General features: G+C 44.2%; 1 protein-coding gene across 1 annotated transcript; it reads left to right on the top strand.

Moving 5' to 3' along the window:
- The first annotated feature begins 32,305 nt into the window (after nucleotides 1-32,305).
- Nucleotides 32,306-53,372, top strand: RAD21L1 (RAD21 cohesin complex component like 1). Its single transcript, XM_032218636.1, has 12 exons — nucleotides 32,306-32,449; nucleotides 34,552-34,681; nucleotides 35,243-35,342; nucleotides 37,397-37,500; nucleotides 37,661-37,825; nucleotides 38,397-38,495; nucleotides 39,104-39,229; nucleotides 40,818-41,047; nucleotides 42,678-42,759; nucleotides 46,145-46,260; nucleotides 50,629-50,706; nucleotides 53,184-53,372. Exons 1-12 carry the CDS (start codon nucleotides 32,306-32,308, stop codon nucleotides 53,370-53,372), a joined length of 1,563 nt encoding a protein of 520 aa, XP_032074527.1.
- The last annotated feature ends 13,569 nt before the right edge of the window (nucleotides 53,373-66,941 follow it).

Raw genomic sequence — 66,941 nt, forward strand, 5'->3', positions numbered from 1 at the left:
AGATAGAAACAGCACTTAGACTTATATACCACTTCACAGGACTTCCCATCCCTGTCTAAGCGGTTTACAGAGTCAGCCTTTTGCCCCCAACAATCTGGCTCCTCATTTTACCGACCTTGGAAGGAGGGAAGGCTGAGTCGACCTTGATCCTGGTGAGATTCAAACTGCTGAATTTCAGGCAGCCGGCAGTAGGCAGCAGAATTAGCCTGCAATACTGCATTTTAACCACTGGGCCAGCATGGCTCCCTAGGAATCCAATTCAAGACAAAGGAATCTACTTTCTAAAACCTGGAGGACTTTTGACAATCTGACAATGTTGATGACCCTTTCCAGATCAATGGCCTTCAGAACTGTAAGGCCGTTTCCATCAATCCATCCCTAGGATGGAAGTGATGGGAAGTGAAGTCCAGCTGAAACACTAGCATGAGTCTAACAATCAAAGAAGGAACCGCAGCCTAATCAAGAAACCAGCAAGAAGAAAACAACGTATCTAGCTAAACTGATAGGGCAAGTCACTAGTACATAAACAGAGAGCAAACCCCCACTAAGGACCCCAAAGTTGAACTCCTCCCTACTCTTCCACTCTGTAAATCCCATTCCCTTCTAGCATTGATGATGCTGCCTAGTTGGGTCATGAAATGTCAAGTAATCTGGGTAGCCCTTTTCCTGAAGAACAAATTTAATGGATTAAGTTTTCATGGGGGGGAAAAATGTACTGTATGCCTTTTAATCCCTTTCGTTAGCTAGGAAAGGGGCTCTTAGGCTTTCAGATGCAAATTGAAAACTCATCTTAACAGCTACTTTCTCTAAATCCAATAAAAAGAGGATAGGATTCACTGTTTTTTCCTTTTAAATGTTATCCAGGAGGGAAGCACAATGGCTTCTGGGAAAGGCAGTTCAGATTATAGATTAACAGAGTGGGAAGGGACCTTGGAGGTCCGTGATGGCAAACTTATGGCATGTGTGCCAGAGGGGGGCAGGCAGAGCCCTCTCTGTGGGCACACGCACCATTGCTAGCTGCTCTTTGCAAGTGCCGGAGGGCCAGAGGACAGCCTGAAAATGGTCTGAAAACAGTCAGCGAATGCTGGCTGGGGAATTCTGGGAGTTGAAGTCCCGACATCTTCAAGTTGCCAAGGTTGAGAAACACTGCCCTATCACTTCCGAAGGCCATAAGGTTGGGGGCAGCCTACAAAATCCCATTTCAAGGATTTTGTCCCTGGGGAGAGGAAATCGAAACACAGAAGTCCTTGACTTACAAGCATTCGCTTAGTGGCCGTTCAAAGTTACGGCACTCAACATAGTCACTTATGACCGTTTCTCACACTTGGAAACACTGAACTGAAATAAAATCGAATTGAGGACGAAACAAAGAGAAGGAGAGAGGGTAGGAAGGGGAAGAGAGAGGATAAGAGTAGGGGAGAGGTAAGGGAAGAAAGAAGGGGAAGGAGAGGAGGAAGGAAGGAAGTAGAGAAGGAAGGGAGAGAGAAAAGAAAAGAAGGAGAAAATAAGGTGGTGTTACAACAGATGTTAGGGATGGTAAACAAAGCAATCCAAACTATACCTTATAACGTTTTAAATGGAATAACAAAAGTATAAGAATGGCAAAGAAAAAGAATAACTATGTGAATGTATAACTAGAATTGTATGTAAGAGAATCAACGATAGTAAGAATATAAAGCACAATATAGGTAAACAATATTTGGTTATAAATAGCTAAGTATAAATAAATATAGAATTGTACATAAAAATGGATAACGAATAAGGAGACAATGAATGTAAGATAGAAAGGTATAGAAGGGAAAACACTAACTGCAAAGAAACCGATACGGAACTGCTGTATGATATATGATGGATCTTCTTGTTCCTATGTTGTGTTGAGTGATGTGTTTGTTTTTGTTGATGTGTTTATGTGTTTAAAATAAAAATTTATTAAAAAAGAAGAAGAAGAAGAAGAAGACGAAACATTGATCCCTGGAACATTCCCACGGTCAGGCGATCAAAATTCACACGCTTGGCAACTGGCATGGACTTATGACGGTTGCAGTGTCCCGGGAGGGTCACGTGATCCTCTTTCGCGACCTTCCGACAAGCAAAGTCGACGGGGGAGTCCGATTCACTTAGCAACCGCGCTTAACAGCTGCCGTCATTCACTGAACAACGTGGCAAGGGTAAAAACGGAAACGGGCTCCGTTGTGTAAATCAAGGGCTATCTATACTCGCAATGAGCAGAGAAGCAAAAAAACGGGATGAAAGAAACTGATGAGTAAAGAGGCTTTTAAAAGGTGAGGCTGTCCCACAAACGGCAGCCCCCCCCCCCCAAAAAAAAGAGGCTGGGGCTTATGGTCCTGTGCTATCAAAACTACAACTTCCAAAGCATGCCCTCAAGAAAACATCCTAGCGGAGCGCACTCCACTTTGAAGCCTGGTGCCTTAACCCTTAGTCCAAACTGCCGCTGAATACTTAGGGGGAGTATGAAATCACGATTAAATCTGCCATCATAATCTCTTCCATGGTTTGCCCGAATCATAGATGAATCAAGATGGGCATCGATCCCATCAGAAAGAGCCTGGACCAGGCTTAAGAGTTGGTGGGTTAAGCCATCAAAACGACTGAACGCCCTTCTCCCTTACTAAGGCTAGTAAAGGCGTGTGAATTCAGCTTTTCCTGGCTGGCGCGAGTCTGGGGTTGAGGAGACCCCTGCCTGCTTTGGACTTGCTCGTCCCCCTTTCTCAACACCCCCCCTCCCCAAAAAAAGCCATCCCACCCGCTCTTCCCTCCGAGTCTTCTTAAACTCTGCAATCAAGCCCAGTACGGCCCCGCCTGCGGGAAGTCCCCGATCCCTGCCTCGACTCCCTCGGGGCAGGGAAGAAGCAGCCCTGAGCAGCCGCGGAGGTGCGGCCCCGAAGGGAAACCTTTGCAACGACCCGGTTTTCCCCCCCCGAGGGTGGCTAGGCGAGGAGGATGAGGAGGGGGTGTCTTCCCCCGGCAGCCGAGAGCGGCGACGCCGCCGGTTCCCCTTCTCCGCAGTGGAGCCGTCCCGGTGCTCCTGGAGTAGCCCTCCCCGCTCCCCTCGCCCCCCTCCAGATGGAGTGCGCCGGCTGGGAACGATGGGGAAGGGAGTCCCACCCTCTGCAGAATTCCAGCCCGGCCTGGTTTCCCCCATCCCCACCGATCGCTTCTCCGCCGCGCCAGGCTGCTGGCTTTCCTCCCTACGTGCCGCCATCCCCACTCCCCCCCTACAACCGGGCTGGGTGGTCTCTCGCCTCCTCCTCCTCCTCCCTCCCGGCTCCGTCCTACCTGTCCTTTCCCGGCCCACCTGCCCACCTGCCTCGGAGCGCATGCTGCCTGGCTGGGCTCTTCCAGCGGGGTCTTCTCCTCCTCCTCCTCCTCCCGGCCGGGGATGGGGTCTGCGCGCGAGCATGGAGGCGAGGGTCTGCCGGAGGGGGAGGGAGGACGAGGCCGAGCTGAGCTCACCGCAGTCCCCCACCCCACCCCGGCGTCGTCCGTCCCCCCCTCCCTCCCTCCCCCGGCGGCGGCGGCGGCGGGCGGCAGCGCTGGTCTCGCAAGGCGTGGCTGCGGTCGCTGTCCGTTCAGCACCACGGCGCTGCCCACCCTCTTCCACCTGCCCGTCCTCCCTCCCGTTGCAGCGGTTTCTGCTTTGCGTCTCTCCCGGAGGGATTTCTGCCTGTTTTCTCTCTCTCTCTCTCCTCCCCCCTCCTCCAATGGTTCCCCCCCCAACACACACACACGTTCTCCTTCGCAATAGTGATCCCGGCCCTGCGTCAGGACCGCCGGGAAGGAGAGAGAGAGAGAGAGAGGGAGGGAGGGAGGGAGGGAGGGAGAGAGAGAGAGAGAGAGAGAGAGAAGGGCCGTTGGGAAGAACATCCAATGCACCTGCTGCTTAGACAGACAGCTGCGTTTTCTCCCTCCTCCCCCCCCCCCCCAGCGCCGCCACCCCCAGGGACCTCTTCTTGGCAGGCAAGGGAGGGGGAGTTGCCTGTTGCGGGCGGCGTGGCCAGCCTTCCGGGATCAGGGAGAGAGGGAGGGAGGGGGCACCCGCTTACCTCCACCGGGGTGAGGGCTGTCGCAGGCGAAGGCAGAACGCCTCCGCCTCCCCCCACCCCCACCCCCAGCGCCGTCCCCACTCCCCAGCCCAAGCAGAAGGAAGATATGGAAAGCGAACCCCCCACCCACCCACATACAGTCATACACTCACATCAGCTCCCGCCTGGCTCGACGCCAGCCCGTAAGGGAGACGAGAAGGCAGGAGGGAAGTCCCCGGAGGGGTCCGTACTCGTAATACCCCGAGGCGGATAAGGGGTGGGTCGGTGTTGTTATCGAGCGTGGCAATTGTCGGGTCTCTTTTAGAGGGCTTTGGGTGTGTGTGTAGGGGGGGGGGAGACGGCGTGATGGCTGCTGCATCTCAGATCGCAATCCGTGGTGTCAACAGCCCCCAAGCTTTTGTTAACGGTACAAAAAAATCTTAACAAACCAACTTAGTTAAATTTAAGAGGTTCTCCGTCTCGGTTGGTTTGTTAGATTTCTTCTTGTGTTGCGTTCACATGAGACATAGAACCTAGCTTGTTCGTTGGTTTGTTAGATTTCAATTTTACCTTTTTATTTTCATTGAGATCTTTATGTATAAGTGAGTCAAGGAGGCGAAAGTATTTCATATTCCCTCCACCACCTCTTCTTTTCCCCCATAACAACAATCCTGTGTATTGGGTGAGCCAGTGTTTCTGCGGGACTTCAACTCCCAGAATTCCCCTGACAGCATCGCCAAGGTTGCACATACCGGATTGGGCTGGGGGGCGGGTGGGGGGGGAAGGAGTGGCTCAAAGTCACCCAGCCCAATTTTGTGCCTAAGGCAGGACTAGATCTCACTGTCACCTGGTGATTTGTGATTTGTGAAGTGGGTTTTGCCTCATTTTACGACCTTTCCCCCAGGTTGTTAAGTGAATCACTTCAGTGGATAAGTGAGTAAGCCGGTTGTTAAGTGAATCCATCTTCCCTATTTTTTTTAAAGCGTTTTATTATTTTTCAATTACAAAAATAAACCTTCCATCTTTCCTTATGCCGCCCGTCGTCTGGGTACAAACATCTCGTTCCTCTTTTGCCACCTCTTTCACATTCATATTAACATTATTTCCCTAAGTTTAGTATTATAATATATTAAGCATTTAAATGTTATAAAACTCTCCATTTTTCTTATTATTATCTCCTAGTAATAATATATCAACATTAAACGTCATTATTCTTATCATACACATACTAACAGTTTTATATCTTTATCTAAGTGTATTGTCTACTTATTTTTTAGCTTTCTTCATTTCCAAACTCCTTTTTTTTTTCCTCCAACCATTGGTAAAATGCTTCCCAAATCATATAATATTGTTTGCTCTTTCTCTTTAATTGTTAATGTTAATCTGCTCATTTCTGCACATTCTAATATTTTCCTTATCACCTTCTCTTCCGTGGGAGTCTCTACACTTTTCCAATGTGGTGCAAATACCCTTCTAGCTGCAGTAAATAAATGAATGATTAAATATACATTCTCTTTATTATAAATTTCAGGTAGGTTTCCCAGTAGAAATGTTTCTGGCTTCAGCTCAATGCGTTGTTGTCTCATCTCTTCCAACCATGTCTTAATTTTTGTGCAATATTTCTTTGCCTCTCCACCTGTCCACCAGATAAGATCCAGGTCTTTGGTGGCACTTCCAACAGGTAGCTGAGTTGTCTTTAAACATCTTTGCCAGCCTCGCCGGTGGTAGATCTGGCTTCCTTGTTGATTTTGCCTGTCTGAAGGTCTCAAAAGACGATCACATGATCTTGCAAACAGTCATAGCAATAGCGATAGCAATAGCAGTTAGACTTATATACCGCTTCATAGGGCTTTCAGCCCTCTCTAAGCGGTTTACAGAGTCAGCATATTGCCCCCACAGTCTGGGTCCTCATTTCACCCACCTCGGAAGGATGGAAGGCTGAGTCAGCCTTGAGCCGGTGAGATTTGAACCACCGAACTGCAGATAGCAGTCAGCTGAAGTGGCCTGCAGTACTGCACTCTAACCACTGCACCACCTCGGCTCTCTAAGCCTGGCTCTGCCAATTGGGTTGTAGCCCCAATGGGGGAGCAGGACAGTAGAGGTGGTGGGTCAAGTAACTACAGATCCCACCTCCCGCCCCCACTCTGTTCTGCTCTCCCCAAATGTAATTAGATTTCCCCACCCTCCCCATGTATAATTAGATTTTAGATTTTAATGGTTGGTTTTACCTTATTTATATTTTAATGTATACAGATAGCAATAGCCCTTATAAACTGCTTTATACAGCTTTACGGCCATCTCTAAGCAGTTTACAGAGTCAGCCTCTTGCCCCCAACCATCTGGGTCCTCATTTTACCCACCTAGGAAGGATGGAAGGACGAGTCAACCGTCAGCCTGCTGAGATTCGAACTGCCAAATTACAGGCAGCCAGCAGTCAGCAGAAGTAGCCTGCAGTACCGCGTTCTGACCACTGCGCTACTGCAGCTCTTGATTTTTTTTTTAAATGACCCTAAGCCCCTCCCCAGAATTATCCTGGGTTAAGATGGGCGGCCAATACATTTTTGTAAATAAATAAATGAAGAATGGCTGCAGGATTTGGGTTTGGCTAGTCTAGAGAAAAGAAGAATTAGAGGTGACATGACAGCAGTTTTCCAGTATTTGAGGGGCTGCCCCAAAGAAGAGGGAGTCAAGCTATTCTCCAAAGCACCTGAGGGTAGAACAAGAAGCAATGGGTGGAAACTAATCAAGGAGAGAAGCAACTTAGAACTCAGGAGAAATTTCCTGACAGTTAGAACAATCAACCAGTAGAATAAATTGCCTTCAGACATTGTGGGCGCTGCATTACTGGAGGCTTTTAAGAAGAGACTGGACAGTCACTTGCCTAAAATGATCTAGGGCAGTGGTTCTCAACCTTCCCAATGCCACAACCCTTTAATAAAGATCCTCATGTTGTGGTGACCCTTCAACCATAGAGGAGCAGTGTCTCGGTTCCTAAGACCATCGAAAATATGTGTTTTCTGATGGTCTTAGGCGACCCCTGTGAAAGGGTCATTCAACCCCCAAAGAGGTCACGACCCACAGGTTGAGAACCACTGATCTAGGGCCTTGTGCTTGAGCAGGGGGCTGGACTAGAAGTCATGCCAGGTCCCTTCCAGTTCTAGTCTAATCTAGTCTATTGTTTCGTTCTTATTTCTATTATATTCTCTTCCTTATTTCTATTCTCTTCCTTATTTCTATTCCATTCCATTCCATATTTTCTATTCTATTCTATTCCATTCCATTCCATATTTTCTATTCTATTCTATTCCATTCCATTCCATATTTTCTATTCTATTCCATTCCATTCCATACTTTCTATTCTATTCTGTTCTATTCCATTCCATTCCATATTTTCTATTCTATTCTATTCCATTCCATATTTTCTATTCTATTCCATTCCATTCCATATTTTCTATTCCACTCTGTTCTATTCTATTCCATTCCATATTTTTTATTCTATTCCATTCCATTCCATATTTTCTATTCTATTCTGTTCTATTCCATTCCATTCCATATTTTCTATTCTATTCCATTCCATATTTTCTATTCTATTCCATTCCATTCCATATTTTCTATTCTATTCCATTCCATTCCATATTTTCTATTCTATTCCATTCCATTCCATATTTTCTATTCTATTCCATTCCATATTTTCTATTCTATTCTATTCCATTCCATATTTTCTATTCTATTCAATTCCATTCCATATTTCCTATTCTATTCCATTCCATTCCATATTTTCTATTCTATTCCATTCCATATTTTCTATTCTATTCTATTCCATTCCATTCCATTCCATATTGTCTATTCTATTCCATTCCATATTTTCTATTCTATTCCATTCCATTCCATATTTTCTATTCTATTCCATTCCATATTTTCTATTCTATTCTATTCTATTCCATTCCATTCCATATTTTCTATTCTATTCAATTCCATTCCATATTTCCTATTCTATTCCATTCCATTCCATATTTTCTATTCTATTCCATTCCATATTTTCTATTCTATTCTATTCCATTCCATTCCATATTTTCTATTCTATTCCATTCCATTCCATACTTTCTATTCTCTTCTATTCCATTCCATTCCATATTTTCTATTCTATTCTATTCTATTCCATTCCATATTTTCTATTCTATTCCATTTCATTCCATATTTTCTATTCTATTCCATTCCATTCCATATTTTCTATTCCACTCTGTTCTATTCTATTCCATTCCATATTTTCTATTCTATTCCATTCCATTCCATATTTTCTATTCTATTCCATTCCATATTTTCTATTCTATTCCATTCCATTCCATTCCATATTTTCTATTCTATTCTATTCCATTCCATATTTTCTATTCTATTCCATTCCATTCCATATTTTCTATTCCATTCCATTCCATATTTTCTATTCTATTCCATTCCATATTTTCTATTCTATTCTATTCCATTCCATTCCATATTTTCTATTCTATTCAATTCCATTTCATATTTCCTATTCTGTTCTGTTCTATTCCATTCCATTCCATATTTTCTATTCTATTCCATTCCATTCCATATTTTCCATTCTATTCTGTTCTATTCCATTCCATATTTTCTATTCCATTCCATTCCATATTTTCTATTCTATTCCATTCCATTCCATATTTTCTATTCTATTCCATTCCATATTTTCTATTCTATTCTATTCCATTCCATTCCATATTTTCTATTCTATTCAATTCCATTCCATATTTCCTATTCTGTTCTGTTCTATTCCATTCCATTCCATATTTTCTATTCTATTCCATTCCATTCCATATTTTCCATTCTATTCTGTTCTATTCCATTCCATATTTTCTATTCTATTCCATTCCATTCCATTCCATATTTTCTATTCTATTCCATTCCATTCCATATTTTCTATTCTATTCCATTCCATTCCATATTTTCTATTCTATTCCATTTAATTCCATTCCATATTTTCTATTCTATTCCATTCCATTTGATTCCATATTTTCTATTCTATTCTATTCCATATTTTCGTTTGGTCCGGACATTTCCCCCTATAAATAAATACGCGGGCAAGGCCAGGTTATTGGCTGATAAATAAATAAATAACCTCTCTCCTCCTGACAGAATGCATGAAACACCAAGACCTATTAGGAGCTCTCCGTGGTCCTGAAAGCTCTTTGCATTGACCCCAATCCTTTTTCAACCGCGCTCTGTCTGGTTTGACATGTGATGTGGGATACAAACATTAGAGACCAATTCCTCCAGGCTCCTAGCCAAGACCGGAAAGCTATAGCCTAGCTTGACAGGTAAACTATAATTGTAATTACAGCCGTTATAGTGAGGGCAACCAGCCACTCTCCAGCTTTCAGTATTTCCTAGGGGAAAACGAGTTTTTTTCCAAAACCTTCCTCAATGAATCAGAGGTAGAGACGGAGGAGAGATTTAGAATAGCCACTCCCGAGACTCTCCTAGCCTCCATCCCTGAAGATTGGAGGGGCCTAGTTTTAGTCTGGCACAATTCTGTCTACCTACAGGAACTGTGGAATACCTGGTGCTCTCTGAGCCTGGTGGTTTGCTATCAGACATTTCCTGAGCCAGTTAGGGAACATCACCAGTTCTAGACGGGAGTAGTATTCGTGGAGAGGAGGAGGAGGAGGAGGAGGAGGAGGAGGAGGAGGAGGAGGAGGAGGAGGAGGAGGAGGAGGAGGAGGACTCTAGAGTCCTTGGTGCTCTCTGAGTTTGGTGGTCTGCTTTTAGACGTTTCACAACCCAGCTAGGGAACATCATCAGTTCTAGATGGGAGTAATATTTGTGGAGAGGAGGAGGAGGAGGAGGAGGAGGAGGAGGAGGAGGAGGAGGAGGGTGACTGTAGAGTCCTTGGTGCTTTTTGAGCTTGGTGGTTTGCTTTTAGACGTTTCACAACCCAGCTAGGGAACATCATCAGTTCTAGACGGGAGTAATATTTCTGGAGAGGAGGAGGAGGAGGAGGAAAGGAGGAGAAGAGGAGGAGGAGGACTGTGGGGTCCTTGGTGCTCTCTGAGCTTGGTGGTTTGATTTTAGACATTTCACAACCCAGCTAGGGAACATCATCAGTTCTAGAAGGGTGTGGGATTTAGGTTTAGGTTTATTAGATTTATATGCCACCCTTTTCCCAAGGACTCAGGGCGGCGTACAACATTAAAAGAAACACATAATACAAAAGTTTTAAAAAATATTAAATAGAATATCCCAAACCCAATTAAAATTGACAATGACATTTTTTAAGAAAAAAAATCGAATTAAAATTAACAGTGATCAATAATTTGCAGCAGGGGAGGACGTTTCACAACCCAGCTAGAGAACATCATCAGTTCTAGATGGGAGTAATATTTGTGGAGAGGAGGAGGAGGAGGAGGAGGAGGAGGAGGAGGAGGAGGAGGAGGAGGAGTGTGACTGTAGAGTCCTTGGTGCTCACAGAGCTTGGAGGTTTTCTTGCAGACATTTCACAACCCAGCTAGGGAACTTCATCAGTTCTAGAAGGATGTGGTGTGGGATTTGTGGGAAGGAGGAGGAGGGGGAGGACTGTGGGGGTCCTTGGTACTCTTAGAACTTGGTGGTTTCCTTGCACACATTTCACAACGCAGCTAGGGAGCATTGTCAGCAATGGGTGGAAACTAATCAAGGAGAGAAGCAACCTAGAACTAAGGAGAAACTTCCTGGTGGTGAGAACAATTAATCAGTGGAACAGCTTGCCTCTTATAAGTTGTGGGTCCTTCATCAGTGGAAGTTTTCAAGACGAGACTGGACAGTAATTTGTCTGGAATGGTACAGGATCTCCTGCTTGATCAGACGGCTGGACTAGAAGACCTCCGAGGTCCCTTCCAACTCTGTTATTCTGTAATTCTGTAAGGGTCTCCTGCTTGAGCAGAGGGCTGGACTAGAAGACCTCCAAGGTCCCTTCCAACTCCTGTTATTCTGTAATTCTGTAAGGGTCTCCTGCTTGAGCAGGGGGCTGGACTAGAAGACCTCCAAGGTCCCTTCCAACTCTTATTATTCTGTAATTCTGTATGGTCTCCTGCTTGAGCAGGGGGCTGGACTAGAAGACCTCTGAGGTCCCTTCCAACTCTTGTCATTCTGTAATTCTGTAAGGGTCTCCTGCTTGAGCAGGGGGCTGGACTAAAAGACCTCCGAGGTCCCTTCCAACTCTGTTATTCTGTAATTCTGTAAGGGTCTCCTGCTTGAGCAGGGGGCTGGACTAGAAGACCTCCGAGGTCCCTTCCAACTCTTGTTATTCTATAATTCTGCTTCCTTACCCGGGCAAGGAAGGAGCAGATACAGCTGAACCCAACTCAACGCAGAGACGCTGCCTTTTGTAGAGCGGGCTTAAGATGCTGAGGACAGAGAGAAGGGGGGAGCGAGCCACCCACCGCTACCCTCCCACTCAGCCTGGCACAGAGGTGGCATCAGATGCCCATGGGCTTGCCTTCTGCTGCCTCTACACGCCGACGGCCTGCCGGTTGCGTAGCTGCTCGCAAAGGCTTCGGATCAGCAGAAGGAGGAGGAGGAGGAGGAGGCGGAGGAGGGAGCTGTGGTGTAAGAGAGGCGCCAGCTGGCACCTTCCCAAGGACTACCTGGCGCACGCACCGCTGGAAAGGAGGGGGGATGCTCCCCCGGGGCGGCGCGCAGCAGCTGGCGAGCGAGCCCGAGCTGCGGATTGGAAGCGCCCTGGCGGGGCTGAGGAGCGAACTGGTAGGTCTCCTTTCCATGCCGGGTCTGCCCAGGCGGCCAACATATGGCAGACATAATCGGTGGAGGGGGGGGAGATGGGGACCCCCTTGTCCTTCCCACCCACCAGGCCCGCTGCCCCCCCTCCCCCCGGTGCCCCTGAGCGACAGGCAGGCGTCGGCACATCGCAGCTGTTCAACAGGTGGTGGCAGGATGGGAAATGCCTCACCTGGGGAAGGTCTGACCCTCCCGAGCTCTTCTCCAAGCTGGCAAGGGGTTCAAGGGGGGGGGGGTTGACTCTTCACCCCCCCTTTTTTGCCAGCCTTGCTTTGTTGCTCTTGGCAACAGTCGTTTGCTCTCTAAGGGATCCCTGATCCCTTTTCTAGCATTGCAATGAAGGGTTGAAAGGGATCAAAAAGATCTTCTTTCCTTCTCTCATTTCTCCCTCTCTTCCTTCCTTCCTTCCCTCTCTCCTTCCCTCATTCTCCTTCCTCTCTTCCTTCCTCCATCCCTTTCTGCCTCCTCTCCTTCTCTCCTGCTTTCCTCCCTCTCTTCCTTTCTTCTTTCCTTCACTCCTCTCATTCCTCCCTCTCTCTCTTCCTTCCTTCCCTCTCTCCCTCCTTCTCTCATTCCTCCCTCCCTCTCTTCCTTCCTCCACTCCTCCTTTCTTCCTCCTCTTCTTCTCTCCTGCCTGCCTTCCTTCCTTCTTTCCTTCCTCCCACTCTTCCTTCCTATCTACCTGTCTTTTCCTTCCTGCCTTTCTTCTCTCCTGCATCCCTCCCTCTCTTCCTTCCTTCCTCTATTCCTCCCTTCTTTTCCTTCCTTTCTTCCCTCCCTTTGTCCTCCCTCCTTTTCTTCTCTTCTCTCTCCCTCCCTCCCTTTCTTCCTTCTTTCCTTCATTCCTTCCCTCCCCCCACCCTTCCTTCCTGTCTACCTGCCTGCCTGCCTCTCTTTTTCTTCCTTCCTTCCTTGCTCACTCCATCCTTCCTTCATTCCCTCCCTCTCCTTTCTCCCTTCCTTCTTCTTCTTCTCTCCTGCCTTCCTGCCTTCCTGCTTTCCTTTCTTCCCTCCCTCCCCCGTCCTTCCTTTCTCCATTCTTCCCTTTTCTTTCCTTCCTTCCCTCCCTCTCCTCCCTCCTTCCCTTCTTCCTTTTCTTCTTTCCTGTCTTCCTCCCTCCCTCCCCCTTCCTTCCTTTCTCCATCCCTACCTTTTCTTTTCTGCCCTTCCTCCCTCGCCTCCCTCCTTCCCTCCTTTCTTCCTCTTCATCTTTCCTGCTTTTCTGCCTTCTTCCCTGCCTCCCTCCCTTCCTTTCCTTCCTTCCTTCTTCCACTTCCACCTAACCTGAAAACCTGGCACTCCTGAAAGAGAATGAGCTGTACCCAGCTTTCCTTCCCCTTTCTTCCCATTGGATGGCATGGCAACATCACAGCGCTACTAATTGCTGTGGTTTCTCTTCTGAGAGTGGGGGGGGGGGGTTTTCCAGGATTTCTCAGTTCCTGGGGGGGGCTTTGAAGAGGGGGAGGATAACCTTGGTTGGACTATGGCACCAATGCCGGTTCCACCACAAAACCGCGGTAGACAAAAGCGCGGTCGACGAAAGCGCGTATGTGACGTCATCACAGCGCGACGAAAAAGATCGAAAAATGTAAAAATAAAGCGAAAACCTTACCCTAACCCCCCCAAACCTAACCCTAAACCTAACCCTTAACCTAACCCTAAACTTAACCCTAAACCTAACCCTAAACCTAACCCTTAACCTAACGAAAAACCTAACGCTAACCCTTAACCTAACGCTAAACGTAACGCTAACGCTCTAAACCTAACCCTAACCCTAACCCTAACCCTAAACCTAACCCTTACCTTTATGTGAATCGGCTTGCTGTAATTTAATTTTTATTTCAATTTTTTGATCTTTTTCGTCGCGCTGTGATGACGTCACATACGCGCTTTCGTCGACCACGCTTTTGTGGAACGCGGTTTTGACGGGTCACACCAATGCCACCCCCTTCCTTAGTTCATGGACCCATATATTGTGCGAACTGCAAAAACCAATTGTGTCAGAGTTCCAAATAGCATCCAAAATTAAATCAGTGTCCAAGGCAAAGGATTCCTCAAAGTTCCAATTTATTAAGAGAGCCACGTTGGCACATCTGGGAAAACTCGAATCTGAAAGCTTCCCTGTTTTCCCCCATGCAGTTGGAAGTTCAAGATCCTGTCCCCACACCCACCAGCCCATCTCATGGGCCAATCTCCCACTGCCATGCTGGCATCTTCTACCCATCCAGTTCCAGTCAAGTGCAGAGGTTCAGAGACAAAGGATGACCTTTGCTTTCTAGAAATAATGTTGTTATGGCTACATATCATCTAACTCCTTACAATCCCCCATCCCATTTTCCTCCCATAGTAGAAGAATAGAAAGTGTGGCAGGCCAGAGATCCCCCCCCAAAAATGGCTGCAGGCCTGACAGATTGATTTGATAGCCAGGTTAAGAGTGTTGTGTGAATGCACCCTTTTTCTCCCCCCCAACTCTTTCAGCAGGAAATGCAGCTGCAGGACCAGCAGCTTCTGGAGAAGCTGAGGAAACTACACACCACGTTGTGGGAGCTAAAACTGGTCTGTGTAGACTGGGAGAGCGCCAATCCCAGCAGGAACGGGTTCGGAGCAAGAACCCGCTCGAGTTCAGAAGACATGGGGCACGCCCTTCCTCCTAGAAGGTCCCTCAAAATACGGGCAAACCGGAGAAATTCTCTCCCGTGACCAATGTGGAATTCTGCAGAAGCACCTTTTGTCTCTTACAATGAACTTCAACCAGACAAGAAATATCTCTCCCAGTTTTTCTCAACCTTGGAAGCTTGAAGATGAGTGGACTTCAACTCCCACAATTCCTCAGCCAGCCAATCATGTTTCCACACATCACAGCAAGCCAGCAATGCATTGTGGCTACTTGGAGATGGGCGGACTTCAACTCCCAGAATTCCTCAGCCAGCCATGCACTGTGGCCACTCAAAAATGGCTGGACTTCAACTCCCAGCATTCCCTAGACAGCTATGCATTGTGGCTACTTGAAGATGGCTGGGCCAACTCCCAGAATTCCTCAGCTAGCCATGGACCACGGCCACTCAAAGAAGGGTGGACTTCGACTCCCAGAATTCCACAGCCAGCCACGCAGCATGGCCTCTTGAAGAAGGGTGGACTTCAACTCCCAGAATTCCACAGCCAGCCACGCAGCATGGCCTCTTGAAGAAGGGTGGACTTCAACTCCCAGAATTCCACAGCCAGCCATGCAGCATGGCCTCTTGAAGATGGGTGGACTTCAACTCCCAGAATTCCACAGCCAGCCACGCAGCATGGCCTCTTGAAGAAGGGTGGACTTCAACTCCCATAATTCCACAGCCAGCCACGCAGCAATGGCCTCTTGAAGAAGGGTGGACTTCAATTCCCATAATTCCACAGCCAGCCATGCAGCATGGCCTCTTGAAGATGGGTGGACTTCAACTCCCAGAATTCCACAGCCAGCCATGCAGCATGGCCTCTTGAAGAAGGGTGGACTTCAACTCCCAGAATTCCACAGCCAGCCATGCAGCATGGCCTCTTGAAGATGGGTGGACTTCAACTCCCAGAATTCCACAGCCAGCCATGCAGCATGGCCTCTTGAAGAAGGGTGGACTTCAACTCCCAGAATTCCACAGCCAGCCATGCAGCATGGCCTCTTGAAGAAGGGTGGACTTCCACTCCCAGCATTCCCTAGACAGCCATGCCTTGTGGCTACTTGAGGATGGATGGACTCCGACTCCCAGAATTCCACAGCCAGCCACGCAGCATGGCCTCTTGAAGAAGGGTGGACTTCGACTCCCAGCATTCCCTAGACAGCCATGCCTTGTGGCTACTTGAGGATGGATGGACTCCGACTCCCAGAATTCCTCAGCTGGCCAGTCATGGTTGCACACATCAGCCAGTTCCCAAGGGAGAGAAACACTTTGTGCCTAAAAGAAAAACATGTCAAATCCTGTGAGGAGGAAGGATACTTGATGCAAAAGAAGTGTTTGCACGTAATAGTCTCTTGTGCAGCCAGGACTCTCTCTCTTGTTCAACAAAGTCGCCCTTCCTTTTCCAATCAAAAGGCGGAATAATTGGCTTCCTCTGAGAGGTCTGTATATGCATATGGACACGTATCAGCACGGGCACCCAGATATTTTATTTGCAGAATAAAATTACTTGCTAATTTGAGTGGGCCAAATTGCAATTTTAAGCGTGTGAACCTGCAAGCAGCAAATTGTGGGTGTGTATTTGTCTGTGTGTCTGGCAATTCCTAACGCACAGGCTCAGGTGTTTTTAGATGATGGCTGTAATACAAAAAGGCAAAGTAGCAAGAGAAGGAAGGAGGGAGGGAGGGAGAGAGGGAGGAAGGGAAGAAGGAAGGAAGGAAGGGAAGATGCAGGAACTCAAGGAGAGGAAGGAAGGAGAGTAAAAGAAAGAAGGAAGGAAATGGGAAGAAGGAAGGAAGATCAGGAAGGGAAGGAGAGAGGCAGGGACTGAAGGAGGGAGGGAGGGAGGAAGGAGGGAGAGGAAAAGGAAGAAGGAAGGAAATGGTAAAAAGGAAGGAAATAGAAGGAAGGGAAATGGAAGGAAGGAAGGAGGGGGAGGGAGGAGAGAGGCAGGGACTGAGGAAGTAGGGGGGAGGAAGGGAGAGAGAGAGTGTTGAAAGAAATGTCCTTCTAGGTTCAGCTCCAAGTGGGGAAGAAGACACTGGAGACATGGAGGCTGCTTGGAAAGATGGTTTATTGTTGGACAGGACCACATGGCTTGAGCCCTGAACAGGTGATCACATGCTTCAATGTTGGTGGAGAAGAAGGGAAGGGCCGAGGGAAGGGCTTGCTAGGCTTTTTATAACCTGTTCAGTCCCACCTCTCTGTTTCCTGTTCCTGTGTAAGAAATGTATTCTGACTGGTTGTCAGACTCCCATGGTGCCATGCAGGGGGCTACTCTCTAGACTGTGATGAGTTCTCAGATGCCTTGTGGTCAGTTGAGTAATATCCCTTCCCCCTACAGCTGCAGTGAGGAGGTCTTTATTATGTAAAGTGGGCTAGCCGGGCCATCTTAATGGCCCATTAGCTGGGGATGGGCAGAAAGCTACAGGCAACTATTCTGTCTTTTAAAACATGTTTCTTTTCACATCCAGAGAAATATTCTGCCTTTTCAATATTTCCTACGATATTTCATTTTTCTGGGAGAGGGCTGGATGATAACTTCCCACAAGAGGAAAGAAGGAAAGTAGGAAAGAAGGAAGATCAGGAAGGAAAGGAGAGATGCAGAGACTGAGGGAGGGAGAGAGAGGAAGGAAGGAAGGAAGGAGATGAAAAGAAAGAAGGAAGGAAATGGGAAGAAGGAAGGAAGATCAGGAAGGGAAGGAGAGAGGGAGGAACTGAGGGAGGGAGGAAGGGAGAGAGGAAAAGAGGGGGAGGGAAGAAAGGAAGGACAATGAAAAGAAAGAAGCAAGGAAATGGGAAGAAGGAAGGAAATAGAAGGAAGGAAAGAAAAGGAAGGAAGGTTTATCTAATTCAGAACAAAGAGGCCCTCAAAAAATCTCAGAGATCGAGCAATTTCTGAACAGCATCTGCATTTTATTACATCTAATTAATATCTTGCACTGGTTCCTATCCAAACCACTCACTTTATTTCAATGACTCAGCTCTCACATTAAGCTTTCCTAGTTAAGTAGAATAATGTTTGCCAGACTCGGCCTAGATGGGTGGAATTATTACATACCCCATCATCCTTGAATAGCTTGGCCAACACAGCCTGGAAAATCATACCTGAGTGGGCAAATTTGGGGCATTGGAGAGGAACCTCAGGGTTCAAAAGATTTCATGGCCGTTTTTTACCATTACAATATTTCATTACAATTTTAGACACAAGCCTCCTTCAGATTCAGGGAGGGATTTGATGCTCTGAATAGAAAAAGTCAGACCAACTAAACAGATACCTCTAAGGGCTTAGAAGGAGAGCCATTGCTCTTCTCTTCGCCATCTAACCCTGGCTAGTGGTAACAGAATGACAAAGTTGGAAGGGACCTTGGAGGTCTTCTAGTCCAGCCCCCTGCTCAAGCAGGAAACCCTTACAGAATTACAGAATAACAGAGTTGGAAGGGACCTCGGAGGTCTTCTAGTCCAGCCCCTGCTCAAGCAGGAGACCCTTACAGAATGATAGAATAACAGAGTTGGAAGGGACCTTGGAGGTCTTCTAGTCCAGCCCCCTGCTCAAGGAGGAGACCCTTACAGAATAACAGAATTGGAAGGGATCTCAGAGGTCTTCTAGTCCAGCCCCCTGCTCAAGCAGGAGACCCTTACAGAATGATAGAATAACAGAGTTGGAAGGGACCTTGGAGGTCTTCTAGTCTAACTTCTTGCTCCTGCTAAATTATGATGATAAATGATGATGATGATGAATGAAAGGATTGCTGAAAGGATAGAATCTTGAAAAAATGCTTGAAAGGATGCATTCTTGGAATTTTGGATGCAATTCTGAAAGAATCTTGAAATAATCTTGAAAAGATATTTTTGTTTGTTTTGGTAGTTATTTAGTTATTTAGTTGTTATTTAGTTATTTAGTTATTTAGTATTTAGTATATAGTTATTTAGTTATTTAGTTATTTAGTTATATAGTTATATAGTTATATAGTTATATAGTTATATAGTTATATAGTTATATAGTTATATAGTTATATAGTTATATAGTTATATAGTTATTTAGTTATTTAGTTATTTAGTTATTTAGTTATTGAATTTATATTGCCACCTATTCACCCATGGCAACTCAAGGCGGCTTACAGAATATAAAACCACGTTTAAAACAATAAAGCTAACAAAAAGAACCAAATAAATTAATATAGTACAATATAACAAAATCACCTCCCACCTCCAGCAACAGCCGATCACATGAGCCGTTGAATGGGCTCCATCTCACTCTGGCTTCCCCAGGCCCACTGGCAGAAACAGGTCTTCAGCACCTTCTGGAAGAGAATTATAGTGGGAGCCCTTCTAATCTCTAGGAGAGGGGATGATTGTTCCGGAGAGAGGGAGCCACCACAGAGAAGGACCTTCTTCTGGGTTCCACCAATTGTATCTCCCTCGGGGATGGGATTCTCAGCATTCCCTGCCTTCCCGCTCCGATGGGTCGGGTAGATGCGACCGGCAAGAAACGGTCTCTCAGATCACCTGGTCCCCAGCCATGAAGGGCTTTAAAGGTGACAACCAGCACCTTGAATTGCACCTGAAAGCAAATCAGCAGCCAATGCAGCTCCCGCAGGAGAGGTGATACTTGTGCACACCGGGGTCTACACAAAACCATGCGGACCACTGCATTTTGCACCAACTGGAGCTTCCGGATGCTCTTCAAGGGCAGCCCCATGTAGAGCGCATTGCAATAGTCAAGATGGGAAGTACTGTATTTTCGGAGTATAAGATGCACCTTAGCTTTTGGGGAGAAAATAGGGAAAAAATTCTGCTTACCAGGTATTCATTTTTATTCCCATAGCACCAGAAAAGCAAGTGAACACAATAGTATAATAAAATGACACTTTTTGCCACTTTTTTCTTTCTTTCCCCAGGAACATCTTAATAAGCTTAACTAGATCTGGGCAATCAGACAAAAGCAATTCACACCGCCTAAAATGTAACAAAGCTGAATCAACAAACCAGCCCAGTGCTTGCCTGAAGGAAACCATTGAAAAAACTCAGATAGCCAATAGGAAAAATCCCTGCCTTGCCCTTAAAGGGATTACTGTATTTTTCAGAGTATAAGACGCACCGGCGTATAAGACGCACCAAGGTTTTGAAAAGGCAAATTAAAAAGAAGTTTTTGCACTCTGCAAAACTCCCCAAAATGGCCCGTTTTTTTGCGAAAACAGGTCTGTTTTCGTTTTTAAAAAAGTGCATGGATAACCTTTAGGAAGCTGATAGAGTGCTCCTGGGGGCTGGGGGGTAAAATTGAGCAAAAAATGGGCCATTTTTTGCTCATTTCTGCCCTCCCCAGTCCCCCAGGAGCTCCCTAAAAGCTTCCTAGAGGCTCTGCATGGCCATTTTGGTGAATGGGGCGGGGTTTCGGGAGGCAAAAAATGCTGTATTAAGTGTATAAGACGCACCCAGGTTTTCAGCCTCTTTTTTGAGGGAAAAGGTGCGCCTTATACTCCCAAAAATACGGTACCCCCCAAAGAATAGAAATTACGTAATCACAGGAACTTTCTTTCTTGCCCTTGGGAGGATTATCTCCCCAAAATAGAAACTGGACAAAAGAAGTACCTCTTAAATCAAATCTTTCGTCCTCGGCTTCTCCCAGCTGGAACAAACCAGGAAATTTTTCCAACACTATGCTGCAGTAAAAATATCCAAAGCTTTTTTCAGTCCTAATGAGGTGCTAATGATTTTCTATGCTTTGCCTGAGAAGTTCGCTTCACTCCTTAGCACCTCATTAGGGCTGGAAAAAAGCTTCCAAAAAGCTACATTCGGAGTATAAGACGCACCCAAATCTCCACCCTCTTTTAGGGGAGGAAAGGTTTGTCTTATACGCTGAAAAATACGGTAACTAAGGCATGAGTGACTGTGAGTAGGGACTGTTGGTCCAGGAAAGCGTATAACAGGCACAACACCCGCAATTGTGCAAAGGCCCTCCTGGCCACCACCACCATCTACTCTTCAAGCAGGAGTCGTGAGTCCAGGAAAAACCCCAGATTATGCACAGGGTCTGTTTGGAGTTATGTCCCCCCCCCAAAAAAAAGGCACAAAATGTGTGTTTCTGGGTGCAATTCAGGGTGCTGCTTATCATCTTTAAAGGCATCTTGGTGGTTTGAGACTACATGACCTGAAGAACCAGCTTCTTCCAGCCATTTCTTTTTTTTTCTTTTCTTTTTTTAAAATATTTTTATTAAACAGTTTTTCCCCATTCTTTAAAAACATAAATATCATCTTTGCAACATTTATACATTGTTAAGCATCCATTATACTCATTTTATCCATACATGTATACCTTTATCTGTCTGTCTGTTGTCTGTCTGTCTGTCTGTCTGTCTGTCTATCTATCTATCTATTTATATATCTATCTATCTATCATCTATCTATCTATCTATCTATCTATTTATATATCTATATATCTATCATCTATCTGTCTGTCTGTCTGTCTGTCTGTCTGTCTATTTTTACACATTTTTCATCTACTCCAGGGGTGGGTTTCTCGACCCGTTCCAACCGATTCGGTTGGAATGAGGCCGGCGGCGTCCTCGCGCACGCACGCGGCGTCCTCGCGCACGCACGCAGCGCGTGCATGCGTACTACCGTCTGTGCGATGCTCCAGCTGCTCCTGGAGGATCGCACAGACGCTGTATGCGTCCTGCGCATGCGTAGAAGCGCAGAATTAGTCAAAAACGGGTAAGGAGCGGGCGCGGGGGCGCGGGCGCGCGCGGGCGCGGGGGGGGGCCTTCGCCGTTCCCGGAAGTTACTTACTTCGGGTTCGGCGACCAACCGGTTCGCAGGGACCGCCGCGAACCGGTTGAAACCCACCCCTGATCTACTCATATAGTTATACTTATATTTCTTCTATTTCTATTAGTCTCTCCATGTACTTATTTCTATACCGTGGCATGACAAAACCGCGGTCCACTAAAGCGCGCCCGATTAAAGCGCGTACCTGACGTCATCATCAGCGCGACAAATACGACCGCGGAGATTTTAAAAAGCGCTTTTAAAGCAAGCCGATTCACGTAAAGGTAAGGGTTAGGTTTAGGTTTAGGGTTAGGGTTAGGTTAAGGGTTAGAGTTAGGTTTAGGGTTACGTTAAGCGTTAGGGTTAGGTTTAGGTTTAGGGTTAGGTTAAGGGTTAGGTTTAGGGTTAGGTTTAGGGTTAGGTTTGGGGGGGGTTAGGGTAAAGTTTTCGCGTTAATTTTAAGTTTACCGCTCACTCCGTGATGTTTTCATCGCGCTGTGATGACGTCAGGTACGCGCTTTTGTCGAGCGCGCTTTAGTCTACCGCGGTTTTGTGGTGGAACCTTTCTATACATCTTATATCCTTCTAGGGGTTCACCGACAAATCCGCGCTCGACAAAACCGCGCCGACAAAACCGCGGGGAGAAAAGCGTGAGTTTGAAATCGCGCCGACAAATTAGCACAGAAGCGCGCCGACAACAGTGTGCCGACAGAAGCGCGCTCTAAACCTAACCCTAACCCTAAACGTAACCCTAAACGTAACCCTAAACGTAACCCTAAATGTAACCCTAAACGTAACCCTAAACGTAACCCTAAACGTAACCCTAAACCTAACCTTAACCGTAATGGTACTTCTGTCGGCACTCTTTTGTCGGCGCACCTTTCTGGGTGCGCTGTCGATGTTGCCGTTTTATTGCTGCGGTTTCGTCGGCACGCTGTTGTCGGGCGCGCGTTTGTCGCGTCACACCTTCTATGTACATGTTTCTCTTATATATCTTGTTCAGTCCTATTTCAGTCTCACATTTTCCCCCTCTTGTTAATTCTGCGGTTTCATGGTTATTTTCCAATTTCTTAAAACTTTTTTTTACCCCCCCCTTTATTTTTATTTTATCAATTTCATATATACATTCACAATTATATGATCTCATAACTGTTATTAATAATATGTATTTATAACAATTTTTCCCTACAGTTGACAATATATTTGAAGATTGCTTTTTTAACATCCCATAGATCCATCTTATCTTACAACGGTCCTACTTCTTCTTCCCTCCCTCCCTCTTTCCTTCCCTCGTTTCTTCTCTCCTACTCCCCCTCCTTCCCTCCTTCCTTCCCTCCCTCCTTCCTTCCTTCCCTCCCTCCTTCTTTCCTTCCCTCCTTCCTTCCCTCCTGCCTTTCTTTTCTCCTTCTCTCCTTCCTTTCCCCCTTCCTTCCCCCCTTCCTTCTCTCCTACATTCCCTCCTTCCTTCCCTCCTTTCTTCTCTCCTTCTCTCCTTCCTTCCCTCCTCCCCCCCCCTTTATTGCTTTCTTGATTCTTTGCATCGTTTCTCTAGCCATTTGTACCATAAATTCCATACTGAGTAATACTCAGATTCTTCTTTATCTTTTATTTATTTTGTGAGTCTGTTCATTTCAGCGCATTTCTTCCCACCGTTTCTATCCACCCAGTATGGTCCCGGATGCTTCCCAGCTTTCTGCTGCTGCTGCTGCTTTTCCTTCTGCAGAAAAAGCTCAGCTGGGGAACGCCTGGCAAAACTGACCAAATGAAGATGCCCCAGAGCTGGCAGCTCAGTCAGTGCCCCCTGCTGCCCTCTAGCAGCCGTCTGGACTCCGCACGCCGTGTAATTACACTCCGGGAGCGTCATAACGGGCGATGCCCGCTCTCCGCCTCTGCCAGGAAAATGTCACCCAGCACTGAAGCATCTGACTTTCGCGGCGGAGGCATCAGCCGCTTCTGGCTTTCTCTTCTGCTGATGCGGCTTCGAAAGCCGCTGCTGCCTTTCCAATCGGCTGAACTGCCCTGACCTCATTCCTCAGTCTGCAGGGTAGAATCCAGACTGCCAAGTCCGATGCCCAGCAGGGAGACAACGCCATGAATCAATTGGACAGCAGCCCTCAGAAACAGCCATAAAATGACAGGAGGAATGAGGCCAGGGACGGGCTGGCTGGCTGGAGAAGGGAGCCCTGACTGGTGTCAAGTAAGGATAACAGAATAACAAGAGTTGGATGGGACCATTTAGGTCATCTAGTCCAACCCTCCACCCAAGCAGGAGACCCTTACACCAGTGATGGTGAACCATTTGGGCACCGGGTGCCGAAACCGGAATACACGCCAAAGTGCCGAAACCAGAATGCACGCGTGGAAGAGCACTGGAAACCCGAAGACCAGCTGGCCAGGTGGTCTTGGGATTTCCGGCACTCCAATGCTCTTAAAGACCAGCTGGTGACAGTGCACGTGCCCACAGAGATACACTGTATGCCACCTCTGGCACACATGCCATAGATTCGCCATCACGACCCTACACCATTTCCGACAGAGGGCAGTCCAGGCTCCTCTTGGAAGCCTCCAGGGATGAAGCTCCCACAACTTCCGAAGGCAACTTCTGTCCCATGGGTTGATGGTTCTCACTGTCATTAAATTCCTCCTTATTTCCAGGTTGAATCTCTCCTTGGTCAGTTTCCATCCATTGTTCCTTGTTTGGCCTTCAGGTGCTTTGGAGAATAACTTGACCCCCCTCCTCTCTGTGGCAACCCTTCAAATATTGGAAGATGCTATCCTGTCTCCCCTGGTTCTTCTCTTCACTAGACTAGCCAGGCCCAGTTCCTGCAACCGTTCTTCATATACATGATAGAGATAGAGAGTTGAATAGATAAATGTAGATAAATTAACAGATTAACAGAGTTGGAAGGGACCTTGTAGGTCATCTAGTCCACCCCCCCTGCCCAAGCAGGAGACCCTACACCATTTCTGACCGATGGCAGTCCAGGCTCTTCTTGAAAGCCTCCAGGGATGAAGCTCCCACAACTTCCCAAGGCAACTTCTGTTCCATCGGTTGATTGGTCTCACTATCATTAAATTCCTCCTTATTTCTAGGTTGAATCTCTCCTTGGTCAGTTTCCATCCATTATTGTCTGGCCTTCGCGAGCTTTGGAAAATAGGTAGGAGAATGTCACGGACAGATGAGTATCTATGGAGATTCTCAGTCCAGAGACCCTATACTATTTCAGACAAGAAGCTGTCCAATCTCCTCTTAAAAACCTTCAGTGTTGGAGCACCCACAATTTCTGGTGCCAAATAGTTCCACAGGTTAATTGTCCTCACCAGTGACGTGCTGTGAGGTTTATGGCTGGTGAGGCACTGACACAGTGGTGGATTTCGAATTTTTTTAGACTTGTGGACTTCAACTCCCAAAATTCCACAGCCAGACATGCTCAGTTCCGATTTAAAAATGATAGCATTTGTTTTTCTCCTTTGCGAAAAAGTTTCCTTCATTCTTTTTCTTCTCCCTCCCCCTCCTTCCTCCCTCTCTCCCTCCCTCCCCCCCTCTCTCAAACAGACACACGCACACAGAGAAGTTGGATTGGACTATCTCTCTCACTCTCTCTCTCTCAAACAAACACAAACACAGAAGTTGGATTGGAGCCGATCTGAGCCTTTGATTGCAGGCGGAGCCACGTTGCCTTTTCAAACTTGTAATCAGTGAAGCTGGGCTTATATAGTTTTATTCAGGTGTGTGTGTGTCTGTGTGTCTGTGTGTGTGTGTGTCAGGCTGAGCTAGTTGCTGCCAGAGTCACCATGGATGACTCTAAAAAAGCGCCCTCTACAGAAGGCAGGAGAACGACGTGCCGCACCTACGTCAGGAATTTTTACGCTTTTAACCCTTACTTAACTCTGCTCGAGTGATCATAAAACGCCTAAAGTCAGACTAGATGAGGCATGTCGTTCTCCTGCCTCCTCCTGTAGAGGGCGCTTTTTAGAGGCTTTTTTGAAACAGTTAAGCACTAAGCAGAGTCATCCACTGTGACTCTGGGAGCAACTAGCTCAGCCTGACCTCAGCTCTTGCCTTTTTCCTTTTACATTTCTTCTTTTCTTTTCATGATGACAGTGGTGAGGCTCTGCCTCCCCTGCCTGCACGTCTCTCACTCCTCACTGTCAGGAAATGTCTCCTTAGTTCCAGGTTGCTTCTCTCCTTTATTAGTTTCCATCCCTTGCTTCTTGTCCGTGCTTTGGAGAACAAGTTCTTCTTTATGGCAGCCCCTTAGATATTGGAACACTTATGGTTGATGTAGACTTTTAAGAACCACTTTCTAGAACAAGCTGCACAACCATCCCCAGGATGGTTGGAACAATCCCCAGGAGATGGTGAGTTCTAGTCCCGCCTTAGGCATGAGAGCCAACTGGATAACTTTGGAGCAATCACCAGGAGAGGATGAGTTCTAGTTCTGCCCTAGCCATGAAAGCTAGCTGGTTGACTTAGGTCAGCCACTGTCTCAGCCCAACCCATCTCATTGGATTATTGTTGTAGGGAAGATAGGAAGAAGGTGTATTATTTATGTTCACTGCTCAGTGATAATAAGAGAGCAATATAAATAAATAACAAAATAAATAAATGGTATAGGCTCTCCTGTTTGAACAGGGGGCTGGACTAGAAGACCTCCAAAGTCTATTCTCTTCTATTCTATTCCATATTTATTATTCTGTTCTCTTCTCTTCTGTTCCATTCCATATCTTCTTTCCTATTCCATTCTATCCCCTCTTATGCCACCCCCATCCTAATATTCTATTCTATTCCATATTTTCTTTTCTATTCTATTCTATCCCCTCCCCTCCTAATATTCTATTCTAATCTCTATTCTGTATTCCATTCCATCCCCTATTCTATTCTGTTCTGTTCCATTCCGTTCTCTATTCTATTCTATTCTGTTCTATTCTATTCTTTACTCTGCATTCCATTCCCTAATCTGTTCTGTTTTGTTCTGTGGGAAGTTATCATCCAGCCCTCTCCCAGAAAAATGAAATATCCTAGGAAATATTGAAAAGGCAGACTATTTCTCTGGATGTGAGGAGAAAGAAACATGTTTTAAAAGGACAGAATAGTTGCCTGTAGCTTCCTGCCCATCCCCACTGTTAATGGGCCAGGCTAGTCCACTTTACATAATAAAGACTTCTCCATTGCAGCCCCAGGGGGGGGGATGAGAGTAAAGGCATGATCATATTGGCCCTTTACTCAACTGACCACATGGCATCTGAGAAGTCATCCATACCTGGATTCAAAACACAGCCTAGAGAGGAGCCTCCTGCATGGCACCATGGGAGTCTGACAACCAATCAGAATACATTTCTTACACAGGAACAGGAAACAGAGAGGTGGGACTAAATAGGGTATAAAAAACCTAGCAAGCCCCTCCCTCAGCCCTTCTCTTCTTCTCCACCAACATTGAAGCATGTAATCACATTTTCTGTTCAGAGCTCAAGCCATGTGGTCCTGTCCACCAATAAACCATCTTTTCAAGCAGCCTCCATGTCTCCAGTATCTTTTCCCCCACTTGGAGCTGAACCCAGAAGGACGTTTCTTTCATCAGTTCCGTTCCATTCCATTCCGTTCTCTATTTTATTTTATTCTATATTCTGCATCCCGACCCATCCCATTCCCTATTCTGTTTTGTTCCGTTCCATTCTGCATTCTGTTCTATTCTGCATTCCATTGCATTGCATTCCCTATTCTGTTCCGTTCCATTCTGCATTCTAGTCTGTTCTGCTCTATTCTATCCCTATTCATTTCTGTTCTGTTCTATAATTGCTATTCTGTTATTTCTGTTCCGTTCCATTCCATTCTATTCTAAATTATTCCAGTCTTCCTTATTTGCATGGCGAAGTTCTCTTGCTTACGGCAGTGTTTCTCAACCTTGGCAACTTGAAGATGTCTGGACTTCAACTCCCAGAATTCCCCAGCCAGCGAATGCTGGCTGGGGAATTCTGGGAGTTGAAGTCCAGACATCTTCAAGTTGCCAAGGTTGAGAAACACTGGCTTACGGGCATGTCTTAACAACAGCCACAAAGTAAACTACCAACTAATGATATCGTACACTTGGAGTTGGGTGATGATGTCATTCAAGCCCCGCCCACCCCCGTTCGAACGTTACAGCCCGAGGCTCCTCCTCCTCCTCCTCGTTCTTCCCCACCCCTTCATCCTTTCATCCGGCCTGCCTTCCCTCCTGCTCTTTCCCCCGCCCCCCTCCCCTCGCTCGCCTCAGACGTCATCTGCGCGTGCGCGTCGGAGACGCGGCTCCAGGATTGGGGCGGGAGGGGGGGGGGAGGGAAAACTTTAATAATAATAACCCAGCGCGCGCAGGCGCGCTTGGCCTTTAGGAAACGCGCATGCGCTCTCGGATTGCACTTTTGGGCGGGAAGATTCCGGAGGTGAGAAGCGGGCTTGTAAAACGCCTGAGGAGAATTTTGCATGCTTAGTGTATATAAACTAGTTAAATCCTCTTTTTTTTTTCCTTCTCCTTCTCACCTATACAAGCGCCCTCTCTTGCCTTTTTTTTGCCCCAGAAAGCATTACGAATCACCTCAGCAAATGCCTTTCCTTCCTTCATTAATCCGATTTTTATGGCCCAGAGAGAGAGAGAGAAAAAAGACCTTCCTAATTTGCAAATATGGGAAGGAAGGGTGAGGGGGGACCACAACATCCCTCAGAAAAAGAGTGGAAAAAGCAGTACTGAGTAGAATAGAATAACAGGAGTTGGAAGGGACCTTGGAGGTCATCTAGTCCAGCCCCCTGCTCAAGCAGGAGACCCTTACAGAATTACAGAATAACAAGAGTTGGAAGGGACCTTGGAGGTCTTCTAGTCCAACACCCTGCTCAAGTAGGAGACCCTTACGGAATTACAGAATAACAAGAGTTGGAAGGGACCTTGGAGGTCTTCTAGTCCAGCCCTCTGCTCAAGCAGGAGACCCTTACGGAATTACAGAATAACAAGAGTTGGAAGGGACCTTGGAGGTCTTCTAGTCCAGCCCTCTGCTCAAGCAGGAGACCCTTACAGAATTACAGAATAACAAGAGTTGGAAGGGACCTTGTAGGTCTTCTAGTCCAGCCCCCTGCTCAAGCAGGAGACCCTTACAGAATAACAAGAGTTGGAAGGGACCTTGGAGGTCATCTAGTCCAGCCCCCTGCTCAAGCAGGAGACCCTTACAGAATTACAGAATAACAAGAGTTGGAAGGGACCTTGGAGGTCTTCTAGTCCAGCCCCCTGCTCAAGCAGGAGACTGGAGGACGACGAGAGAATGGTCTCGGTTCAAATCCAAGGCAAACCATTGAACATCACAATAATCCAACCATATGCCCCAACCGTTCTTATTGCAAAATTCAGGCTTAAAATTGAAAAGTTGGGAAAACCAGGCCATTCAGGTATGATTTAAATCGTATCCCCTATGGATATACAGTGGAGGTGATGAATAGATTTAAGGAATTATATCTGGTAGACATAGTGCCTGAAGAGCAATGGATGGAGGTTTGTAATATTGTACAGGAGCCGCAACTGAAGAAAAAGAAATGCAAGAAAGTGAAGTGGCTGTTTGACGAGGCTTTGCAAATAGCTGAATGAGGAAAGCAAAAGAGAGGGAAAAATATGCCCATCTGAATGCAGATTTCCAGAGAATAGTAAAGAGAAATAAGGCCTTAAATGGCAATGCAAAGAAATGAAGGAAAATAATAGATTGGGAAAGACTAGATATCTCTTTTTAAAAAATTGGACACACCAAGGAAACATTTCGTGCAAAGATGGACATGATGAAGGACAAAAATGGTAGGAAGCTAAAAGATTAAGAAGAGGTGGCAAGAATACAAGAACTATATGGTAATGATCTTAACGTTCTTGATAACCACAGTGGTGTGTGATCACTGATCTCAAGCCAGATATCCTGGAGTGTGAAGCCAATTGAACCTTAGGAAGCATTACCAACAACAGAGCTAGCAGAGGTGATGGTATTCCAGCTGAGCTAAATCTATAAGATGATGCTGTTAAAGTGCTGCATTCAATATGTCATCAAATTTGGAAAACAACAAATGATCACAGGATTGGAAAAGAGCAATTTACAATCCCCCAAAAGGCAAAGCCAAAGAATGACCAAACTACTGTACAATTGTGCTGATTTCACATGCTATCAAGGTTGTACTCAAAATCCTACCATTTAGGCTTCAGTAGTATGTGAACTGAGAATTACCAGAAGTACAAGCTGGGTTTCAAAGAGTAGGAACTAGAAATTAAAGTGACAACATTTGCTGGATTATGGAGAAAGCAAGGAAGCTCCAGAAAAACATCTATTCTGCTTCATTGACTATGCTAAAGCTTTGATTATGTGGATCGCAAACAAATTGTGGCAAATTCTTAAAGGGATGGGAGTACCAAATTACCTTATCTGTCTCCTAAAAAACCTGCATGCCGGTCAAGAAACAACAGTTACAATTGGATGTGGAACAACTGATTGGTTCAAAACAGGGAAAGGAGTACGATAAGGCTCTTATATTGTCACCTTTCTTATTTAACTTATACTTAGAGTAACATGTGAAATTCATCCAAGCTGGATGAATTTTAAACCGGAATTAGGATTGCCAGGAGAAATATCAACAACCTATGCGGATTATAGCATTTTGGTTCCACCACAAAACCGCGGTAGACAAAAGCGCGCTCGATGAAAGCGCGTACGTGACGTCATCACAGTGCGACGAAAACATCGCGCTGTGAGTGGTAAATTTAAAATTAAAGCGAAAACCTTACCTTAACCCCCCCAAACCTAACCCTAAACCTAACCCTTAACCTAACGCTAAACCTAACGCTAACGCTTAACGTAACCCTAAACCTAACCCTAACCCTTAACCTAACTCTAACCCTTACCTTTATGTGAATCAGCTTGCTTTAATTTTATTTTAATTTTAATTTAATTTATTTTTAATTTTTTTCGTCACGCTGCTGATGACGTCAGGTACGCGCTTTGGTACGCGCTTTCGTCAAGCGTGCTTTAGTGGACCGCGGTTTTGACGGGTCACGAGCATTTTAATGGCAGAAAAGGAAGAACTAAAGAGCCTCTTAACGATGAAAAGGGAGAGTGCAAAAGTTGGCTTGAAACTCAACATTTAAAAAAAAACCCCTAAGGTGGCATTTGGTCTCATCACTTACTTTAGCCTTTATTGTCATTGTATATCATGTATACAACGAAATTGGTTAATTTCATTGTATACATGATGTACAATGACAATAAAGGCTATACTAAAACTTCCTGGCAAATAGAAGGGAAAGAAATGGAAGCAGTGACAGATTTTATTTTCTTGTGTTCTAAGATCACTGCAGACAGCAACTGTAGCCATTAAATTGAAAGAGGCTTGCTCCTTGGGAGGAAAGCTATGGCAAACCTAGATATCATATTAAAAAGCAGGGACATCACCTTGCCAACAAAGGTCAATATAGTCGAAGCTATGGTTTTCCCAGTAGTAATGTATGACCGTGAGAGTTGGACCATAGGGAAGGTTAAGCGCCAAAGAATTGATGCTTCTGAAGTGTGTTTGAGAAGGGTCTTGAGGGTCCCTTGGACTGCAAGGAGAACAAATCAATCAATCCGAAAGTAATTCAACCCTGATTGTTTTTTGGAAGGACAGATACTGAAATTGAAGCTCAAATACCTTGGCCATTAAATAAGAAGAGAGGAGACTCATTGGAAAAGATCCTGATGTTGAAAAAGATTGAAGGCAAAAGGAGAAGGGATGGCAGAGGAGGAGATGGTTAGATAGTGTCATGAATGAACATGAATTTGAGCAAACGCCAGGAGACGGTGGAGGACAAGATAATTGCCATGCTATGGTCCATGGGGTTGCAAAAGTTGGACATGACTTGGCGACTAAACAACAACTCTGGAGGAGCAACTGTCCAGAGTAGAAGTGGGCAATCTCGTGATATCTCCTATTTCTAGAGAGAATTGCTAGCCAGAATTCACCTATGTCCACTGCAATGCCGTCTCCACTCATCTGAGGATATGCAGTTTGCTTTGAAGCCTCACCAGAAGCTCAATCCTTACTGGAAGTTGTGATCATTTATGCAAATGTATTTGAATTATTAACAAGGATCACAGACTAAGGAACAGCCTGTTAACAGACCTGGTCTTCGAAAGATGTAATGTGCTCCTATTCTGAGGCCAGGCCTTGATTCAGCCATCTTAAACAACTATCAACTAAGCTCCAACTTTTTCTGTAGAAAAGTGCTGTAGAAGCTTAATGTTGAGAAATATTTGTCTTCTCTGGAAACTTCTTTTAACTCTTTTGTTCTTTTTATCTTGCCCAAAATAGGTAGCTCTTCTTTTTGAATCCACTTTTATGTTATATAAAGTAATTTCTCATGAAAGCTTTGCTTGCATCCCAAACCATTCTTACATCTGTACCTTTAAGATTCTTTAAAAAAAAAAAAAACCTCCCAAAAGTCCCATCTCATATTTCATTTCTTGTGTGTATTTTCTTTGTGGTTTCTAAAAACAAATGTTTGCACACCCTAATATGTTTGATTACTGTAGTTCCTTGCCTACTCACTGCCACATTAATAAAATTGGACTCGCTTATATTTCAAATAGACTAAAATTCATTGAGAAAACAACAATTTTCTTATTTTTGCAACAGAAGCAAGGAAAGCAACATTGTTTCAATATATTCACTTTGTCAAAGTTAATTATGTATTTCAGTAATGTTATTAGTTTGATTTGGAAACTGTTTCAGTACATAAATGTTGTACAAAGACAAATTGATTATAACATATACAGATGATGTATCCTAATCACAAGTAGCCAATAGTAAACAGTTGTCTAAATTGTACACAAGTCATGCATTTGTTTAAAAGAACCTGCCAGCATGAAAACATGAAAATACAAATGAAAGGGTTTCCCTTTTTTTTTTGCAAATCATTTATTTCAAATTAAGATCGCCATTTTTTATTTTAGCTTTGAAAAACCGATGTATTCAACATTTAAAATATTTTCTTCCCTCTAGCTTGCCAAGTTAAGGAACACATTTCTGGCAAAATGTTCTACATGCAGCTGCTTATGAATAAGCGTGGGCCTTTGTCCAAGATATGGCTGGCTGCTCACTGGGATAAGAAAGTCACAAAGGCTCATATATTTGAATGCAATTTAGAAGCTACCATTGAAAAAATACTGTCCCCTAAGGTATGTCTCTCATAATATGTCACCAAAAATAATGTTTCCTGTTTTTACTCAGCACTGGGTGTGGCATTGTAAATTAAGTTCTGCAGGAAGACCTTGAAGATCTGGATAGGTTTAGTCTTGCAAAAATAAAACCCCAGAACTGAAAAGGGTTGTTACACCAAAGAAAGTCAAGAACTCTATCATCTCAGTATGTAAGATATAGAATAATGTTTTTAAGTTACAGGAAGGCAGATTCTAGCTTAAAATCAAGAAACAGTTCCTAACCTTAGGAGCAGTTCAATAGTAGAACCAATTATCCGGAGTGATGGTGAATATATTTTCACTAGATACATATCCACACCAGACAGCCAACTGTTAGGGATGTGTAAATTGAGTTCCTGTATTAAATAAGGGACACAGTGCCTCAGTGGCTAAGATACTGAGCTTGTCAATCAGAAAAGTCGGCAATTTGACAGTTCCAATCCCTAGTGCCATGTAACAGAGTGAGCTCCCATTACTTGTCCCAGCTTCTGCCAACCTAGCAGTTCGAAAACATGTGAAAGTGCAAGTAGAAAAAATAGGAACCACCTTTGGTGGGAAGGTAACAGCGCTACCTGTGACTTTGGCATTTAGTCATGCCGGCCACATTACCACAGAGATGTCTTTGGACAGCGCTGGCTCTTCAGCTTTGAAATGGAGATGAGCACCGCCCCCTAGAGCTGGGAATGATTAGCACATATGTGTGAGGGGAATCTTTACTAAACAAGAGCTTGGACTCATTGGTCTAAATCAGTTCTTAACCTTTTTGAAAGAATCACCCCCTTGAGCCATTGAGGACGTTATCATCGCCCCCCCTCCCCCAACATAACCTCTCAATCACAACACAGGGAAATAATTCTTCAATTTATGCAAACACATTTTTTGTTTTCTTTAAAATTGTCATCAGGACATATCGATGCAAATAATTTATTTCAAGTCTTTTTCCCATATCTCAATGGTGTGAAAAATTCTGATGCCACCCATCACTTTATTCCCAAACTTTGTGATACATGTATTTCATTATTATCTTATTTATTCAAGACACTTAATTGCAATGACCACTGAAAACAAAAATCAATTGCAAGAAAATGAAATGCCCGTTTTTGAAATGAAAGGCACTAACTGCAAATTAAATTTTCGACTGCACTGGAACACTATAAAACACACATGGACGTCGATAAACCTAGTTGCAACAGTTACATTGACATTACAGCTGACATCACAGGGGACAGCAACTCAGCATGCGATGTTTCGAAAGAAGCGCTCGCCCCTCCATCCCTGCCCATTCTGGCCAATGGCGCGCCGCTGTATGGGTAGAGTGATAGAGGCCGCTGCACAACATGCATGAAGATGAGCGATGCGTATTCACATATGTACAGCGTTCTGTACTGAAGCTAGCTAGAGGAACATTTTAAAACAGTTCAATCCACTAATAGCGAGCGATCTGATGTTTTTGTATGAGATATACAGCGGTTCACTGTATGAAAAAGGTCTCAAAACTTCTCGCTCCATCGCCCCCATATCGCTCCCCTTCTGTTCCTTCACACACACACACACACACACACACACACACACACACACCTGTTGCCCCTTTTCGTTCCATTGCCCCCTGAAAAATGAAATCGCCCCCTGGGGGGCAATATCACCCCCACTGGTCTAAATTACCCCTTTCAACTTCTGCAAATGGAGCCATTTTTAATTATTTAATTTTCATCCTGCCTTTATTACTTTATAAGTAATTCAAGACAGCAAACATTCCTAATACTCCTATTTTCCTCACAACAGCAACAAACCTGTGGACTGAGAGAGAATAATTCGCCTAAGGTCACCCATCTGGCTTTCACGCCTAAGGCGGGACTAGGACTCCCAGTCTCCTGGTGAATGGCCCAAAGTCATTCAGTCGATTTTCATGCCTAAGCACGACAAGATTAACTCAATATTTACTGAAAGTGGTGCCCTCTCTTTCCATTTGGATACCATTAGCTACTCTCTGGGACTGGTTTTAAGAAAAGTGAGAACCAGCAAAATTACTCTTAATTCTATTGCGATCTTTCCCATAAATAATACCAACTTTTGCCTCCCAGTTTAAAATCGCTCTTCGTACCTCGGGACACCTTTTGCTAGGAGTGGTGAGGATCTATCACAGAAAGACCAAGTATCTTTTGACAGACTGCAGTGAAGCCCTACTTAAAATGCAATCAACTTTTCAACCAGGTATGTTTTTCTTCCTACTTATTATTAACAAGCAGCTTATTAATGGTAGCATAAAGAAAGTGCTTTAATTTTCAAAAGCAAAGAATGTGGTTCACAGGGATTCAGAATTCATGACATGATACTTGGAAGACAATCTCAGGAGCAGAATCAGAATAAAGCTGGAAGGGACCCTGGAGGTCTTCTAGTCCAATTCCCTGCTCAAGTAGGAGACCCTATACTATTTCAGACAAGTAGTGGATCATAAACTACTTCGTGTAGAGATTGCAATTCTAAAAACAAAACTAGAAGTAAATTCCAAAGACTACAATGTGGCTTATTTCTGAATAGTCATGTCTAGAATTGTCCTAGCAGCAGAATATTTTTGTAATTTAATGGTATCATTCAATTGACAAATGAGGTAATATTTTCTGCCATATAATTAATAATCACTAGGTAAAAAAAAAAATTTAAAATGTGAGTACATTTGCTAGATGCCCTCAAACACTTGTCCATTTTTATATTGCAGGATATATAAAGCTACATCATCTCACAGTTAATCTTACGCTATGTATTTTTCTTTAGGGCTTGTTGATCTTCCAAAAGGAAATTCTGAGGCAAATTATGATGCCATCACACTGCCTGAAGAATTTTATGATTTTGACAGTCAACTTCCAGACACGAAGTAAATATTTCCCAACAGTTGTTTATTGCTAAATATAGAACAAGTGAAAAGGGAGTCGATTCCCTCTGAAGTCCCATTTCTCAGGGAGGGTGAATCACTCAAAACTTTACAATAGAAAACATGCGTGCTTCTACACAATTACATGTGAAGGAACAAAACCACAATCCTCTTTCTCTGCTACGGGTAGTCCTTGACCTATAACCGTTCATTTAGTCACCACTCAAAAGTTAACAACGGCACTGAAAAAAGTGACATGACTGTTTTTCACAATTTTGATCATTGCAGCATGTGATTGCATTGTCATGTGATTAGATACTTAACATACTTAACGACGGTTGCAGTGTCCTGGGGTCATGTATTCGCCTTTTGCCATCTTCTGACAAGCAAAGTCAATGGGGAAGCCAGATTCACTTAACAATTGTGTTACTAACAACTACTGCAGTGATTCAATTAACAACTGTGGCAAGAAAGTTTGTAAAATAGGGCAAAATTCATTGAACAAGAAAAATTTGGGGCTCAGTTGTGATCATATGCACACTACCTGTACTGCCCTATAGTTCCTTCTCCCTTATAAATTTATGATGACAAATTTGAACAACTGTCTCTCCTTGCCTGGCAAATCCACAGTTCTATATATCTATACTTTATCACTTTAATACGGCTTTTCTCAGTGCCACTTAGTATTCTGCTCCCATTTCCCTTCCTCTCAGCATCCTGAAATATCAAACAACTCTATTTTCTAAATAGATATTTAGAAATAAATATCTAATAACTGGATTGTAAGGGATCACTTCTCTGTTTTCAGTCCACTTCAGTCCAGAGCCAAGGTGGCGCAGTGGTTAAATGCAGCACTGCAGGCTACTGCTAGATCAGCAGGTCAGCGGTTCAAATCTCACCGGCTCAGGGTTGACTCAGCCTTCCATCCTTCCGAGGTGGGTAAAATGAGGACCCAGATTGTTGGGGGCAATATGCTGACTCTCTGTAAACCGCTTAGAGAGACCTGAAAGGCCTATGAAGCGGTATATAAGTCCACTGCTATTGCTATTGCTATTGCTATAGATCAGCAGTTCAGCGGTTCAAATCTCACCGGCTCAGGGTTGACTCAGCCTTCCATCCTTCCAAGGTGGGTAAAATGAGGACCCAGATTGTTGGGGGCAATATGCTGACTCTCTGTAAACCGCTTAGAGAGGCCTGAAAGGCCTATGAAGCGGTATATAAGTCTACTGCTATTGCTATTGCTATTACTTATCCAGGCTAGATTTACTGTAGTTCTGAAGAGCACAGAGCAATATTTTCTAAAAAAAATTCTTCATGGGGATTAATTGCGCTTTTTAAAACTTTTTTGACAGTCCAGATTAATGTTTTTATGATAATGATAGACTGATACAATACAGGTGGTCCTTGACTTGCACCAGTTCATTTAGTGACCATTTGAAGTTACAACAGCACTGAAAAAAGTGACATGACCGTTTTTCACACTTACAACCATTGTAGCATCCCTATGGTCACATGATCAAAATTTAGACACTTGGTAACTGGCATGTACCTATGAAGGTTGCTCTGTCATGTGACCCCCTTTTGCGACCTTCTGACAAGCCAAGCCATATTCACTTAACAACCCTGTTACTAACGTGACCACTGCAGTGATTGACTTAACATTCTCTTAACAACTATGGCCAGAAAGGTTGTTAAATGGGGCAAAACTACCTTAACAAATGTCTCACTTAGCAACAGAAATGTTGGGCTCAATGATGGTCGTAATTCAAGGACTATCTGTACATCATTAGTTTATAATTCTTGAACTGTATTTTTGGGATGAAGATAGATGAATGAAGTAACTGAAGCAGCTCTTGTTGCTAAATCTGTGCTCTTAACCATTTCTTAATCCCATTATGGAGTAGTAAGTGAAAGGCGATGGAAGTACAATTTAACTAGGACCAAATATATTAAAATATTATATGGATATGTTTTTTGAATTAGGAAGTTGCGGTCCAGTTACATAGCATTTCCTAAAATTCTTCCTTCCTTTGGTTTATTTTCTTCTTTTCTAATAGTGCCATTGAGGTTGCCGAATATTTTACATTGCACCAGAGCAAAACTGAGGATATCACATTGACAGAATTTTATGGGCAGAATGTTCTCAACAGTGGCAATTTTGGTGAGGTTGCAACTTTTTTCTCTCATAAATCAAAATACAAAAGGTTTTAATTTTATTTTCAAAAGTTGCGTTCTGGGTTCAATTTTTTAAAAGCTGCAAAGCATTTTATACGTCCGAGATATATAAACATAGCTGAGTTATTCATATATGTTTCTCACAGATGAAGAAATTGAAATTCCAAGGCACGCTAGCTTTTTCAGTGACAGTTTCATAAATAGCTCCAATAGCCTCCTGGCTGATCACAGTTCTTCGAATTTAACTGGAGACAAAATTGCATTAGAGTATGATGGATTTGGAGATGAAGGAGCTGGAAGAGATATGATTGGTAGGTATGAACAAAATCCAGTCTAACTATAGCCCACCAATAGATTTTCTAAGATGTGCATAAGTTGCCCACTAAGTTTAGTGACTTTGGTCTCGACTTACGACCACAACTGAGCCCCACATTTCTGTTGCTAAGCAAGGCAGTTGGTAAATGAGTTGTGTTCCATTTTATGTCCTTTTGCCATGGTTGTTAAGCGAATCACTGCAGATGTTAAGTGAGTCGTGGTCGTTAAGCGAATCTGGCTTGCCCCATTGACTTCGCTTGTCAGAAGTTAGCTGGGAAGGTCGCAAATGTTGATCATATAACCTGGGATAGTGCAACTGTCATAAATACATGCCAGTTGCCAAGTCAAGAGCCTGAATTTTGCTCACGTGATCATGGGAATGCTGCCACAGTCATACAGTAGTGTGAGAACTGGTCATAAATTGCTTTTTTTCAGTGCCATTGTAACTTCAAACAGTCACTAAACGAATGGTTGTAAGTTGAGGACTACCTGTATAAAATATGTAGCTATGTACATAAAAATAGGGTGTTTTTTAAAAAAATTATATACTATAATTATTTTCTTAAGATGATGTTCTTGGAACTGACCAGAGTGGCCTCCTTGCAATATTTGACATGGAAGAGGAACTTCCTTTACCCCACGAAGATTCAACTGATAACAGAAAAGGTGGGTTTGTAGCTTGTTGTTGTTAGTTGTGTCTGACCCATCGTGACCCCATGGACCATGTTCCTTCAGGCCTTTCTGTCCTCTACCATCCTCTGGAGTCCATTGAAGCTCACGCCAACTGCTTCGGTGACTCCACCCAGCTGTCCTCCTTCTCTGCTGTCCCCTTCTTCTTTTGCCCTCCATCGTTCCCAGCATGAGGCTCGTCTCCAGGGAGTCCTTCCTTCTCATTAGGTGGCCAAAGTCTTTGAGTTTCCTCTTCAGGATCTGGCCTTCTAAAGAGCAGCCAGGGTGGATCTCCTCTAGGACTGACTGGTTGGATGACCTTGCAGTCCAAGGGACTCGCAGGAGTCTTCTCGCAGGATGGGTGGGTGGGTGGATGGATGGATGGATGGATGGATGGATGGATGGATGGATGGATGGATGGATAGATGGATAGATAGATAGATAGATAGATAGATAGATAGATAGATAGATAGATAGATAGATAGATAGATAGATGTCCCAAGCAGGCTTAACCTAAAGGTGAGCTCCACTGAATTCTCTCGCTGAGCAGAAATTTGGCTCAGTGACCTAAATAATACTACTAATGCTGTGATTGTCTGAATCAGCAGAAGCTACTTTGGATCCAGACCTGTCTGCATCTAAACATGGAACAAGAAATCATCAACGTAATGAACAAACCTTATTGTGCAATGAGGAAGATGGATTTGTTCTTTATCCTATTGTCGCTCCAGGTTAGAATTGTTTGTTTCTATCTGGAATAAAAATGCAATATGGAAGTGATGACAAATTCAGAAAAGCATTTCACTGGAAACATTTTTTTTTTCAATAGAAGTGGTCATCTGTTAGTCTTCTTTATTTTCTAAAAAGGATTGTCTTCATTGCGTTACATTCATTCACTTGTTTATTTATTCACAGGATTTGCCTACTGCCCGTAACCAAATTCTAAGCAGCTTACAGAACTTACATACAAAACACAGTTCAAAAGAAAATATAATTACTTACAATAGTAAATCTAAACCTAATTCTCCACTTTTCAGCTCCTAAAGTAAGCCCGCTGAAGAAAGAGACATGGGAATCTATTTTATTGTTAAAGGGCGTATCAGAACTTTGATAAGCTAACAGACATTTCCCCTCCTTTATCAACCCCTAACCCTAACACCTTAGACCAAAGTATCTATGGAGATTCTCAGTCATCCAGGTCATGGCTGTCCCATATGTTTTTGAAGAGGCAGCTAGAAGATGCTTTTTCAAGAGGCATCTGGACTTTCTGGTTTTTCTTTGAAGAAATTTCACCTCTCATCCAAGAAGCTTCTTAATCTCTGACTGGATGGCAAAGGATGGAAAGATTTATATTCCTTGCAGACATCTGGTCATTTGCACGCTTTTTAGAGAGACGTTGAGGCCACTTGGAGGTTTATCTGTGTCCTCATTGGTCACCTGAGTGGTGCAAATGGTGTGGCGTCTTCTTGGAACTGTTGAAAGGACTGTGTTGTAGACTGGAGAGAGATGATGTCATATCCTTCCCCCTCTGTTGAGAGAGGGCTGTTCAATTTTGTCATAAATGGCCTCTTTCAAACCAGCGATCCACGCTGTCAAAAATGTGGACTTTGCTGTTTTTAAAAGAGTGCCCTGTGTCTTTCAAATGCAGATGGACTGCTGAATCTTCTAGAGAAAAGGGTGCAAAAGGGTGCAGGCATCTCAGATGTCTGCAAGGAATATAAATCCTTCCATTCCCTACCATCCTGCCAGAACTGAAGAAGCTTCTTGGATGAGAAGTGAAGCATCTTCAAAGAAAAAAACAGAAAGTCCAGTTGCTCCCCTTTCCTTCTATTTATTCCCCAGCCAGGGAGGAGTCATTCAGTCTTCAGATGTGCCTTCCTTCCCGAGTCGACTCCTTGCCCTCCATTGTTCTCCTCTCCTAACAGCTCTGCGCATACTTGCATCTGGAACAGCTGTTCTTCCTCCTCACTCATATCAGCCTCCAAAGGCAGCTGCCTCTCTGGCAGCTGGGCAATGTCAGATGGGCCCTGGCTCTATCTCTGCGTCCGATGTTGAATATCCATCAGAGTGTTCCCAGAACTGGCCCCAATCTCCTCCTCATCTGCTCTGCTGGCAGCTGGCGGACCACACTTTGTCCTGGACGAAATAAATATATGTATATGTATGTGGAAAAAAAAAGTGGAAGGTTTTTTGCAATACCGACATTTTACTAGCCCTGGAAACCTAAATATGGATTAGTAGTACAATGTGATTATTATCTGCTTAGCATTCCCTGGTTGGTACGTAACGTGTCCTTTGTGTATGTCTCTTGTTATGTAGCTCTCCTAAAGAAACAAAGAAGCAAAAGGAAAAGGAAGTTACTAGTTGACACGGTGAAGCAGCTCAGCAGAGCCGCCATGCAAAAGCAGCTGACAAGTTACGAGGATACGCTAGCCACGTTGCACATCGCACCTCCAACCAGAAAGCTGATGGTTTTGCAAGAGTTGGGCAGTGTAGACAAACTTATGACCAGACCCACCCAACCTACCTTTAGTGAAGATCTGCAGAGGGTAACAATTTTAGGGTCTTACATGCTAGATGGTGTCATAGATTTAAATGATGGGTGGAAGGAAGGGGGAGAAGACCCAGTGAACAGTTTCTCATAATGATAGCTGTTTGGTTCTTTTATGCATTCAACACTATTTTTGACTCCTGGTGACTGCCTGAACAAGTTCCTGCAGGGTTTTGAAAACGTTTTTCCAACGTAGTTTGCCATTGCCTCCTTCCTAGGGCTGAGAGAAAGAGACTGGCCCAAGATCACCCAGGTGGCTTTATATCTAAGGCAGGACTAGAACTCAGTGTCACCCAGTTTTTAGCCCTGATTCCTTAACCGCTACATCAGAATGACTCTTCTGTTACAGGGGAGTCAAAATTAAGAGTGAGTTCTTAAGAGTTACTTATGGGGTTTCCTGGGCATCTAATCAGATCTAATCGGATATTGTGGGAAAATGACACAGGCCTTTAATCTTACACACCACCATTTTATGTCCTTGAACTACTGCCAAATATTTGGCCTCTGCTAAGAAAGTGATGTCTAATTCAGGCATGTCCTGAACATGGCAATTTAGTATTTAGTTAGTATTCATCCATTATATCAAGGGTCTCCAACCATGGCAATTTTAAGACTTGTGGATTTCAAGTCCCAGAATTCCCCAGCCAGCCATACTGAATTATGGAATTCTGGGGCCGTAGTTTGAGGCTCCCTGATTTAGTGCAATATAAAAAAAATGCAAGGATTTTTCTGCGGACCACCAAAATTTTCTCACGGACCACCAGTAACCGCTGTCCCAGGAAACCTCCATGACTGAACAATTAAAATGTAGGTAGTCCTCAGCTTGCAAGCAAAACTGAGTACAAAATCTCTGTTGCTAAGCAAGGCAACTCTTGTGAATTTTTACCCCATTTTACGATTTTTCTTGCCACTATTGTTAAGTCAATCACTGCAGTTGTTAAGTTAGTCACGTGGTCATTAAGTACATCTGGCTTCCCCACTGACTTTGCTCGTCAGAAGGCCATTAAAGGGGATCACCCCCCCTCCCCCCGGGACACTGCCACAAATATGAATCAATAGCCAAGCATCTGAATTTTCCTCACCTGACCATGGGGGATGCTGTAACGGTCGTAAGTGTAAAAAATGGTTATCAGTGGATTTTTTTCAGTGGCCTTGTCCTTTCAAATGGTCGCTAAATGAACTGTTGTAAATTAGGGTCTTCCTGTATAGTCCTTTTTGCAAATGATGCCATGTTTGCATGCCAGGAGATGATTGGCTATTTTTTTCCCCTTCCTGTTTCAGCATAGTCTTGGCACTTGATGTGCTTTTTCCAGCGTAGTCAATGGTTATAATCCAGCAGCAACGATAATGAAACCTAATTGATAGATTCCCGGGGCAAAACTGTTTTCTAAATTGATCCGGGCTGAACAGAGGGATCACTTTGTAGAGCAATAAAGAGCTTCTTGGCAAGATTAAAAGGCAGATTACAGTTTACGTGAAGGCTCACATTTGAAGTAGCTCGGCAGCTATGTACCTAGACGTTATATTTAATTATGAATTAAACATTGCTTGGTAGCCGTAGGAAGCTCTCTGCAGCAATGTAAGATGTATCAAATTACCTCCAGTTAATTTGTGGGGTTTTTTTGCAGCTCTTTGCAAAATGTCTCAAGACCAGAAGAACAAAATGGCAAGAAAAGACTGACGAAAGAAGCAAACTACAGACTGCCCAAGGCAGGACTCTAGACTTTTTTGCCCTTACAATTCTTTAATATAATTACAGGTAGACCTGGACTTATGACCCCAAACTGAGCCTAAAATTTCCGTTGCTGAACGAGACATTTGTTCAGTGAGTTTTGCTCCGTTCTATAATCTTTCTTATTAAGCGAATCACTGCAGTTGTTAAATTAGTAACATGGCTGTTAAGTGAATCTGGCTTCCCCACTGACTTTGCTTGTCAGAAGGTCGCAAAAGGGGGTCGCATGAGCCTGGGACATTGCTCCCGTCATAAAGAGAAGTCAGTTGCCAAGTGTTTGAATTTTGATCACGTGACCCTGGGGATGCTGCAGTAGTTGTAAGTGGCATAAGTTGCTTTTTTCAGTGTCGTGGTAATTTCAAACAGTCACTGAATAAATGGTTGTAAGTCGAGGACTACCTTTAATTGCCTACCTTTTCCTTGAGATCTTAAAATAATTTTCCAGTGTTCCCCTGAGTTTTCTACTCGCTGCAAACTGTGTGGTTGATTGGGCTGAGTGAGAAACATTTATCCAAAATCTTCAAAGTGACCGCGATCACTGAAGCAGAGCTTGAACCCAAATCAATCTATCTATCTATCTATCTATCTATCTATCTATCTATCTATCTATCTATCTATCTATCTATCTATCTATCTATATATATATATATATATATATACATCTATCTATCTATCTATCTATCTATCTATCTATCTATCTATCTATCTATCTATCTATCTATGGCTTCCATCTGCATTCTCACCTCTGGTCTCCTCGCTTGTATATGAAGGATGGCGCTGCATTCATTGCAGTGTCGCAGAGCCAAAGAATAGGTATCTAAAGCAGAAAGTCCTCAAATTCACAGTTCTCGAGTTATGACTGCCTATTATGATCATAAACCATAATTATGATTTATGTTCAGTCTTCACAGGGATCAAGGTTAACTCAGCCTCCCATCCTTCCAAGGTGGGTAAAATGAGGACCCAGTTTGTTGGGGGCAAGAGGCTGACTCTGTAAACCGCTTAGAGAGGCTATGAAGCACCGGGAAGCAGTATATAGTGCTATGGCTATCTATCTATGTCTTCTCCCTCTCTCTCTCCCTCTCTCTCTCTCTCTCCCTCCCTCCCTCTCTCTCTCTCTCTCTCCTTCACTCTCTCCCTCTCTCTGTCTATCTGTGTGTCTATCTCTCTGTCTCTCACTGTTTCTCTCTCTCTCTCTCCCTCCCTTTCTCTCTCTGTCTATCTCTGTGTGTCTATCTCTCTGTCTCGCACTGTTTCTCTCACTCTCTCTCCCTCCCTTTCTCTCTCTGTCTATCTCTGTGTGTCTATCTCTCTGTCTCGCACTGTTTCTCTCACTCACTCAACTGTTTCTCTCCCTCCCTCCCTTCCTCTCTCTATCTGTCTATCTCTGTTTGTCTATCTCTGTCTCTCACTGTTTCACTCACTCTCACTGTTTCTCTCCCTCCCTTCCTCCCTCCCTCCCTCCCTCCCTCCCTCTCTCTGTGTCTCGGTGTGTCTATCTCTCTGTCTCACACTGTTTCTCTCACTCACTCTCAGTGTTTCTCTCTCTCTCTCCCTCTCTCCATGCCTCCCTCCCTCTTTCTCTCTGTGTGTGTCTATCTCTCTGTCTCGCACTGTTTCTCTCACTCACTCAACTGTTTCTCTCTCTCCCTCCCTCCTTCCCTCTATCTGTCTATCTCTGTGTGTGTATCTCTGTCTCTCACTGTTTCTCTCACTCACTCTCACTGTTTCTCTCTCTCTCTCTCCCTCCCTGCCTCCTCCTCCCTCCCTCTCTCTCTCTCTGGGTCTATCTCTGTGTGTCTATCTCTCTGTCTCACACTGTTTCTCTCACTGACTCACTGTTTCTCTCTCTCCCCCCTCTCTCTCCCCCCTCCCTCCCTCTCTCTCTCTCCTCTCTCAGAATACAGTATTGCAGCTAATTCTGCCCACAGTCTGAAGTTCGATCATCACCATTCAAGGTCGACTCAGCCTTCTGTCCTTCTGAGGTCGGTAAAATGAGAACCCAGATTGCTGGGATCAAGAGGTTGATTCTGTAAACCGCTTAGAGAGGGTTGTGAAGCATTGTGAAGCGGTATATAAGTCTAAGTGCTAGTGTATTTCCTCCCTCTCTCCTCCCCTCCCTCTCTCCCCCTCCCCTCTTTTTTTTGCAGTTTTTTAAGCAACCATAGCAGTCATAAATGTAAGCCCACTGTTTGCTATGGGCTCGGTTTTGCCAAAAACAGGAAGTAAGCACCAGTTTTCCACAAACCTGTCATAAAATGCTGTCAAGTGACTGCAGATATTGCAAACAGTCATGAATGCGACTGTGTGACCAAGCTTCCAAAGTTTGGTCACATGACCATGAGGAGGAGGAGCAACAATCAGAATTGTGAATTTGGGTCATTAGTTCTCTTTTTCAAATAGATTGTTACTTCAAACAGTCACTGTCTGTTCTGTCCTAAATCGAGGACTATCCGTAGCAAAGGTTACATCTTTTATGTTAATTCAAATATTTGCATCCATTTTTAAGGCAAAATAATGCTTATATTTAGAAAAATAGGATCCATCAACCTTTACTTCAGTTTAGATCAGTTTTAAGAGCATGTTAAGGAGTACAGGAATATAATCAAATCTGCCAAGCCAATATGAATAAAAAATCCCAAAATGGCCAGGGGGATAATGTTTACCTAAAGAAGATAAAACTACAACTATGGATAATTTCAGAAGAAAAGATTGAAGAAGTGTTTTTTTTTTTAAACGAAACATATCTTGAAGTAGTACCAGGAGAAGGGAGGGGGAGCTAGATTATGGGTAACATTGTAGTAGTTATTAAATTTAAATCATTCACATTCTTCTCTACGTTTTTGCTGCATTTGTTTTACATCCTCTTCTATCTGGTAAACACGATGGGAATAAAGACTTCAGAAGGGGCACTTCATTGCTTCGTGAAAAAAAAAATCTTAAATGTTTGACTAGAATATGGTGAACTGCAATCTGGACACATTGGAAATTTCAAAATTTAAATAGTATAAGCTGAGATTATATGCAAATGATTACCCTGTTTCCTGAAAATAAGACTTCCCTGGATAATAAGCCCAATCGAGCCTTTGAGCGCATGCACTAAAATAATCCCTCCCCACAAAATAATCCCTCCCCAAAAATATTGTAATACAGTAGCAGTCATGAGGTGACCACGCTTGCTGCCTCCTGCACCTCAAAAATAATAAGACCTCCCCGAAAATAAGGCCAAGTGCTTATTTCAGGGGTCAAAAGAAAATAAGACCTTGTCTTATTTTTGGGGAAACACGGTATTTATTGGTAATGGCAATTAATTGGTAAGTACATTGGACAAGAATTAACTACTTTCTCTTATTATCAATATAGACCTATCAATAGCAGAAAGCTTAAATATACAGCAGGACATAAATTATCCCCCAAAAGAATCTGTGTTACAAAGTAGCAGAAATGAAAGGGATGACAATACAGTTTTTAAAACTATGGTAAGTACTTTCAGAACAAATTAAGCTTTAATATTTTTAGGCAATTTCCATCAAAATGGGTAAACTGGACTTCTTACAAAGTTGACAAATTACAGTTTAATCCTCCTAAACTTTATAAAATGTTAATATTTAACATCAAGTCTAAAATCCCATCACACTCTTGAACAGGAATGAGACGGATACATTTTTCACTTTCCAAACTTTGTTCCTATTTGGTTCCTATTTATTCCTATTTGGTTAGTATTTTTACAAATATTAGCCAAATCCTTCTCTACTTAACTTTTAGAGATCCCAAGCTTATCTAAAGACTGTCACTTAATTGAGCAGTTATTTATATTTACTTATTAAAGAATCTATTTCTAGCTTTTCCCATATCAAAGCATAATTCATGATGACTTAACAGCATTAAAATTCATAACAAGTTTGAGCCACAGTTAAAATGTAAATTTTGTAAAGAGACAGAGTTCATAAATATTACGGATATTATGGAGATATGATTTCATTCACAAATGCCCAAATAAATGGGATTTATATCCTGATTTGCCTCCAGGAATGATTATATGTCTCTTTCAGACCCGTTTTATCATGATGTTAATTCTCTGGTTGGATTAAAAGATAAAGTTTGATCTCAAATTATCCAGTGAGGTGATAAGCTCTCCAGTTGAATGGGGATTTTATAGCTTCAGTTCAACACTCTCCATATACTGAAGGAGAATTTTTAGGGGCGGGGGTGGGGGACTCAGTCAAAAGAGTGGCTGCAGGATTTGGTTTTGGCTAGTCTAAAGAGAAGAAGAGTTGGGGTGACATAATAGCAGTATTATTTATTTATTTATTTATTTGGTCTCTCAGGTACCCAGGTCCGATGCCATGTAGGGCTTTATAGGTAGCGACCAGCACCTTAAAGTGGATCCGGAGACTAATGGGTAGCCAGTGCAGCTCGCGGAGGATAGGTGTGACGTGGGTGTACCTGGGTGCACCCACAATCGCTCGCGCGGCTGCGTTCTGGACTAACTGAAGTCTTCGAACACTCTTCAAGGGCAGCCCCATGTTGAGCGTTTCAGTGTTTGAGGGGTTTCCGCAAAAAAGAGGGGGTCAACTTATTTTCCAAAGAACATGAAGGAAAGACAAGAAACTGTTTAAGGAGAGCATCAACCTGGAATTAAGGAGAAACTTCCTAATAATGAGAGCAATCTACCAGCACTCCAACACTGGAGACTTTTAATAAGGGACTGGGCAACCATTTCTCTGAAATGGTATAAGTCCATGACGGCACGCAGAGCCATTTGTCAGGGCACGCCAGCTGACTTCGGCCTTCTTTTGAGGCCATTTTTTGCCCTCCAGAGGTTTCCTTGAAGCCTCCAGAGCGTGAAAAAACTCCCCTACCAGCAAACCGGAAGTTCGGAAACATACTTCCGGTTTGTTCGTAAGGCCAGTTTTAGCCCTCCGGAGCCTTTAGGAGGCTTCCCTGAAGGCTCCGGGGGGGGGAGGGGGGGGAACGGTCCTATAAGCAAACCGGAAGTCCGTTCCTGAACTTCTGGTTTGCCCATAGGGCCGGTTTTTTGTGCTCCAGAGGCTTCAGGGAGGGCCTTGGGGGGGGGGCTGTTTTCGCCCTCCCCAGACTCATATAAAACCTCTGGAGCCTGGGGAGGGAGAAAAAAGCATGCCAAAAATGGGGAGGGGCACTGGTCATGTGCTCATGTGCGCTGGGGTCGTACGCATAGCATTATGGGTGTGGCACGCCCATGCACAACCTCCCTGCCCTCCCCCCGCTTTTGGCACTCGAGCCCCAAAAGGCTCACCATCACGGGTATAGGTTCTCCTGCTTGAGCAGGGGGTTGGACCTCCAAGGTCTCTTCCAGCTCATTCTATTCTGCTCATACTATTCTGTATTTCTAATTAAGAATTGCCTGAAACAGAACTGTTTGCCATAGGATTGTCATGTTTGTACCTTCCATTATTTTCTCATGATTCCTTTCTCTTTGTGAAATACAAAATTCAGCAGAGAAATGCAGACTTTTAACCATTCGATTTCTGCAGAATAATAAACACAGGAGCAGAACAGAGCAGAGCTGACACAGATCCATTCCCCCCCCCTCTTCTTTTAATACCAGGAATCAGTTAACGAAGTGCCTGCTTTGTCTGATGACCTTGCATCATTATCTTCAGTACAACAAGAATCCGAAAAGGAGCAAGCAGTCTTGCAAAATGTAATGATTACAATCGTCTAAACTTCTCTACCGGATAGTGACCATGTAGCACTTGTGGGACAGTCTGAATCTGGACAATGGACCTGGGGGAGGGGGAGGGGGGTTAACCTACTTACACTACTCTTTTTTTTTTTTAATGGGAAAAAAATTATTTCAAAGATCTTTCCCTTCCAGCTAGTCCTCGAGTTACATCCGTTCATTCAGTGCCGTTGGAAGTGAAGACAGCACTAGATGAAAGGTGGTTAAGATCAGTCCTTGGAGTTCTGGCCATCCCAGCATCCCCCTGCAGTCACATGATTGCAGTCTGGATATTTGGCACTTCAGCAGAACCAGTTGTTAACTTTCTGAGCAGTTTGGTAAACTGATAGTTCGCAGAAATCATTAGGGCAGAGAACCGGTTGTTAAATTATTTGAATCCCACCACTGCGGCTTCCCCAGAAACTCAAAAGGAGAAGCCAGCAGGGAAATCACTGGGGTAAGTATCCCCCACCCAAATACCTCTCCCTAACCCTTCTTTCTGTCCGTCACTAAGCTTAGCACTCCGTGCAGCTGCTACCCTATTTCCCTGAAAATAAGACCCAGCTGGAAAAATAACAACTAGCATGATTTTTCAGGTTGCTTGTAATATAAACCCTACCCCCCAAATAAGCCCCAGTTAAGATCGTCAGCCAGACAGATGCATTTAGTACCACATTTCCCTGAAAATAAGACCAAACTGGAAAATAAGCCCTAATGCGTCTTTTGGAGCAAAAATTAATATAAGACCCATTAATAAAATTAATACGACCTGTTAATAAGATTGATTAATATAATAATCACTCTTATTTTGGGGGGAAACACGGTATCATCAATCCTAACATTAGGCAATGCAACTTCCTGATCGCTTCCCACAACCAAAGTCAGTGGGGAAGCTAATAGGAAGTTGCATGACCCAGGCCCACAGGTGACTGCTGCTAGATGGGGGGGGGAAGTGAGGGTGGGGCGGAGGATGGGGAAGGATGTACAGGAGAGCACAAGAGAGGGGCAGGGTGTGTACAAAGGTGCAAGAGTGTGTGTGAGGGGCTTCATAGTAAGGTGTGGGGTGCAGGTTGGGGAGGGAGCAAGTGGTGCCTAAGGGTCACTGAGGGTCAAGGAGGGCACACGAGAAGTTCAGCATAGGAAGAGTGGCCAAGAGGCGCCATGGGAAAAGTGTCTTTTGGGGGGTATGTTTTCTTAGAGAATTTTATGTTTCTGATACTTTATGAGTTTGTTTGCTCAGCTGCCAATTGTATTGTATTTGTATTGTATTTAATGAATTTATAGGCCGCCCAATCCCGGAGGACTAATATCAGTAGAATAATAAAATTTTAATTGGGTACTTTTTATTTGAATCCGATTTGCATTATTCTTTGCTCATTATCAAGATACAACTGGGGATTGTGGGGAGGGGGGAACATTAGCTTTATTTTGCTTGCTGAAACATGACCTTACTCCTTTGATCTGTATCATGGTGAAGCCCCGAGATTGGCTTTCTTATTATTATTCAGTGTAATATATTGTATATTGCTAAGACTACCAAACAGGATCCTAAGACGAAAAAAGAGAGAGCCAAGGTGGCGCAGTGGTTAAATGCAGCACTGCAGGCTACTGCTAGATCAGCAGGTCAGCGGTTCAAATCTCACCGGCTCAGGGTTGACTCAGCCTTCCATCCTTCCGAGGTGGGTAAAATGAGGACCCGGATTGTTGGGGGCAATATGCTGACTCTCTGTAAACCGCTTAGAGAGGCCTGAAAGGCCTATGAAGCGGTATATAAGTCTACTGCTATTGCTATTGCTATTATGTTTGTAAGTTATTTCATTTTTTTTTATAAAAAAAAGTCCTTTAAGAATAATCAAATATAATTTAAAAAATTAAATAACACCTCTGATAGTTCTGTGTTCTATGGACAGTTTTGCTGATACATTTAATCAACTTTATTAAAGCATAGAAAATTTAGTTATGTGGTCTGGTTTGCCAAATCAATTAAGTAGAACAAATGTTCATAGTGAAATTTCCTAGAAAGGATGGTGACAAGGCTTGGGAAGTCATATATGAGCTATGTCTATTCTTTATTTTTTATGCTGCCTTTTATCTTCATTCAGGTGAATTTTATCAATAAGTAATTTTTTGATCTGCGATATAGGGATCCCTGACAAGTAATTTGGACAATGAAGAACAAAGAAGAAGTAAGAGAACATTAAAGCTATTAAATACTTTCCGGGTAAGATATTATCAAACATAATAAACTTTTCTTCATATGTTATTTTATCACTGAAATGGCCTGATAACTGCAGTTTAAAAGAACGTGAAACTTTTTTTTAAAGTATAATAGTAACATATAGAAAACAGACAGAAAAAAAAACAAATATATGTTGATTAAGAATAAAGGAAAAACTTCCAGTGTTGGAGCATTCACAACTTCTAGAGGCAAGTTGTTCCACTGATTAATTGTTCTGTCAGGAAATTTCTCCTTAGTTCTAAGCTGCTTCTCTCCTTGATTAGTTATTAAAGCAAATTAAATGTGAGTTAGGAAAAGGCAGAAACAATGAGAGAAAAAACCTATATAATATCGATGGACATATTAATATAAATACATTAGATATTTAATCATGTGATTAAATCTAAAAAACACATTGCTTCATCTTCTCAGTTTAGGCTACAAAGAATTAAAAAAAAAAAAAAACCAACCAGATGCACAGCCCGAATCTGTTCCTTGAAATCAAGAGGATATTTGTCAGATTTGCCATTCTATTTCTGTAAAATCATCCTCTTTGCTGTACCCCAGGCTCAAGCCAAAGCTCTTCATGAAATGGCAGATAGCGCCTTTTAAAAATATAATCCAACCTCATGTTAAGGTCTTTATCATTTTTACCAGGCCGTAATTCTAGCCAGCTCTTATGCCTAAACTGCCAGTGACTCATCCTTATCCTGCTTTTTTCTGAACTGACAATCAAAAGGGCAAAAAAGAATAATTTATCTTAATGCCAGCTGACTTGTGCTTCCCTTTCCCCAATATTCGGTTGAAAAGATTTGCTGATCTCTTCAGATATTCATACAAGTAGTCCTCGACTTACGACCACAATTGAGTCCAAAATTTCTGCTGCTAAGCCAGATGGTTGTTGAGTGACCTTTCTTGCAACAGTTGTTATGTTAGTAACAGGTGTGTTAAGTGAATCTGGCTTCCTCATTGGGTTTGTTGTTGTTGTTGATGTTGTTGTTTTGCTAGAAAGTCCCCAAAATAGACTTTGGGACACTGTAAATGTCATAAATATATCCCATTGTTAAGTGTCTGAATTTGGATCGTGTGACATGGGGATGCTCCGACAGTCGTGAAAAATTGTCATAAGTTACTTTTTCCTTCGAATGTGAAGGTTCAAAGTTACAAAGGCACCGAAAAGAGTGGCTTATGGTTGTTTTTCAAGCTTAATTGTTGTTGCAGCATCCCCATGGTCATGTGATTGTGGTTGAAGGCTTGGTAACGACGGTATTTTTCAGAGTATAAGACACACCTTTTTCCCTCAAAAAAGAGACTGAAAATCTGGGTGCGTCTTATACACTGAATACAGCATTTTTTGCCTGCCGAAACTCCGCCCCTTCACCAAAATGGCTGTGCAGAGCCTCTAGGAAGCTTTCAGAATGCTCCTGGGGGCTGGGGAGGGCAGAAATGAGCAAAAATGCCCCACTTTTTGCCCCCCTCCAGCCCCCAGCAGCACTCTATAAGCTTCCATGCCCTTTTTTGATGAAAAATGGGCCCATTTTTGTGAAAAATGGGCTGTTTTTTGCTCATTTTTTGCCCCCTTCCACCCACCCCCCCAGGAGCACTCTACAAGCCTCCTAAAGGCTATTTATGCCCTTTTTTAAAAAAACAGGCCTGTTTTCATAGAAAACGAGCTGGTTTTGGGAGGTTTGGAGAGTGCAAAAACTTTTTTTTTTTAAAAATCCTCTTCAAAACCTCGGTGCGTCTTATACTCTGAAAAATACGGTACCTTGGTTTATGGCAGTTTCCCAGGGATCATGCAGTCACCTTTTGTGTCCTTTTGACAAGCAAAGTCGAAACCTTCACAACCATGTTGCTAACTTAACAAAAGCAGTGATTCACTTAACCAACTGTGGCCAAAAAAGGCCATGCAATGGGGCAAAAGTCACTTAACAACTGTCTTGCTTAACAACATAAATTCTGGGCCCCATTGTGGTCGTAAGTCTAGCACAACCTGTGTATATAAGAAGCCCCATACCCTAATACAATTAGGACAAAAATATTAAAACATGAAGCGTTACAAATTAAAACATTCCAATGGAGAGCAGAGTGGGCCATAACCAGGATGGGGATGGACCATCAAATCTATGAACCACCTTCAGAATGGAACATCCCCCTCTGGGCTCTAAATCAGTTGGCAGAGCCAGGACTTCGGGTCATTCCGGGAGGACAAGAGGGTGGGAGTGGATTTAGTCAGTGGATTGCCCCTTGTGCCTACATGCTTGACAATATAGGGCTTGGTTTCCAATTCTGCACATTTCTTCTTCCATCTTACACTCTCTATCCCATTTTCCTATTGCCCGTTCTTGGTCTGTACGAACTGCCAAAGGAACACAGCCTCTCTCCTAAAGCTGCTTATTGCCTCCTTCAGATGCAGAATTAGCCTCCGCTCTTAATACACACCCATCTCAGTTATTCCGTTCGTTCGTTCTCCCCCGCAGCACTTCGAACAGCAAGGTGCAAAGTCCTTCAGCTTTCTCTCCCTCTGCAAGGACCAGAACAAGAAAGAGGTGGCAGAGAACTTCTACAGCTTGCTGGTTCTCCAGAAACAACGAGCGATTGAGCTGGCCCAGTCAGCTCCTTACGCCGACATTATAGTGACTGCGGGACCCAGGTTTCGTACTCTCTGAAGACCAAAGAAAACCCATTCGAAACACAGATTGGAAACTGAACTTTAAGCAAATGCCAGCATCCCTTCCTTCTCCGAGTCAAGTAGAGACAACTAGCAATGAGTAAGCTGTCTTGTAAGTAGCCTGCCTAGCAGTCAAGCTGAAAGTTAAGAAAAGGATAGTTTTTAACCAGTATTAAAAGTTACAGGGACTACTTGTTTCTTCGCGTTTAATTTGCTCATTTTTGGTTCTTCAAGCTTATTTGCTGAGTTGCCTGCTTTCTGGCATTCCCTGCAAGGGGTAGGTATGGAGCAAGGATGCTGTCTCCAAAGTTCCACTTATTCAAGCCAAAAATAATAGAGGTGTGGGGGGGCCAGTTCTTCCCTTCCCTTCATCTTGGACCTTATCTGAATCTCCTAGCTGGCTCTTTTCTTCTTGTCTAAGAAGGATGAAATGATAAAATAAAATAACTTGCCCAGCAGAAAGCGATGGGTGGGAGTAAGAATATGACAAAATAATGTGGAAAGGTTTTTAAGCTAATGTCTAATTACGATAATTTATACATGCTGGTTTAAACTATGGATTTCACTGTACGTTATTTTGTTCTTGAAAGCTTTGGGCTACAATGTGGTCTTAATTTAATTTATTAAATGTCTTAAACACCACAGAGAAGCACAGTGTTTTGTTTTTTAAGAAAAAGGTTTATTTGGTCATTATAAGAACTCCGGGACAAGCTTCAACTGCGGCTGTATCCATGCCAAATTCTGCCCAGCCTCTGTTTAAGGACTCCAAGGGAAGAAGAGTCTGCAAATCCTAAGGCAGGAGTGTCCAAACTTGGGAACTTTAACACTTGTGGACTTCAATTCCCAGAATTCCCCATGCTGGCTTAAAATCTTAAAGTTCCCAACTTTGGACACCAATGTCCTAAGGCAGTAATGCCAAAAGTGGGGGGAGTGCAGGAGGGTCATGCGCGAGCATGCCATGCCCATAATGCTATGTGTGCCACCCACCCACCCCCACGCACATGCATGTGTGACCAGCAATACCCCCCTCCCCACTTTTGGCACGGTTTTTTCACCCTCCCCAGGCTCCAGAGACTTTCTCCCGTTGATCTTCTGCCTCGCTGATGTCAGACTCCGGAGGCAGTAAATAACTCCCAGAATTCCCTAGGCAGCATGGCCCCCTCTCTGCCTCCAACACAGAGCCCTCGTCAGAACCTTCCCCAGACTCTAGACTGGCCCATGTTCCTCCCCAACCTCCTCACTGTCCGAATCTGCTGCCAGCTCTGCTGGCCACTAGTGGGCTACAACAGTAGAATAATCCAGGAGTAACCCATATGCTCTACATCTATTCCAATGGGATGTTATTTGTTTTAGTTACTACACCAGAGGTGGTATGGTTTGGGCAAACCGATAGTGGCGGCAGCGCAAGGCTCCGCCCACCCACCCAGACATCGTCAGGTACCTTCTGCATGCGCACTCCTACCGAACCGGTAGTGAAGATAATAGGATACCATTACTGTACTACGCTGATAATTTTTAATGCACCTAATCTTTTAATAATGCAGGATACGTTCAATAAACCAAAGCAAAACAGAATTGCCTGGGCCTTTGTAACTGGCCTACGTAGACTAACGTTAATTAAAAGAAGGGAAACAAAGATGCCTCTTTCCCAATTCAGCTCTTCTTTCTATAACAAATTGCCGATGCTCTTAAGACTTTGCACGTATTGCTCAAAGATTCAGCATAACTGGTTTTTCTTTCCAGCAATATTTTGCCTGAAACTCTTCGGAGAGACTATTCAAGGAAAATTGCACCTTTCTCTCCAGAGTAAACTGACTCGCCTCCATTTGGCAGCGCGGAAAGCTGTTTTAAACTGAAAACACACGGACAGTCCAATTAGCTCAATTTCACCCCAGGGAAATTATGTCGTGATACCACTGAGCTCTATTGGGATCCAATTCGCCCCTGCCTCAGTTTCTTTTTCCCTCTCAATTTTTAAGAAGAAGCGGGCATGCCGAGAGAAGCAAGGTATCAGCCAACGCCTAAATTTCCAAGTTACTCTTAGGACTCCATGGAGACCCATCATCCGCCTGGTGAAATAAAATCGCCAAACTCGTTATTGGATATGTGGGCTCACAGGCCCTGTTAAAGCAGCCAGTTTAAAAGGAAACACATCCTATTTCGACAGTCCCAAGGGTGCCCCTTTATACGGCATCTCACCAAGCCGCGGTTTCCCAACTTTGCAGGAGGGATTTCCGAGCTGTTTTTGTGAGCTTCCAGGCATAACCCATAAATTGCTTTTATTTCAATATCTTTTTTTTTTTTTTTTGCAATATGTAAATGCAGATTTTTTTACTAGGGAGAATGGCGGGAGAATGGAGCGTTCCAGCTGGCAGAGAAGATGATGAAGGGCCTGCTGTCTTCCCGCTTTGATCAACACTCACAAGTTGGAAGCCAGTAAAGGGCAGAGGAATTGTTGACTGACAAGGAGGGGATAAAAATTCAGGTCTCTTTTTCAAGAGGCAGCTGGATTTTCTGGGGTGTTTTTTTTTTTAAGGTGTTTCACTTCTTATCCATGAAGCTTCTTCAGCTCTGAGTGGATGCAATCCTTCCATTCCCCTCCATCCAAGTCAGAGCTGAAGAAGCTTCTTGGATTTTTCTCAACGTCTTCAAAAAAAGTAGTTGCCTCTTAAAGAAAGTTGCCTCTTTAAAAAGCACCTTTGGGACAACCATGACCTGGATGACGGAGAATTTCAATTCTTCTACATATGCCACATCCATCATCAGATGTTGACGATCATGTTGACGATTCTATTTTTATAGGACACTGGCTGATAATCCCGGGCTGCCTGGGTATTTATTTATCCCAACCCTCCTTCCATGAACATCGCTGCAATTTCTAATGTTGAATTTACCAGAGGGAGCCCCCTTGTGGAGTACTGTGAAGTCGTTACTATGGCAACTCCACAGCGCTGTACAATAGAAGCCATTTTAAGGCACAACAGGCTGTATCTTAACAGAAGACACACCCAGAGGGGTGTTAGGGGTGTCTTCTGCCCCACAGTATTTGTTTCCAGAGGGTAAGTCATCTGTGTTTGGTTGAAATTGCTTGAGAAGTTTCACAGTTATGCTGGAACACACACACACACAGAGGGCCATTTATATATATTTAGTGAGAGAGAGATCAGAGATGGTATTCAGCCGGTTCATACTGGTTTGGCCGAACCAGTGGCGGAAATTTTGCCCTGTTTGGCAAACTAATAGCGATGGCCAGCTGGCCACACCCCTGAACTGGTCCCCCTGTCTTCAGTTGCTTACTCCGCCTGCCCGGTTGCCGCTCGCTCAACCCGACGCTTTGCATACCGGCTCTCAAAGAGGGGGGAGCTTGAAAAGTCCTCCAGTCAACGGACTTGCAAGGCAATGGGATGCGCATGCACAAAGAACATGGTGACAGCAGCAGCTTTTTCACCAACCGGAGGACTTTTCAGCGGCCTGTGGCCAGCCGCCCCCTCTTTGAGAGCTGCTTTGCAAAGCGGCTCTCAAAAGAGGTAGTGGCCGGGAGGCTTCTTTGCCAGCCAGCCACTTCCCAGCAGTGGCGTCTGGCTGGAGGTCACCGAAAACTCCAGTCAGCCTGCCTCCCGGACTCTGGACCAGCTACCGCGGAAGGTAAGCAACCAAAGAGGCGGTGGGGGGGGGAGGAAGAGGGGAAAAGGGGGTGACTGGTAAAGGGAGGGCGGGGTTAGATAGGGAAAAATCCTAAAGATTTTCCAACTTTTCCCTGTGGGCGTGGCTAGGTGGGGGGCATGTGATTGAGTGGGCGTGGTGTGTGTGTGTGTGTGATGTCAAGTTAGCCACGCCCACTCAGTCACACACCCCCATCTAGCCACGCCCACCAAACCAATAGAGAAAATTTTTGGAATCCGCCACTGATATTGATCCTATTTTTATCAACAGCTGCAGAAAAAAGTGCTGGTGAGTTTTGCCCAAACTGATCCCTTAGATTTGGAAGCCATGATGTTCTTCTGCCTGGACCTCGTCTGCCTTCAGTCTTTCCCTGGAGGATGAAGTGAAGGAGGCCGGATTCTTCCGGGTGTTGCATTCACAGGTCCGAAATATTCTAACTTTTCGCTTTTCGATGGGATTTGATGATTTCCCAGGTGGCTTCTCCCCTCCTCATTTCTGACTTTGTCAACCCAGCTTCTACGTCACAGCCGCCTGTCAATCCACATTTCAAAGCCTCCTGGTCTCTTCAAGGGGCTTTCTGTCCGAGACCAACTCTCCCCTCCATAGAGCAGGATAGAAAACCTATAGCATCATCTGACAAGCCTGGTTTTCAATCTTACATCGTGAGTGCAGAATTTCCGTAAACACTTAAAAATTTGGGTGTTGCAGCATTCCAGGAGACACATGATTGACATTTGCAACTGTCCCAGCTGGCTTCCACCAAAAAAACTCAATGGGAGAAGCCGGATTTGCTTAACAGCCACACGATTCACTTAATAACTGCATTTACTTAACCATGGCAAAAAAGGTCATAAAATTGGGTGTGACTTACTTAACATCCTCCTCGCTTAGCAACGTTAATTGTGGTCCCAATCATCATAAGTCAAGGGCTACCTGTATACTGAGACATTCCACTTAGCCGCCCTTAATCGGCTCGTTTCATCCTTCATTAATCCATATGCACTAATATTTCATTAGCTTTTATTTTTCCTCCAAAGAGCATGACAACTGCGTACTTAATAAATGAGTAAAGGAAAGGGGAGAATTCACACTGTGATGAGGCTGAGAGAGAGCTATCTAATAAAACATTAAAGAGGAGAACGTTATTACTGCTGAGCAGTGTGATGTAAACCTCCAGGGAATAGCTCACAATGAGGAAAAAGACATCCCTGAATTTAGAAATGGTAACATTAGAGAAGCATAGAATGAAACTCTTTTCAACAAATTACTAGGAGTTACGCATGCAAAAATAAAGAATAACAAGAATTGGAAGGGACCTTGGAGGTCTTCTAGTCCAATCCACTGTTTAGAGCAGGACATCTTATATCAACCTGGCTGTCCAACCTCTTCTTGAAAACTTCCAGTGTTGGAGCATTCAGAACTTCTGGAGGCAAGTTGTTCCATTGGTTCCTTGTTCTCACTGTTAGAAAATTCCTCCTTAGTTCTAGGTTGCTTCTCTCCTTGATGAGTTGTCATCCGTTGCTTCTTGTTCTACCCTCAGGTGCTTTGGAGAATAGCTTGACTCCCTCTTCTTTGGGGCTACCCCCCAAATATTGAAAGACTGCTATCATGTCTCCCCTAGTCCTTCTTTTCATTAAACTAGAGAGACCCAATTCCTGCAACCGTTCATCGTATGTTTTAGCTATCATGCGATTTCCAAAATAACATATTTTATTTCTTTTATTTTATTAAATTCATAAGGCACCCAACTCTGTGCCTCTATCTATCTACTTACCTACCAACCTATCTATCCAACCTATGATCGATGATAGATAGATAGATAGATAGATAGATAGATAGATAGATAGATAGATAGATAGATAGATAGATAGATAGATTATCCATCCATTGTTCCATCTATCTATCTACCTAGCTAGCTAGCTACCAACCTCTCTATCCAACCTATGATCTATCTGTCTTTATGATCGATAATAGAGAGAAGATAGATAGATAGATAGATAGATTATCCATCCATCCTTCCATCTATTTATCTATGTATCTACCTAGCTACCTACCAACCTATCTATCCAACCTATGATCTATCTGTCTCTATGATTGATGATAGATAGATAGATAGAAAGAAAGAAAGATAGATAGATAGATAGATAGATAGATAGATAACCCATCCGTCCTTCCATCTATCTATCTAACTACCTACCTACCTACATACCTATCTTTCTAACCAATAATCTATCTGTCTCTATGATCGATGATAGATAGAAGATAGATAGATATAGATAGATAGATAGATAGATAGATAGATAGATAGATAGATAGATAGATAGATAGATAGATAGATAGATAGATATAGATAGGTAGATTATCCATCCGTCTTGTCTGTCTGTCTAATTTATATGCTTCGCATCACACAGTTTGAGGTGACTGGACAGCTTACAATATAATAAAAAAGTAGAGATATAAAAACAATTATAAAAATAAAATGATTACAATTACAAAAGCAATACAGAGTGAATAGTTTATGTACCATATTTTTCAGAATATAAGACGCACCTTTTTTCCTCAAAAAAGAGGCTGAAAATCTGGGTGTGTCTTATACACCGAATACAGCATTTTTTTTGCCTCCCGAATCCCCGCCCCCTTCACCAAAGCTGTGCAGAGCTTATAGGAGGCTTTCAGAGAGCTCCTGGGGGCTGGGAAGGACAGAAATGAGCGGAAAATGGGCCGTTTTTTGCTCAATTTGGCCTCCCCAGCCCCCAGGAGCACTCTATAAGCCTCCTAAAGGCTATGCATGCAAAAAAATTTTGACAAAAAAATGGGCCCGTTTTGATGAAAAATGGGCCATTTTTGGCTTGTTTCGGGGGTGCTCCACCCCCCAGGAGCACTCTACAAGCCCCCTAAAGGCTATTCATGCCTTTTAAAAAAACGGGCCCATTTTCTTTTCTTTTTTTTCCAATATATTTTTATTATTTTTACATTTAAAACAATGCAGTTTTAAGTCGGAGTGACCATATATTCACATTATATACAGCTAGTCACAACCATTGACAATTAGCCTACTTAATACATTATCAATCCTTCTGTCCAATCACAATATATACAGTTTGTTCCAGTCTTGTCACTTTGTCTTATACCAGTCATAAAATCTATTCCAGACTTCAAAATATTCCGATTCCCTTTTATTTTTAAGTTCAAGAGTGAGGCTATCTGCTTCCGCGCAGGCCAACACTTTTCTGATTATATCTAGCTCTGATGGTGTATTTTCTTTTTTCCAATATTGTGCATAAGTTATGCGCGTCGCAGTTAGTACATGTATAATTAAATAAAGTGTATCTTTCTTAAACCACTCCGGTATTATACCTAGGAGAAAAAAATCCAGTTTAAACAAGATTTGATCTCCCAAAACGGGCCCATTTTCGTGGACCATGAGATGGGCTGGTGGGTGTGGGGGCAAGATCTTGAACTTTCAACTGGGTGGGGAAAACCGGGAAGCTTTCAGATTTGGGTTTTTCCCAGATGTGCCAACATGGCTCTCTTCATCAATTGGAACTTTGAGGAATCCTTTGCCTCGGACTCTGATTTAATTTTGGATGCTATTTCGAACCTTGACAATATCACTTCCAACTATTTCCCATCAACCCCACCACTCGCCCAATTTCCGATTAATGATAATAAAGTTATTCTAAGGAAAGCTTTGGACGAAGAAAACGAATAGGGGAAGGCAGAAATAATCCTCAGGAACAGAAATACAGGCAGTCCTCAAACTACGACTGCCATTGAGCTCAAAATAAGTGAGACCTTTAAGTGAGTTTGCTGTTTGTTGCCCGTCACGAAGTCGTGTCCGACCCATCGCGACCCCAGCCATCATAATAATCATTTACTAAACATATATGCTGCCTAACTCTTCAACAGCTCTGGACAGCTCCTAATCAAACCCCCCAAAATTGAACCATAAAACATTTAAAAAAAGAAAAAGGGAACTGCAATGAAATGGTTCCATTCACCAATTAAAAACCATTTTATTTTTTTTATTTTTTTGCGAGTGACTTGAATGCTGCTGAATGCGTGGAACCAGAGACCTGCAGAAACTGAAGTTTTGCGCGCACACACACACACAAACACACACACACACAAAATGATGCAAAACACTTTCACCCTTGCTGGGCTCCTCCATGTAAGGCTGAGGACGGAAGTGAGGAGCCAGACCCATTTAAAAATATAGCGGAGGTGAGAAATCCAATCCGCTTGGAACTGGCTTTGCGGATGGCGGTCTCTTTAAGGAGGAGTCACGGAGGCAAAGTACGCAGCTGTTTGGGCAGAGCCACCCTCCTCCTCCTCCTCCTCCTCCCCCCCACCCTTCTGGGCCTCAGACAGTGAGAAGACCTCATCTCGGCTGCCTCTCCTCCAAGCCTCCCCCCCACCCCGCCCACTCCCCAAAAGCTCAGCACCATGGAAGGGGACAGCAGAGGAGGTGAGGGTGGCATAATGTTGGTCCTTTGGCTAAGGATGCTCTTGGGGGAAGGTGATGGGGGAGGAAGCAGGGAAGTGGAGGATGCACCTGAAGGGCTGGGGTGGGGGGGGAGAACCAGGAAGAGCATCCTGCATCCCTCCGCCAGCAGCTGCGTCCGTCTCTCTCTTTCTCTCATCCCCGCCTTTTCTCTTGTCTTCCTTGGCTGTCGGCAGGGCGCTAACAGATCTGGCAAGCATCGGCCCGCCTCCTACGAGCACTGCAGTGGGGCTGCATGCTTCCCCCCCCACTCCGCTTCTCTCTTCCTCTGTCTCCCCGGCTTTCTAAGAGGTCCGCAAGCCAAGGTCCGCTTCGGGGCATCGTCCCTGCCGTCTATTTTCCAGCTGGCCTCTTTCAGGTGAGTGCCACCCTCCTCCTCGGCACCGGTGCAGCGGTCCTGAGGGGGAAGGGGTTAAAATTGCACGGGTGGGAGAAGTTGCAAAGGGCCGGGTTTGGTCGACCGGAGCGGGGGGGGGGCAGGGGGGAGCATTCAGCTGTCAGGGATCACACAGCATGACTCATGCCTTCCGCCAGCTTTTTGCAGGAGAAAAAAATGTAAAGTTGGTCCATGAAAGCCCCCCCACCTTAAAAATATGGATTTTTTTTGCAAGCAGGAAAACCAGCTCTGGTGGTTGGGGGAGATTTTGCACAGCTCTCCGGATGAGGAAAAGAAATATATTGTTCAACCTTTCCCTGGTTGGAAAAAGTGAATGGATGGCTGAGAAACCTTCCTCGTCCTTCTCTAGAGCATCCAGGGGTATCTTGGTTTAGCTTACATGGCTTGTAAAACAGGCCGCAATGCAAGGACAAGCAGGGTTTCCAACAGGCCAGAGATTCTCCTGAAATTGGGCTGGGGAAAAAAAAAAGCATTTTGGGGTCATTGCTGCAGTCTCTTAAAATGAGGGCGAGCCGGCCAAATTTGTCCTTCTGGCCTTATTCTCCCTTTCTCCATCCAAGGTCATTGGTAGATGTTCTCCAGCCTTTAGATTCCTTCAAAGGGGCGTGAAGAAGATGCGTTTAAAAAGGCGATGACTTCGTTGGGAATTGGTGTGGCATTTTAAAGAATATTTTTTTTCTCTCTCCTTGCCTCGGACACCCCGAAATCTTTCGGTCTTAGGCCTGACTTTTGCATCAAGTTCTCTGCAGTTTCCCAGACTTCTTCAGGCATAGGATGGGAAGAATAATGGCGATTTATAATGGTGGATTTGTTTTTTCTTCCTTGTGGGAAACCTTCCGTGGCTTTTGCCACCTTCTTAAGCACTGTTCCCAGTCGGGCAGGCCCTCCTTGGATGCAAAGGTGGCATTTTGTCGGCTGTAAACAACCAAATCCTGTATCTTATGACTTCTGAGTCATCCGTAGATCCTTAGCATCCCTGAAGAGGTTAGAATAGATTCTTTCAAGTGTAAATAACACCGTGGCTACCTTGTTACAGTATATAGGAGATTTCCATCCCACCACCCTTGACAAAGGATGTAAGCTTGGGGGGGGGGGGTTCTGATGATACCGTAGTTGTACCATAAGTGATCCCATGAGAATAACACAATGACAGAGTTGGAAGGGACCTTGGAGGTCTTCTAGTCCAGCCCCCTGCTGAAGCAGGAGACCCTTACAGAATTACAGAATAACAGAGTTGGAAGGGACCTTGAAGGTCTTCTAGTCCAACCCCTGTTCAAGCAGGAGACCTTTACAGAATAACAAAAGTTGGAAGGTACCTTGGAGGTCTTCTAGTCCAGCCCCTGCTCAAGCAGGAGGCCCTTACAGAATTACAGAATAACAGAGTTGGAAGGGACCTTGGAGGTCTTCTAGTCCAGCCCCCTGCTGAAGCAGGAGGCCCTTACAGAATTACAGAATAACAGACTTGGAAGGGACCTTAGAGGTCTTCTAGTGCAACCCCCTGCTCAAGCAGGAGATTGTTACAGAATTACAGAGTAACAAAGTTGGAAGGGACCTTGGAGGTCTTCTAGTCCAGCCCCCTGCTCAAGCAGGAGATTGTTACAGAATTATAGAATAACAGTTGGGAGAGAGGGAAGGAGGGAGGGAGAAGGAAGGAAAATGTGAAGGTGGAAAGGAAGGGAGGGAGGGAGGGTGGGAACGGAGGGAGGGTGCTTCTAAACACAACTTTATTTGTTGGTCCTTGGTGCTCTCTGAGCTTGCTTGTTTTCTTGCAAGCATTTCATGAACCAACTGGGTAACATCATCAGTGCTAGAAGAGAGCAGAGGCTAACCTCTATTTATATACAAGTGGTTTGCCCTGGTAGTGTTTTTGGAAATATGCCCCCCCCCCCAATTCCTTCATTAGGATACTGTTTCCTCCTTGATTATTTGTCTGGTGTTAATCCATGCTTATCTGGATTTCTCTTTCTGTGGAGTCCTTGGTAACTCTCTGAGCCTGGCTGTTTTCTTGCAGTCTTGCAGCTGCTTTTAATGATATTCCCTAGATGGGTCATGAAACGTCTGCAAGAAAACCACCAAGTTTAGAGATGCCCATGGTTCATTCCTGAGTGGCAAATATTATCTCCCATCGGTACAGTACTACTTGCCTTGTGAGTCATACAAGGACATTTTTGTTAGCAAGCTCCATGTGAGACCGAGGCTGGATTACTGTGAAGCAGTGGGGCTCAGCAAAACCTGGAAGAAATGCACCGATTCGCTAAAGATCTCATCAAATCATTCTGTTGGGACTTGCGAAAATTTTCACACATTATCTGGATGGTTCCAAAATCAAAATGCAATGTTGCACGTTCTTTTCCCAATAGAGAAGGTTGAAAATGAAATGAAACAAAATGAAATTCAAGGGTGAAAAGAGTCAGGTTCTACATTTAAGCAAGAAAAACGAAATGCACAGGTACAGTATAGGTGGTACCTTCCTCAATAGTAGTAATTCTGAGAGGGATCTTGGAGTCCAAGTGGACAAGCATTTAAATAGGAGCCGGCCGTGTGCAGCAGCTTCCAAAAAAGCCAACACAGTTCTAGGCTGCATCAACAGAGGGAGAGAATCAAGATCACATCAAGTGTTAATACCACTTTATAATGCCTTGGTAAGGCCACACTTGGAATATTTGCATGAAGTTTTGCTCGCCACGATGTAGAAAAGATGTGGAGACTCTAGAAAGAGTGCAGAGAAGAGCAACAAAGAGGATTAGGGGACTGGAGGCTAAAACATATGAGGAACGGTTGCAAGAATTGGGTATGTCTAATTTGATGAAAAGAAGGACCAGGGGAGACATGATAGCAGTCTTCCAATACCTCAGGGGTTGCCCCAAAGAGAAGGGAGTCAAACTATTCTCCAAGGCACCTGAGGGTAGAACAAGAAGCAATGGGTGGAAGCTAATCAAGGAGAGAAGCAACTTAAAACTGAGGAGAAATTTCCTGACAGTTAGAACAATTAACCAGTGGAACAGAAGTTGCCTCCAGAAGTTGTGAATGCCCCAACACTGGAAGCCTTTAAGAAGATGCTGGATAACCATTTGTCTGAAGTGGTGTAGAGTTTCCTGCCTAAGCAGGGGGTTGGACTAGAAGACCTCCAAGGTCCCTTCCAACTCTGCTATTCTATTCTATTCTAAATGGGGCTGAGTGGCACAATGACTCTCTGGCAGCTCAGTCAAGAATTCAACCACCCGATTAAACTTCCTGCCTATCAAAGTTCTTCTCGGCCAACTAAGCTAACATTGGTTTAGTTCACATTTGTTGTTTTCTTCTCTCAATTTTTTGACCTGGATGGGCCACAAACTGTTTGTCTCTTGAGCGGATTGTTAATGCTTCTCTGCTCCCGGTTACTTTGACCTCCGGGATCAAACTTCCTTCTTAAATTTTGTATCATTGAGGCCACCATCGGTCTCTCAACAATAAATACGGTAAATGGAACCCAGGCAAGGAATTTAACATGGTGGCTTGAGGATTTGCTACTTTTAGAAATAGAATGGTCAGAGAAGGAAGGAAAGAAGGAGGGAGGAGAGGAAGGAAGGAGGAAGAAAGGGGAGAAGAGAAGAAAGGGGGGAAAGAGGGAGGGATGAAAGGAGGAAGGAAGTAAAGGGGAGAAAGGAAAAAAGGGAGGGAGGGAAGAGGGGAAAGAATGAGAGAGGAAAGGGGGGATGGAGGAAGGAAAGAAAAGAGGAAGGAAGGAAAGAAGGAGGAGCAAGGAAAAGGATGGAAGAGGGAGGGATGGAGGACGGGAAGGATGGGTGAGAAGGAAGGAAGGAAGGAAGGAAGGAGGAACAAGGAAAAGTAAAGAATGGAGGGAAGGAAGGAAGAGAAGAAGAGAAGTAAGGGGGAAAGAGGGAGGGAGGAAGTAAAGGGGAGCAAGGAAAAGAAAGGGAGGGAAGGAAGAGGGGAAAGAAGGAGAGAGGAAGGAGGAAGGGAGGGGTGGAGGAAGGAAGGAAAGTAGGGGAAGCTAGGAAAAGGATGGAAGAGGGAGGGATGGAGGGGAAGGATGGGTGAGGAGAAGGAAGGAAGGAAGGGAACAAGAAAAAGTAAATGGAGGGAAGGAAGGAAGAGAAGAAGAGAAATAAGGGGGAAAGAGGGAGGGAGGAAGTAAAGAAAAAGAAAGGGAGGGAGGGAAGAGGGGAACAAAGGAGAGAGGAAGGAGGGAGGAAAGGAGGGGAAGCTAGGAAAAGGATGGAAGAGGGAGAGACAGAGGAAGGGAAGGATGGGTGAGGGGAAAGAAGGAAGGGGGGCAAGGAAAGTAAAGAAGGGAAGAAGGGAAAGAAGGAGGGAGGGGTGGAGGAAGGAAGGAAAGAGAAAAGAAAGGATGGAAAAGGGAAGGAAAGGGGAGTGAGGAAAAGAGGGAGGGAAGGAAGGAAAGATGAAAAGAAGGGAAGGAAGGATAGAGAAACTGATTGGGAGGAGCCCAGTAGGACAAACACACCCTACCGCTTGAGCTGGTCCAAATCACAAGAACTAATTGTGACACACAACCAGTGGCAGCCGCATGAAGACGGAGGACGGCACATGTATTCCTGCCCTTGAAAAATGCTTAGTAGTAGCCCAGGCACATGCTGAGTTAAGCTCCAGACCAAAAAAAACCAAAGTTAGTTAGCAGAGGAAGCAGAAACATGGGAGCGCACACGGGAGGTGATGCCTGGGAGATTAAGCAGGCCAACCAAGAGTGCCAGACTACTGCAATGCGCTCTACATGGGGCAGCCCTTGAAGAGTATTCGGAGACTTCAACTCGTCCAGAACGCAGCCACGCGAGCGATTGTGGGTGCATCTCGGTTCGCCCACGTAACACCTATCCTCCGCGAACTGCACTGGTTACCGATCAGTCTCCGGATACGCTTCAAGGTGCTAGTCGTAACTTATAAATCCCTTCATGGTATTGGATCTGGGTACTTGAGAGACCGCCTGCTGCCAATGACCTCCCACAGACCCATTAGATCTCACAGGGTTGGCCTCCTCCGGG

This window comes from Thamnophis elegans, chromosome 5, assembly GCF_009769535.1.
Source record: "Thamnophis elegans isolate rThaEle1 chromosome 5, rThaEle1.pri, whole genome shotgun sequence".
Lineage (NCBI taxonomy): Eukaryota > Metazoa > Chordata > Lepidosauria > Squamata > Colubridae > Thamnophis > Thamnophis elegans.

What these genes read in the sequence shown, in the direction of transcription:
- RAD21L1 (XM_032218636.1), top strand. Translation starts at nt 32,306, where the DNA reads ATGTTCTACATGCAGCTGCTTATGAATAAGCGTGGGCCTTTGTCCAAG. An exon ending in AGTCAACTTCCAGACACGAA is followed by an intron (nt 35,343 to 37,396) that starts GTAAATATTTCC and finishes CTTTTCTAATAG; the next exon opens with TGCCATTGAGGTTGCCGAAT. An exon ending in TTCAACTGATAACAGAAAAG is followed by an intron (nt 38,496 to 39,103) that starts GTGGGTTTGTAG and finishes TGTCTGAATCAG; the next exon opens with CAGAAGCTACTTTGGATCCA.